At 42.9% G+C, this 71780-nt stretch overlaps 2 protein-coding genes across 2 annotated transcripts in view; both read left to right on the top strand.

Annotated features, from left to right (window-relative positions):
* LOC121456396 (myosin-4) overlaps positions 1-17301 on the top strand; it is a 24188-nt gene extending 6887 nt beyond the window's left edge. The window contains exons 12-39 of the mRNA XM_041664494.1: positions 1-20; positions 124-273; positions 806-976; positions 3054-3363; positions 4400-4473; positions 4951-5038; positions 5124-5241; positions 5415-5538; positions 5634-5770; positions 5886-6141; positions 7739-7981; positions 8234-8410; positions 8614-8759; positions 9035-9125; positions 9213-9602; positions 10058-10184; positions 10543-10661; positions 10785-10981; positions 11460-11643; positions 11730-11895; positions 12317-12441; positions 12696-13004; positions 13553-13756; positions 15500-15625; positions 15713-15883; positions 15969-16073; positions 16176-16271; positions 17044-17301. The exon at positions 1-20 is cut by the window's left edge and continues 99 nt beyond it. Coding sequence (XP_041520428.1) covers positions 1-20; positions 124-273; positions 806-976; positions 3054-3363; positions 4400-4473; positions 4951-5038; positions 5124-5241; positions 5415-5538; positions 5634-5770; positions 5886-6141; positions 7739-7981; positions 8234-8410; positions 8614-8759; positions 9035-9125; positions 9213-9602; positions 10058-10184; positions 10543-10661; positions 10785-10981; positions 11460-11643; positions 11730-11895; positions 12317-12441; positions 12696-13004; positions 13553-13756; positions 15500-15625; positions 15713-15883; positions 15969-16073; positions 16176-16271; positions 17044-17196 — 4577 coding nt within the window. The 3' untranslated portion in view covers positions 17197-17301. The remainder of the gene's footprint in view (positions 21-123; positions 274-805; positions 977-3053; positions 3364-4399; positions 4474-4950; positions 5039-5123; positions 5242-5414; positions 5539-5633; positions 5771-5885; positions 6142-7738; positions 7982-8233; positions 8411-8613; positions 8760-9034; positions 9126-9212; positions 9603-10057; positions 10185-10542; positions 10662-10784; positions 10982-11459; positions 11644-11729; positions 11896-12316; positions 12442-12695; positions 13005-13552; positions 13757-15499; positions 15626-15712; positions 15884-15968; positions 16074-16175; positions 16272-17043) is intronic.
* A 22745-nt stretch (positions 17302-40046) lies between these two features.
* Positions 40047-70226, top strand: Myh8 (myosin heavy chain 8). The gene is made up of 38 exons (XM_041664493.1): positions 40047-40256; positions 41060-41203; positions 41286-41442; positions 44548-44575; positions 44673-44781; positions 44874-44966; positions 45099-45162; positions 45743-45841; positions 45971-46074; positions 46231-46369; positions 47664-47782; positions 47867-48016; positions 49482-49652; positions 50777-51086; positions 51193-51260; positions 52997-53084; positions 53167-53284; positions 53585-53708; positions 53806-53942; positions 55502-55757; positions 58032-58274; positions 58365-58541; positions 58620-58765; positions 58847-58937; positions 59196-59585; positions 60017-60143; positions 60462-60580; positions 60692-60888; positions 62115-62298; positions 62395-62560; positions 62984-63108; positions 64758-65066; positions 66095-66298; positions 67361-67486; positions 67572-67742; positions 67902-68006; positions 68609-68704; positions 69993-70226. The coding sequence occupies exons 1-38, from the start codon at positions 40047-40049 to the stop codon at positions 70143-70145; spliced, it is 5817 nt and encodes a 1938-aa protein (XP_041520427.1). The 3' UTR covers positions 70146-70226.
* Positions 70227-71780: the final 1554 nt, after the last annotated feature.

The following is a 71780-nucleotide window of genomic DNA, read 5'->3' as shown; positions in this document are numbered from 1 at the left end:
AAGGCCAGACGGTGCAGCAGGTGAGTATGATCTAAGCCCCTGATTCACCTGAACCACTGGGACTCAAAAGGTCATGCCTGTATCCAGCTCAAACAACTCAACCGACCAACACTTTCCCTGAAGGTATACAACTCTGTGGGTGCCCTGGCCAAAGCCATCTATGAGAAGATGTTCCTGTGGATGGTCACCCGCATCAACCAGCAGCTGGACACCAAGCAGCCCAGGCAGTACTTCATTGGGGTCTTGGACATTGCTGGCTTTGAGATCTTTGATGTGAGTAATGAACCGGTTAGCAAACACACATTGGCAGTCACTTGACTGATCTTGCTGGAGCCCTGGAAACACTCTTCACAAAATACAATCTACAAAACACAAATTCCTCCTGAAGTGGGTCGGTGGAGGGATCTGAACACAAGGAAATGAGTGTGAATGGAACAGAGAGAACGCTACATTTGCAGGATTAGAGTCTCAAAGAAGGACCATGAACACTCATTCAAAACTGATCTTGGATTCAAGCCCGGCACCACAGAAACACTTGTTTAGGTTACCCTCAGTGACTATTTCAAAGATCTCCTATTTAACGTCATTTTGCCCAATATGCAAGATTTCATATTGTTCCTTGGAAAAGCATTTTGAGGATTTAACTCGATTTAGAATTATAACATCCTTTAAGAGATTATCTGAAGGCCTACCTCTTCAATATAATAGCCCTAAATGTCTCAAAATTTGAAGAAAATGTATTAACTGCCTTATAGATACAAATAGGGAATTTGTGACCAATTTCCTACATTAATCTCTTCCATAGTTCAACACCTTGGAGCAGCTGTGCATCAACTTCACCAATGAGAAGCTGCAACAGTTTTTCAACCACCACATGTTCGTGCTGGAGCAGGAGGAGTACAAGAAGGAAGGCATCGATTGGGAGTTCATTGACTTTGGGATGGACTTGGCTGCCTGCATTGAGCTCATTGAGAAGGTTTGTGTGACTTTTCAAACTTTAAAACAGGAATAACAAATTGTCTCTCTTACTATGTTAATTAACAATCCCAATTCTCATAGAGTAATTAGTGATATCTCATGATATGCCTGTGTGTAAAAGGTGTTCTCAGAATGTCATAGGTGATCTGTTACTAACAACTCTAACACATGCACATACAAAACACAGATTCACACCCCCCCCCCTCTGGTTTTTCAAGACAGTATTTGCCTGTGTAACCTGGCTGTCCTAGAACTTGCTCTGTAGACCAGGCTGGCTTCAAACTCACAGAGATCTGCCTGCCTCTGCATCCTGAGTGCTGGGATTACAGGTGTACCGCAGCACTGATCAACCAGTTCATATTTTCAACTGTTATAATCTCACACTTCCTGAGTTTTTTAATGGCATAGGGTATCACCATGTGACCCTTGTTGACCTTGGAACTCACTATGTAAAATTAGGCCAGCCTTAAACTCACAGAGATTCTCCTCCTCCATCTGTTTTCTGAGTGCTGGGATTAAAGGCACATACCATGAGCTTCTTTCTTTCTCAGTTTTATTTTTATGTGATTTAATTGGTATAGAAGAAAGGGATGAAAATATAGTTAGTCCTTTGACTAGCCAATTAATCTTGGTGTGGCTATGATGTATCCTCCTATGTATACTATATAACAAGGCAGTGCATAGTTGGTTAAGATTGGACAGTAATGTTGTATTCATCAATTCATTCCTTACTTGTGATTACTACCAAGTAAATTCACTAAACTTCTATTTGACCTTACCCTGGGAATGAGCTCTGATTTTCCCATTAAGTAATTAAGGGAATTAGTAATTAAGGAAATTAATCCAATTAGGTTAGAGCAACAGATGTATCATATTTATCTAGAACTCATTAAGCAACTTCATTGTCCAAAACTGTTGGGCTCTTGGGACTGGAGAGATGACTCAGTGGTTAAGAGTACCTGTTACTTTATCATGAAGTCTGGAGCTTTGATTCTGTATCAAGTGGTCCACAGACACCTGTAACTCCAGCATCAAGATCCTACATCTTTTTCTGGTCTCGATAGGCCTCCAAGCATACATATCTCTCTCTCTCTCTCTCTCTCTCTCTCTCTCTCTCTCTCTCTCTCTCTCTCTCACACACACACACACACACACACACACACACACACACACACTGGGATTTTGTCATGGTACCAAGAAAGAAGCTATGTGAAACTTGTGAAGATAAAGTCAAAATAAAATGCAATTGCCAGCTAGGAAATTTTCAAATATTCAGATCAAAACTCATAAAATTTTGAAGAAAAAAAACCTAGGATGGACAAGATAAGAAAATATCTTAATTTGGTGATGTATTAGATCCACTGTTTACCAAAACTACAAAACTTATACAGTCCCAAGGAAAACTATTTCCTTCACTAGTATTTCAACTTCTGGATTATCAAAATGATTTTTGAGAATGAATTTGTGAATTCATATCATCATCAATGCTGAATTTGCTTTCAGTCTTTCATATCAAATTTGTCTCAGAAAAATCAAACTGCTTCATGAGCAAAACCAACATATTATCAATGCTTAAGTCCATAGAGATGGGAGGTGAAGCTGGGAGTAGAAAGAGGAGATTCACTTTCTTCTTGGTGAAGTTGCATTTTTGGTCATCAGAACATAGTCTATCCTTTTCCCATCCTTCCCACATCTAGCGTTGTGGTGAAGGATGTTACACCCTGAGAAAGAAGTATTCAGAACACATATGAGTATACATAGTCACAGGATAAAAACTGAGCCTTGAGAGGGTACTTTTAGAATTTAATTTTACTCATTGAACACATTTGCCAGATGGTACAGATGAACTTTTAAACTAAGTCTTTCAGCAACATATATCTTATGCATTCTTCAGACAATGACTGTCATATTTTTGTTAGGAGAGGGGAGTAATAAATAGGATCTCATCTGTTTAATACATAAGTCCAAGTTCTTTTTTGGAATGCCTTCTTTTCAGGTTTGTGCCAAACACACAAACTACTGGGATTCTCTTTTCTAAAGGACTCATCACTATTTTCTCCCTTTTTAATACTTAGCCAATGGGCATCTTCTCCATCCTGGAAGAGGAGTGCATGTTCCCCAAGGCAACAGACACCTCCTTCAAGAACAAGCTATATGAACAGCATCTTGGAAAGTCCAACAACTTCCAGAAGCCCAAGCCTGCCAAAGGCAAGGCTGAAGCCCACTTCTCTCTGGTGCACTATGCTGGTACTGTAGACTACAACATTATTGGCTGGCTGGACAAGAACAAGGACCCCCTGAATGAGACCGTGGTGGGGCTCTACCAGAAATCTGGCTTGAAGACTCTGGCTTTCCTATTTTCTGGAGGACAAGCTGCTGAAGCAGGTAATTTTTTATAGTATCAACTCATTCTAAGAATTACAACACAGAAATAAACCATCTGTCAGAGACAATATAGGTCAGTGATTCTCACTCTGTGAAAGAATCAAATGAACATTTCACAGGGGTCACCTAAGACAATCACAGAACACAAATATTTACATTACAATTCATGACAGTAGCAAAATTTCACTTATGAAGTAGCGGTGAAAATAATTTTATGGTTGGGAGTCACTAAAACATGAGGAACTGTATTAAGAGGTGGCAGCATTAGGAAGGTTGAGAGTCACTGAAACAAATGTTGCAAAATCTACTCTGATAGTTCAGGCCAACATGAGTGAAATGAAAGAAAGTGTATTAACAACCGTGGTACAGAGGCAATAGGAACACAGTTGGTCCACAGCCTTGCTTATCAGTGAGAAAGTGGATCTAGAAGGCTCAGTGATTTGCTGCTGATTGTACCAGCTGCTCTTCCACATCAAAACCACTGCTTCCATCAAGGGTCCAGCTAAATTGGAGCTAAGGAAACCCTTCATCAGGACTACAGCACTAGGTGAACAGAATGAGGTTGTATTTCCTCCCTTAAGTATCTGAAGTCCAGATGTACAAGTGTCAACATGGGGACCAAAGAAAATAGAAATTACAAGTCCTTGCTGATGAGCCAAGCTCAACTACCTAGAAGCAAGCGTGCAACTCTGTCTGTTCTAGGGGGTGTGTGCACTGACAGGATCTTACTCCGCTGTCTTCTGGGTGTATCCTGCAGGAAGCAAAGCAGACACTGCTGATCTGGATGGAGTCAGGGAGTCCCATCTCTGATCCATATCTTCCAAGTTGTGCACAACTTTGTTCTTCCCTGGGTCTCTATAACCATGCCAGTGACTACTGTCTCTTCATCTAGAATTAAGGTAGATGAGTTCTGGAAGGCAAAAAGGGAATCAGTGCCACAGACTCTGGAGGAAACATGACCATGGTGTCGCTGGTACACACAAGAGGACTCAAAGGCTGCAGCGAGTAATCTCCATTTTGTCTTCCTGATTTTCAGAGGGTGGTGGTGGTGGAAAGAAAGGTGGCAAGAAGAAGGGTTCATCTTTCCAGACGGTGTCCGCTCTTTTCAGGGTACAGTATACTCTTACACTTAGAAGATAATTAAACTGTAGTTAATGAGAGATTTTAAAGGATGCTTATGGTAAAAGTGGGGAAAAATTAGTAGTATATATTTTCAATCTGAAAAATACTTCAGGAAATTTTTAACAAAACAAAGGCATGAGATATTTCCCCATGTTTCAAATATAAGAGATTTGGTAGTAAAGAGATTTTACATAAAATCAAGCCCTCATTTAAAAGTGCCCACTGTGTTCGAGACATCTACTCCATATAATCAAAGTCTCAATACACAAGTTTTCTGATTGGCAGGGTTTGAGAAAAACAATCTGAAATGGACTATTTTTGTATGATCAGGAATGTTCTAGAAATCCACCTTCCAGACATAGGCTTCCTCTTGGTCATCATGATTGGTTTGGATAGCTCATTAGAATGTGATAGAAAAAAAATACAGCTACAAGTTATTCTAAATGTCTCCGTACGGTTTTATAGGAGAATTTAAATAAGCTGATGACCAACTTGAGGAGCACCCACCCCCACTTTGTCCGCTGCCTCATTCCCAATGAAACTAAGACTCCTGGTAAGACACTTCTCATGCGCAGAGCAGCCTCAGTGTGGCTTCTCTTTAGATGTCTTTAGATGTAGAGTTGTATTCCCCTTTCCAGGTGCCATGGAGCATGAACTGGTCCTGCACCAGCTGAGGTGTAACGGTGTGCTGGAAGGCATCCGCATCTGTAGGAAGGGCTTCCCCAGCAGGATCCTCTATGCAGACTTCAAGCAGAGGTTTGTTTCACATCTTCCGATGTTTTATGTAGAGCAGTGTTAAATTTTAAATGTCATTTGGTTTGCCATTTTTTTTTGATTGACCCATCTTTTCAAGAGTAGCTACTACTATTCTATCTTTTATTTCTTGGTAAAGAAAAGTCATGTTTTAAATTTGCGTTTCATTTCAACAGATACAAAGTTCTGAATGCAAGTGCTATCCCAGAAGGTCAATTCATCGACAGCAAGAAGGCTTCCGAGAAGCTTCTAGGCTCTATTGACATTGACCACACCCAGTACAAATTTGGCCACACCAAGGTACCACCAGTCCAAATTGCTAACAGACATTTAGTACTTTCAGAGTTTCTGCTTGGGTGGCCATACCATAACAAGTCTCACTGTTCTCTGCCAAGGTTTTCTTTAAAGCTGGCCTGTTGGGAACTCTAGAGGAGATGCGAGATGATAAGCTGGCTCAGCTCATCACACGCACTCAAGCCATGTGCAGAGGGTATTTGATGAGGGTGGAGTTCAAAAAGATGATGGAGAGGAGGTGAGGAACAAAGCTTGTTTGCCTTTCCCGCCACCTTCACCACTGAACTCAGTGCAACTGTGATGGTCACTCGTCACATTTTTGCCCATTTGGACCTCTTTTTCTCCTTTCACAGAGAGTCCATCTTCTGCATCCAGTACAACGTCCGCGCTTTCATGAATGTGAAGCATTGGCCCTGGATGAAGCTGTATTTCAAGATCAAACCTCTCCTGAAGAGCGCGGAGACAGAAAAGGAGATGGCCAACATGAAGGAAGATTTCGAGAAGGCAAAAGAGGATCTGGCTAAGTCAGAGGCCAAAAGGAAGGAACTGGAAGAAAAGATGGTAGCTCTGATGCAAGAGAAAAATGACCTGCAGCTCCAGGTTCAAGCTGTGAGTAGCAGATGTGGCACACTGCCTTTTCATATTGCCTAATCAGGATGTAGCTGAGGACGAGCAATTCCAGGCTTCAGAGTAAACAATTTCTATCCAGGAATCTGCTGTGATTTCCTGCCTTTCAAAAACACTAAGATTCAGACCCAAAAAAACAACAGCTGCAAAGCCACACCCATGATGTTTATGGTCATATGTGCATCCTACACATACACATCCATGATGCTGATGTTCATTTGTGTATCCTACACATACACATTCATCATGCTGATGTTCATTTGTGTATCCTACACATACACATCCGTGATGCTGATGTTCATATGTGCATCCTACACATACACATCCATGATGCTGATGTTCATTTGTGTATCCTCACATATACACCCATGATGCTGATGTTCATTTGTGTGTCCTACACATACACATCCGTGATGCTGATGTTCATTTGTGTATCCTCACATATACACCCATGATGCTGATGTTCATATGTGCATCCTACACATACACATCCGTGATGCTGATATTCATTTGTGTATCCTACACATATACACCCATGATGCTGATGTTCATTTGTGTATCCTACACATACACATCCATGATGCTGATGTTCATTTGTGTATCCTACACATACACACCCATGATGCTGATGTTCATATGTGCATCCTACACATACACATCCATGATGCTGATGTTCATTTGTGTATCCTACACATGCACATCCATGATGCTGATGTTCATTTGTGTATCCTACACATATACACCCATGATGCTGATGTTCATTTGTGTATCCTACACATGCACACCCATGATGCTGATGTTCATATGTGCATCCTACACATACACATCCATGATACTAATGTTCATATGTGCTTTCTACACATACACATCCATGATGCTGATGTTCATATGTGCAGCTTACTCACACACATGGCTTTTATGTTCATATTTGCATCCTGCACACACATACATGATGTTTAAGTTATATGTACTTCCTATACATGCACATCCATGATGTTTATATTTATGTGTGCATCCTACACACATATACACACATGATACTTATGTTCATATGTGTATCCTATATACACATTCATGATGCTTGTGTTCATTTGTGTTTCTTCCACAGTCTGGTCACTAGTGAATAAAGTCAAGAAAATATCTTTAGGCATTTTCCTTTCTGTATGGAGCATCTCTTATACTAGAATATTCTCTTTCATAAATATTGTTGAACACTAACTAGAAAATGCATTATTTTTATCAGAGCAGAAAAAAGGCTAACTTAAGCCCTTAGTTGAATGTGGAAAAAAACTGAATCCAAGAATTAGTAAATTGCCTTTCCAAAAGGACTGAGGGCTAGTGGATTATATATTTTTGCAACAAAACTACTTTTTCCTGATTTTTACCTTCTACACGTGGATTCTTATGGAATGTCTTACTCTGTTTGATCAGCAGATAAAGATATTTGCATTTTGTCCTTTTAATTTTCTTAAACGTTGGCAATTGAATGGCCTATCCACTGAACAGCTGGTAGTCATCCATGAGTGTGTATTTGCAGATAGAGCCCATACAAATGGAAAGTCACTATTTCTCCCCTCAGGAAGCAGATGGCTTGGCTGATGCAGAGGAAAGGTGCGACCAGCTGATCAAAACCAAAATCCAGCTGGAGGCCAAGATCAAGGAGCTAACTGAGAGAGCCGAGGACGAGGAGGAGATCAACGCCGAGCTGACGGCCAAGAAGAGGAAGCTGGAGGACGAGTGCTCAGAGCTGAAGAAAGACATCGACGACCTTGAGCTGACCCTGGCCAAGGTGGAGAAGGAGAAGCACGCCACAGAGAACAAGGTACAGTTATTATTCACTTTGAAGCATTCACAAGTATTCATTTAGTACTAAACCTTAAATCTTAAAATTCCGGAACATGAAAGATAAAGTTACAACCATAACATGGTTTTGCATTCACCTTTATCCTCCATTGTATTCAGTTATGCAGCCTGCATAGGCTTCTGGCTGATGTTCTCCATGTCAGGCTAATGTTGTCCTAAGAAGTTTTCATGTACTTTTTCAAGCTTTCCTACCATCTCTTCAAATCTATAGGTGAAAAACCTCACAGAGGAGATGGCAGGCCTGGATGAAAATATTGCCAAGCTGACCAAAGAGAAGAAGGCCCTCCAAGAGGCCCACCAGCAGACCCTGGATGACCTGCAGGCAGAGGAGGACAAAGTCAACACCCTGACCAAAGCCAAAACCAAGCTTGAACAGCAAGTGGATGATGTGAGTAGGAAAGATAATCTTTCTCCTTAGAAGGGATGAAAGAAACGGTGGGGAGACAAAGCCATCAGTGGTCTCCATGAGCCTTGAGATTCAGACTTGGAGTCTTCATGCTATTTGTTTTCTTTTGAGATTTTTCTTGAGCATCTGACTAACAACATTTGGGTCAATGCTTGAGAACCTAATCAAAATCCTTTATCATTTAGCTTGAAGGATCACTGGAGCAGGAGAAGAAGCTTCGGATGGACCTAGAGAGGGCAAAGAGGAAGCTAGAGGGGGACCTCAAATTGGCCCAAGAATCCACAATGGACATAGAAAATGATAAACAGCAACTGGATGAGAAACTCAAAAAGTAAGTCTGATAGAATTCAGGGCTGGCTTCTCTCTGTGTCAGCACAGATGCAACATGGATTTAAATGTTTCTCAATTATTGCTTAATGACACATGAGGTAAAGAAAAAAAACAACGACAACTTTGGTTTTTCATTTAATTAACATGGCATTTTGCGGACTTGCAAAATAAGTACTTCTCTCTTTTTTAAGGCCAGCAGTATGAAAAATTTCAGTTATACAGAGATAGGGCTGTGGGTAAAACTGACCATAAGCTAATGTGTTGCTGTTAAATTAGGAAAGAATTTGAGATGAGCAATCTGCAGAGCAAGATTGAAGATGAGCAGGCCCTCGGCATGCAGCTGCAGAAGAAGATCAAGGAGCTGCAGGTAAGTCAATGGCTTCCATCAGTCTAACTCATCAGGAGAAACATGACTGACTCAAGAAGCTGAGTATGTTCTTCCTGCCACCCCCAGGCCCGCATCGAGGAGCTGGAGGAGGAAATCGAGGCAGAGAGGGCCTCCAGGGCCAAAGCAGAGAAGCAGCGCTCTGACCTCTCCCGGGAACTGGAGGAGATCAGCGAGAGGCTGGAAGAAGCTGGCGGAGCCACTTCTGCCCAGATCGAGATGAACAAGAAGAGAGAGGCTGAGTTCCAGAAGATGCGCAGGGACCTGGAGGAGGCCACCCTGCAGCATGAAGCCACAGCAGCTGCTCTTCGGAAGAAGCATGCGGACAGCGTGGCTGAGCTTGGGGAGCAGATTGACAACCTGCAGCGGGTCAAGCAGAAGCTGGAGAAGGAGAAGAGCGAGCTGAAGATGGAAATCGATGACCTCGCTAGTAACATGGAGACTGTCTCCAAAGCTAAGGTCTTTCCTAACTTCTTGATTTATCTGAAATACTTGAAAGCAACTATATACTGTATGTGACTCTAGCCAGCCACACTGCATGCAATCTGAGATTTTCTGATTGACATAGCTATACTGAATGGAATTCCTCAAGTGTACACACCTTATTTTTTAAAATCACCTTAAACTTTGTTACTATGGCCACAACAGTAATAATGCAATGACAAGGAAAAGTCCCCTACTCATGAGGTGGGCCATAAATAATGTACATGTTTCCCCCAAAGAAAGGAACCCAGTTCTGATGCGCACATATTCACTTAGTCAGTAACCTAAGCTCCTCCGCTGCCTCCCGAATACTGTGTGAGGCTTTGACAGCAGCATAAATAAGATTCTGTGCCTGTCATAAACAGTTACAGATCTCTAAATCTCAGCCTTCTGAGTAGACATGTGTCACCTTGCTCTGCTTCCCACCACAGGGGAACCTTGAGAAGATGTGCCGCACCCTGGAGGATCAGCTGAGTGAAGTGAAGACGAAGGAGGAGGAGCAGCAGCGCTTGATCAATGAGCTGTCGACCCAGAAGGCACGCTTACACACAGAGTCAGGTCAGTCCATGAGCGCTACTGCCTTTGGAATAGCAAGCAGGGAAGGTCGGGCCCCTTTGGGAAGCAAGACTCATGCCTTGTACAGTGTGTGCAGTGTGTGCACATTTATAGATTCTTACTCCTTCACCTTTAGGGTCTAAGATGGTTACAAAGCCATGACTCAAAGCTTTAACCAAAGGGGCAAAATGTATCTCTTAGGCTTAGAGGGTTTTGTTCCCTCCACCCTAAAACACCAAAGGGAGTAGTGCACCAACACTCTGGAGACATTGCACTGTGTGAAATAAGGAGGGTCCAATGCTATCCCACCTCACTCATGGCTGAGACAAAAGAATTCAATCATTCATGTTTTCCCTCTCAGGTGAGTACTCCCGACAGCTGGATGAAAAAGATGCTATGGTTTCCCAGCTCTCCAGAGGCAAACAAGCATTCACACAACAAATCGAGGAACTAAAGAGGCAGCTAGAGGAGGAGACAAAGGTAAGAGCCCCGAGTGATGCTTTCATTCGTGGGACTGGGCAACCTGACACACTACTAACTCCCCCAAAGAGGCTACCAGCGATCAGAACACAAACCCACACCATACAATTTGGGTTTTTTTAGGCCAAGAACGCGCTGGCCCACGCCCTGCAGTCAGCCCGCCATGACTGTGACCTGCTGCGGGAACAGTATGAGGAAGAGCAGGAGGCCAAGGCTGAGCTGCAGAGGGCCATGTCCAAGGCCAACAGCGAGGTGGCCCAGTGGAGGACAAAATACGAGACAGACGCCATCCAGCGCACGGAGGAGCTAGAGGAGGCCAAGTATGGGTTTCAATGAGTTAGACAGAAAGAAAGCAAAGCAAAGGAAAGGTGAAGGGAAAATGGGAAAGAATATTCATGCAGCAAAGAATCATGAAATAATCTCACAATTTCCATATCTGTATAATTAAGAGGACCATCTGCATAATGTCTAGGCTCCCATTCAATCACAACATTGTTGAGCAAATGTATCCTCTACAGAGCTGTCAGGGTTAATTCAGCTTCAGAGCCCTCCCCCTTCCTCCTTCTCTCTGGTTTTGTAGATATGTTTGATAACGCTTGAGATGGAAAAGAACTCACCCGGGAAATCAGAGTTCTGAAAGGGATAAAATGGACTCTAAGAAGTAATCCTGGAAAAACCTGTGGGCACACAGAAATAAAAGATCTTAGGGGAAAACATGCTTTCCTAATCAGCAGCTAGGCAGAGTTTATTGTGGCAATCGATTCTTCCCTTGGTCACTCACACTGACCACCTCCTCAGGAAGAAGCTGGCTCAGCGTCTGCAGGATGCAGAGGAACACGTAGAAGCTGTGAATTCCAAGTGTGCTTCTCTTGAAAAGACGAAGCAGCGGCTCCAGAATGAAGTGGAGGACCTCATGATTGACGTGGAGCGGTCTAATGCTGCCTGCGCTGCCCTCGATAAGAAGCAAAGGAACTTCGACAAGGTGGTCCACCTGATCCGTGAAGTGTCCCCGCTGGGGGAAAGGGTGTTATGGCTGGGTTCAGAGTTTAACTAATGTTGTGCGTGTAGGTCCTAGCTGAATGGAAACAGAAGTATGAGGAAACTCAGGCTGAGCTCGAAGCCTCCCAGAAGGAGTCCCGGTCTCTCAGCACCGAGCTGTTCAAGGTGAAGAACGCCTACGAGGAGTCTCTGGATCAACTTGAGACTCTGAAGAGAGAAAACAAGAATCTGCAACGTGAGTCCCAATCTTCCCCATCCTCCTTAGCCCAGGCTGGACCCTCCCATGTTGCCCACCTTCCCCATCCTCCTTAGCCCAGGCTGGACCCTCCCATGTTGCCCACCTTCCCCATCCTCCTTAGCCCAGGCTGGACCCTCCCTTGTTGCCCACCTTCCCCAGCCTCTTTAGCCCAGGCTGGACCCTCCCTTGTTGCCACCCTCCCCATCCTCCTTAGCCCAGGCTGGACCCTCCCTTGTTGCCACCCTCCCGATTCTCCTTAGCCCTGACTGGAACCTCCCATATTGCCCACCTTCCTGATCCTGCTTATCCCTGGCTGGACCCTCCTGTGTTGCCCACCTTCCCCATCCTCCTTAGCCCTGGCTGGACCCTCTCCTGTTGCCACCATTCCCACCTCTTCCTCTCGTCTGTTCTTCCACAGAGGAGATTTCTGACCTCACTGAGCAGATCGCAGAGGGAGGGAAGCATATCCATGAGCTGGAGAAAATAAAGAAGCAGATTGATCAGGAAAAGAGCGAACTACAGGCTTCTCTAGAGGAAGCAGAGGTATGCACCTTGTTTGCTCAGTTGTCCACTATATTGGGACTCAGACTAAAAAGAGAATGACAACAGAGGTCGACCATTTTGTGGGCTTTAGGGGGACAATGCTCATCATCAAGGAAAAGTCTGGCATACATATATACGTCACAGGTGCAGAATCGGTGCTCTAAACGGAGATGTGTGAAATTCTGGGGAGGGGGCTCAATGGCTCTTTGAGAAGTCACCATAGCGAGGTCACCAAAATGTCACTTTTATTAAAGGCATCTCTTGAACATGAAGAGGGCAAAATTCTACGCATCCAGCTTGAGTTGAATCAGGTGAAATCTGAGATTGACCGCAAAATTGCTGAAAAAGATGAAGAAATAGATCAGCTGAAGAGAAACCACCTCAGAGTCGTGGAGTCCATGCAGAGCACGCTAGATGCGGAGATCAGGAGCAGGAATGATGCCCTGAGGATTAAGAAGAAGATGGAGGGCGACCTGAATGAGATGGAAATCCAGCTGAACCATGCCAACCGCCAGGCTGCGGAGGCGATCCGGAACCTCCGGAACACACAAGGAATGCTGAAGGTACCTTGGGGGGTGAACCCACACTGTGCTGGCAGGCGAGGTGTTGCTGTAAGCTCGTCTTAAAATTTTAGGAAAATTACAGGTCATAAATCATCAAAGCAATGTGGTAGCAAGATATAAAAATTGTATGTTGAAAAGACGCTAAATTCTGCCTGAAAGGTCCAAGAGAGAATCTGCTTTGTCATCTGAGACAAAATGAGTGGTAAATATGTGGAGACAGAGTGTTGACAATTTAGCCTTCCAAGTACGAGGACTGTAGGCATGACCTACCAATTCTGACTCCTGGACTTCCTTCTTAAATATGTAAAATAATGTAATCAGGTTATCTGATTTTTGAGGATACTTTTCTGATACAAAATTCCATAGATTTATCCATGATTGTTTTTATGATTTGGGATCTGAACTAAAACATCATGTCATTAATGGTACTTGTAGATGTCCCTATTGAATCAGGCTCTGAGTTAGTAAGATCCAGGTGTGAGCGTGATATTAAATCCGAATCCACTTTAACTGGAACACAAGTCAGAGCTTCTCTTATTTCTGTGCAGGACACTCAGCTGCACCTGGATGATGCTCTCAGAGGCCAGGATGACCTTAAAGAGCAGCTGGCCATGGTTGAGCGCAGAGCGAACCTAATGCAGGCTGAGATCGAGGAGCTGCGGGCATCCCTGGAGCAGACAGAGAGGAGTAGGAGAGTGGCGGAGCAGGAGCTGCTGGATGCCAGTGAGCGTGTGCAGCTGCTGCACACCCAGGTGAGGTTTAGGACCAGGCTTACTAAATGCCTTCCCTAAAGCTAAAGGCAGTCTGCGGGGATGTTCACGAGATATACAAGTAATGTTGGCCATTGTAGCACAGATAATAAAAACCCAGAGACACATATTGGGGTTCAAGCTGAAAGATCAGAGAAGTAAAGCGATCAATCACTAGACAGCACTTACTTCTACAAAGTCTTCAGACTGAAAAAAGATTGAGTTCCTGTCTCATCCCACCTTATATCCCTCTCTAGTGCTGGGATTAAAGGCATGCACCACCACAGCCTGGCCTCTGTGGCTAACTAGTGTGGCTGTTGGGATTAAAGGGGTGTGTCACCACTGCCTGGCCTATATCACTGACTAGTATGGCTGGCTTTTCTCTCTGATCTTCAGGTAAGCTTTATTTGTTACATCATAAACAAAATATCACTATAGGCAGGGATACCTTCCCAGGGTTTGGGGAAATGCACAGAACGATCTAAGTATGTACTGAGACATAGACGGTTCACAAGTCCACTCAAAGGCTGGTGGACTTGTGGACTTGGAAGGATCTAGAGCTTAAAGCTTATATAAAGAAGCACAGAAGACCACCCATGAGTAACGCATACAACACTGGTGGCCGTCTTATCTTTAGAAACTCTACACAGCAAACAAACAGTAAAAAAATGTAAAATTAATAACTCATCACTATATTTATTATTATGTGTGTACCTAAAATTAACATCACAGGATCTATAAAGAGCTCTTGGGTTCAAATTCCTGGAGCCATATTAGTGCTAGCTACCACTTGTGTTCTACAGTGCATTTGTTAAGTAAATGTTGGCGGTTTTTTTTTTTTTTTTTTTTTTTTGCAAAAAAGTATACAAAAAACATTCAAGGGGGCTGGAGAGATGGCTCAGAGGTTAAGAGCATTGCCTGCTCTTCCAAAGGTCCTGAGTTCAATTCCCAGCAACCACATGGTGGCTCACAACCATCTGTAATGGGGTCTGGTGTCCTCTTCTGGTCTTCAGGCATACACACAGACAGAATATTGTATACATAATAAATAAATAAATATTTAAAAAAATTCAAAAGGGTAAGCAAAAGTGTTATTAATGGTTGTTTCTCGTTACTGAGCATGTATTACTTTTGTCTTTTGCTAATACGCTTGCCTTCTACTTTTTAAATAATAAACCTATGTAACAGACTATTTTGAACACTGTAATTATCTAAAATCAGCAATTATGAAAAAGTTCAAATCAATATTCTAATTTTAAAAATCAAATTAATTAATATTTAACACTTTTCTTACTAATTATGACTATCTAGAATTAGCTCTTTCAAATACTATTAACTTTCCAAAAGCACGGGTATTCATGATTGGCCCACCTTTTGTACCAATAAGGATGCTATTTAAGAACTTATGACAAAGAGTCAGTCAACCAATACCGATGAGCAGCTAAAACTGATAAGTTATTTTCATCAGCGGTGTGCTACAAAGCAGTTTGGAGCTGGAAGATTTTACTCTGTGTTTTTATAAGTATCCATGGATAACAAGGAAATCCCTTTGGCACAAGAGATTAAATTTTACATGGAATCATTTATGTTTTAGAACCAGGGATATAGGTAGAAAAAACCACAAATTTGGAAATGACTTCTAATTTTGTTTTTATTCTGAACATTTCTAATTATCAGCTTTTAGGTATTATTAACTAGTTATAAATGTTATTAAATGTAGATTTTCTTTTTTTTAAATTGCAACAGAACACCAGCCTCATCAACACCAAGAAGAAGCTGGAGACAGACATTTCCCAAATCCAGGGAGAGATGGAGGACATCGTCCAGGAAGCCCGCAACGCAGAAGAGAAGGCCAAGAAAGCCATCACTGATGTGAGAAGGGGGCAAGATGGAGGTGACAAACCTGAATCCCATTGGGCCTTCTTAGCCCTTACCCAGCTCTGTTTTATCATTCACCAGGCTGCCATGATGGCGGAGGAGCTGAAGAAGGAGCAGGACACCAGCGCCCACCTGGAGCGGATGAAGAAGAACATGGAGCAGACAGTGAAGGACCTGCAGCACCGTCTAGACGAGGCTGAGCAACTGGCGCTGAAGGGCGGGAAGAAGCAGATCCAGAAACTGGAGGCCAGGGTGGGTGCCGGCCTGTTCTTTCCGCTCCCACCCTGTGCGTGCGAACAGCCACAGGCAAACTGTTACCCATGCTCTTCTCTTCCAGGTGAGAGAGCTGGAAAATGAGGTGGAAAATGAACAGAAGCGCAACGTTGAAGCCGTCAAGGGTCTTCGCAAGCACGAGAGAAGAGTGAAGGAGCTCACTTACCAGGTGAATGGCCTTCCCTTCTCGGCCAGGTCCCCTGTGTCTGCGAAAATAAAGATGGAAGGGTAGTGTCAGCTGACAACACTCTGTGTTTGCTGGGTCTTTCAGACCGAGGAGGACCGCAAGAATGTGCTCAGGCTGCAGGACTTGGTGGATAAGCTACAGACTAAAGTGAAGGCCTACAAGAGACAAGCTGAGGAGGCGGTGAGTATCTCCACAGGAAAGGAGTGCTCCAGGACCATGTGCGGTTCTGTGAAGGACCCAAGTCCCTCTCATTCAAGGGACTTTCTTCTAAGGCAATGAACAGGCCAGGAGCCCCAAATTAAGTGGCAAAATGAATATTTATTTGAAAAACCAAGATTTTGCTACAAATTTTCAGAGCTTTAGATATTCTAGTTCATTTCTCTGAGATTGCATCAAGTTACGCTTCAAAGGAGTTAACACAGAAATGCTTCGCCACTGCCCTATTCTCACCATCTAGAACATTCCAAATTCCCAGCATTCATAGGGACTATCCAAAAGAGGGCCTGAATTATTCTAAGCCTTCCCTGACATTAGGATTAAATCCAGTTCTGAACTTTAAAAAACATTCATCTTTCTCATTGAGTAAGTGCTTCACTCTGCCTCGGGGCTCTCTGTACCCAATATCACTCCTGTGCCCTTGCTTTAAAGTTGGTTTGCAGAAACAAGATGGAATAACATCCCTGCTTCTGTGGCCTCTGTATAGTCACCCAAGCATCCCCATTTGAAAAGGAGTCAAGTGAAAGAGACTAAGGAACAGGAATAGGGTTGCAAGCACTCTCATTCATGTAGTCAAATCCATGGGAGGTTCTGCCCCAAATAAGAATGCCACCAAATGACAGGACCTTTTACTTTCCCATTCAGGAAGAAATCCTGTAGCTTCTTTTAGCAACAAGGGAAATTAGCGAGCAGGAAATGTCAACTCTTGTTCTTTCTGATGTATGTCCATTCACAGGAGGAACAATCCAACGTCAACCTGGCCAAGTTCCGCAAGATCCAGCATGAGCTGGAGGAGGCTGAGGAGCGGGCCGACATTGCCGAGTCCCAGGTCAACAAGCTGCGGGTGAAGAGCCGAGAGGTCCACACCAAAGTCATCAGTGAAGAATAATAATCCATTCTTCTGTTGAAAGGTGACAGAAGAAATCACAAAATGTGACGTTCTTTGTCACTATCCTGTATATCAACTAAATAAAATCTGCAGATAATTTTGCAATCAAAAGGTTCATTTGTCTTTTAATGATAAACTCCAGGATGTTTTAGAGACCAACTTATTTCTTAGACATTTGTTTGGTACCTACTATGTGCAGAGACAGGAATACCACTCAATCAACTTTACCGACCATTGAGTACGTGTCTGGTACAAAAATGGTCACCAAGGAAATGAGTTATCCCTGTCTTTGAGGAACTCAGCTGAGAGGGTGGGGGGACAAATACTTCAGACAGATGTGGAAGGGTATACATACGCAGACAGAAGACTAAAGATAATGTATGGTGAGGATATAAGGTGATACCCAGGAGTCCACAGAGACTTCTCAGAGGAGACTGTGAGTTCCTTCCTCAGAGACGAGCAGCCAGTTACCAGGTAACATGGGAAAAAAGACGACCCCTGTAAGAGAAAAACAAGTATGAGATCCACAGTGTTTTAGCATAGACATCATGGGCAAAGGGCAGCAGGTGAGGCCAGACACAGAGAGGGAGGGGCTGACAGTGAATGGTATGGTCCCTCACACAGCACTAAAGAATGAGGGCATGGGTCAAACGGCTCTGATTTCACAAGGAAGACAGTTGGTCAGCTCTGGTCATGGGGCAGGGGGAGGAATGAGCGGGCTAGAAAAGACGGAGCCTGTGAAGGCTGTTCAGAAGGCGAGCCCCAACTAGAGGCAACCCGGGTGGAACGAATGAGATAGCAGCAGAGCGAATGCAGGTTCTCACGCTGACGTAGATGAGGCGGGGAAGTGCGAGAGAAGTCAGTTTCACAATGTTCAGAACATCAGGTTACATTGCGGTTACCCGTTTTATTCCATCTCAGGAGAAACCCTTCGCCTTAGAACCCTTCCCCTTCCAAGAAGAATGAATAGAACACTTAGTTGAATTCTCGTGTTGACCTTTGGACAGAACTTGACTTTTCTTAATAGCTTACACATTTTAAGGAGGAAGGATAAAGAGAATTCATTCCATACTCTCAAAAAAAAAGAGCATTTTATCATAGCCATTGAGTGATTTTTTTCTTTAATACTTTCTTGAAACCTCAAATTTTTTATTTTATTGGGTGGATGTTGAAAGAATAAGGTAGGAAAAGGCCAATTTCTCTTTTTTCCAGGGGCAGATATCCCTTTCTAATGAGGAGGACACTTTGAGACATCGTCTTCCCTTGCCTGGGAACCTAATTAGCATGAGGAGCTGGCTTCAGCAAACGAGAATTTTGAAAGCCTAGAAAATAATTATGAAGAACATCTTACCTCAGCCATGATGAAGACTAATGAAATGTCTTATGTGGAGTAGGCATTTATCATCAAATTTTAATTAAGCTCTATAGAGTTAACCTATTGACCCCCAAGCCCTAGGCAACAGTCGTATTATTCTGTCTCCTGACTATGTAAGTGATTGCTTAAGCAGAGTTAAGAGTGGGTTCTGTTATATGTAGGTCGATTTTTCTGCCTCGCCTTAAAGCAGCAAGCTTAGAGATCACAGTTGTTCTGGTTAACATTTTTCCTCAACTTCCTCACAGACTGGGTGGGTTTCAGCCTCCTTTCTGTGCCTTCTAGAATAAAGCTACACCATATGACTTCAGACTGCTCGCAGGATATGCTACCCTTTCTTTCATCGCTCTGGGATATTACGAAATAGCTACACCTTCCTGAACCAAGACAGCGCGCATGCAAAGCACAGGCTGTATTGAAATCCCAGTGTATACAAATGTTCTCATTGCAATTAACACTTCATCTGAAGTGACTGGCTAACCAGCTAAGAAGATCTTGGGGCTGGAGAGATGCTCCGAACCTCCACTGCTCTTGCAGAGGACCTGAGTTCAGTTTCCCGCACTCAGGTTGGGCAGCTCCCAATGGCTTACAACTCCCGGAGAATCTGGTGCCTCTACCTTGGCTTTGGTACTTCTTATCTCCTTGATTTGCTTCATTTCTGTCCTGCTCCAAGATTAATTCTTGATCTATCCCCTGCTAAATAGAAGATCTACAACAACAGACAATGCATTTAGTTTACTATTGAGTATGTAATAAGTCAGGCGTTGCCTGGCACATGAATTTAAGAAATGTTTGTAGAATGAATGAGAAAGCTTACTAAGAATTTTCTCTGTTCTGTGTGCAGTGCTATAGTATACATGTATCACCTGAAAATGAGCCTAAAAGTGGAGAATATTTTAACTCTCTCTCATACACTTAGTAAGGAAAACGTTCCCTTCTGAGGAGATGGACTTATTTGTTTCTTTACCTGCTTTTCCCAGTAAGTACAACTAACAACCCTAGATAATCTGCTTCACACTAACGGAGATTCTAGAAGACGGAGCAAAGATGGAGCTTAAAGGTCCTTAGCTCTGGGATCTACATGGTGGTAAGGTCTGGCTTTTCTGCCTCTCATCTCTTGCCTAGCCTTGCTGTTAAAGGAGCAGACAACCAATGAGACCTTGAAAAAGGGGGTAGAGGTAGCAAAGAGGGGAATAAACCCCAACAGAAGCCATTTTCTCTAGGACAAAGAAATGGGCAGCCTAGCAAAACAAAAGGTGTTTTTAGCCAAAAACTGTTCTGTGCCAATTAAATGAAGCAAAGGCATGACCTCATACACTCCCACAAAAATTCAAGGGAAAAAAACTGTATTTCACCTTTATGGAATTGGAAAAAGGTGCTTCTATATCAGTGGAGTGCTGTCAATGTGGCCAGCTGGCAAGATGGGGTCATCACCCCTGGTTAGTAACAGGTCAGGTGGCATCGGTAGCAATAACGTTATAACCCTTCCTGCCTGAGAGCAACAAGCTTCTTACCTCCTGTTGGAAGCCGCCTAGAGGAAGATTATGACTATTGTTTGAGCCACTTCCCAGCAGTAAGAAAACTACCAATGTCCAAAAGGAAATGAGTGGCCCCTTGGTGTCAGCAGAAGGGAATGAAAGCTTGATCCTCCACCCTGGACATAGCCAGTGGCACCACCCTCTTTCTCTCACCGCAGCAAGGTCGCAAAGATCTAGCTTAAGGTTTCAATAAGTTCGAGAGACCCAAAGCGTATTGGAAAACTTCCCAGTGTCAGCAGGAATCAACCACCATACCAGGAAAATCTCAAACTGAATAGAGAAAAGGTAACTCACACCCACAATTAAAAAGACTATAAAGGCTAAGGGAGATGGTGTAGGGGAAAAAACACTTGCTGTGTAAACATGAGGAGCCGAGTTCAAATCCCCAGCACCTATGTAAAAAGCATGGCTGTATGTACCTGCAACCCCAGGGCTGTGTGGGTCACAGGGAGGAAGATCACTGGGGCTTCCTGACCCCCAAACTACCTCCAGATTCAATGAAATATTCTGTTTCTACAGAATAAGGCAGAGACTGACAAAGCAGGACATCAGACATTTTCCTTTGGCCTCCAAAATGTGTGAATATCCCCACCCCCACAACTACTCCTACATACTCCCTAAAAGTACATATGTGATACTTACGTCCTCTTTCTTACCTACAAAAAACTATAATAGACTACCCATGTAATGTATTACTAAGCCTGTAATCATAAATGGATATCATAAATGCATGCAACATAAATAAATGTAATGCACTTGGCAACATAGCACAAAAGAGGCTTACAGGAGCAAAGCTGTGTCGAGCGAGGAAATGAATGCAGATAGTAAAATAATAATCCTAACAATGTATTTCTGAGTTTGTAACATTAAGCGATATATTACATATAAAAATAAAATGACAAAATGGGAGAAAGGGAATAAAGCAGTATGAGAAATACTCTTAAACATTATTATAAGAACTGAACTAATAAAAATCTAAAGCCAATAAGTTAAGGCACATATCATAAACCATAAAGTAATCATTAACATAAAACTCAAAGAATAAAAAAGTCATTAAATAAGTTAAAATATTATATTACAAACTATAGATGTAGCTCAATGACAGAGTATTTTCCTCCATGTACAGGATTGTTGATCAAGGTTTCTGTTCTGCTTGGTCCCACAGCCATTCATTCCAAAGAAATACACAGAGGTCAACATTAATTATAAGAAGCCTATTAGCTCAGGTTTCTTATTAACTCATAACTTGTATTAGCCCATAATTCTTGTCTGTGTTAGCCACGTGGCTTGGTAGCTTTGTTGTCGAGGCAATCACATCTTGCTTGCTCTGTGTCTGGCTTCCTCTCTGCCTGGATGTCAACTGTGGACTGAAACTTGCCTCTTCCCAGAATTTTTGTCACCCTGCCTATATTTCCTGCCCAGCTACTGATCAATCAGTGTTAAAATACAAGTGACAAGGTACAGGCCATTGTCCCACAGCACTAGCCCCCCCCCTTTTAAACAAGAACTCTGAACTGAATCTCCTTTGTTTAGCTTTTCTACTGACCATTAACCATAATGTCTTGTAGCCAACATTCTAAACCAAGGCAAACATTCATAATCCCGTTTTTGGTAATGTGGGCATAGTTTTTCAGGCTACTTCCTGCTGGTTGGGGGTGCTAATAATCTTATAAGGACCTAAAGAAAATTTAGAATTATGATCAAGTCCTGACTAGAGTATCCTGTGAGGCTTGATCATCTCAGGCATCAGTCTTTGTACTGTTATGGATGTAGAACTCAGACATCTGAGCCATTCGGAGATTTCTCAGGGGGTCTTCCTGGGTCAAACCTGATTTTTCTTAATGCAGAATGCATCCACACTCCCTCATTTCCCGTGGAAACAAAAGCAAAATCCTCTTCTCCAAAGTAACAAATCTTTTGACTTAAATTCTAAAATCAAAGCATTTTCAAAATATATATACTAGATGAATCCAGCAGCATTTATAATCAAATGTCTTTTAGCAGCTTTTACTCCTTCCTCAGCCATCAAACAATTTAAAGACCACACAATAACATACAGTATCCAGACTCTCTGTGTATTTTTCATCTTTGTGTGGCTTTATTTTAACCTCTATTTTTAATTTTTGGCTTTTTGAGATAGGCTTTCTCTGTGAATCTTTGGCTGCCCTAGAATTCACTCTGTAGTCCAGGTTGTCGTTGAGCACACAGAGATCCACCTGCCTCTGCCTCCCAAGTGTTGGGATTAAAGGTATGTGCAATCACACCCAACTACTCTCTTTTTTTCTTTTTTCTTTTAAGGACTTTATCCTTTTTTTCCTCTCAAGCCTACATGTATTTTTAAACACACAGTAAACTCTTTAGAGTTTTTCTTTGTCTTTGAATCTATCTTTACTGTAATCTCTCTTTTTCTGACCATATGAGTCTTTGATTTGCTAAGTGATATGGCTAGAATTAGGCTAGAATTAAAGCTGTGACTTTGACAGCTGGATCCAGCCCATTCCTTAGCTTTTTTTCTGAGAGCCAAGCCTTATGGCAAAGGTACTGGCCAGCGCTATGTTTATTGCCACAACTCTATGGTCCCTGCCACCACCAAAAAGTATTCAGTCAGCTTTTCATCAACACTACTTAAGTGTTTCATAGCAGGACCTCTTAAAAGAGCTGCAAAGTTTTGCAGTTAAAGCTGAATCAGAGTGTTCGGACTGATATTGAGGTCTTTAATCCATTTGGATTTGAGTTTTGTGCATGGTGATAGATATGGATCTATTTTCATTCTTCTACAAATTGACATCCAGTTTTGCCAGCACCATTTGTTGAAGATGCTCTCTTTTTTCCATTGTATACTTTTAGCTCCTTTATCGAAGATCAGGTGTTCATAGGTTTGTGGGTTAATGTCAGGGTCTTCTATTCGATTCCATTGGTCGACTTCTCTGTTTTTATGCCAATACCAAGCTGTTTTCAATACTGTAGCTCTGTAATAGAGTTTGAACACACTGAACCTGATAGAAGAGAAAGTGGGAAGTACTCTACAGCACATGGGCACAGGAGACCACTTCCTATGTATAACCCCAGCAGCACAGACACTAAGGGCATCATTGAATAAATGGGACTCCCTGAGGCTGAGAAGCTTCTGTAAAGCAAAGGACACTGTCACTAAGACAAAAAGACAACCCACTGACTGGGAGAAGATCTTCACCAACCCTGCTACTGACAAAGGTTTGATCTCCAAAATATATAAAGAACTCAAGAAACTAGACCGTAAAAGGCTAATCAACCCAATTATAAAGTGGGGCACTGATCTGAACAGAGAATTCTCAACAGAAGAACTTCAAATGGCCAAAAGACACTTAAGGTCATGCTCAACTTCCTTAGCAATCAGGGAAATGCAAATCAAGACAACTTTAAGATACCACCTTACACCTGTCAGAATGGCGAAAATAAAAAACACCAATGATAGCCTTTGCTGGAGAGGTTGTGGAGAAAGGGGTACACTCACCCATTGCTGGTGGGAATGCAAACTTGTGCAACCACTCTGGAAAGCAGTGTTTCGGTTTCTCAGGAAATTCGGGATCAACCTACCCCTGGATCCAGCAATACCACTCTTGGGAATATACCCAAGAGAGGCCCTATCATACAACAAAAGTATATGCTCAACTATGTTCATGGCAGCATTGTTTGTAATAGCCAGAACCTGGAAACAACCTAGATGCCCTTCAACGGAAGAATGGATGAAGAAAGTATGGAATATATACATATTAGAGTATTACTCAGCAGTAAAAAACAAGGACTTCTTGAATTTTGCATACAAATGGATGGAAATAGAAAACACTATCCTGAGTGAGGTAAGCCAGACCCAAAAAGAGGAACATGGGATGTACTCACTCATATTTGGTTTCTAGCCATAAATAAAGGACATTGAGCTTATAATTCATGTTCCTAGAGAAGCTAAATAAGAAGGTGAATCCAAAGACAAACACATAGGCATCCTCAGGAATATTAACCTTCATCAGGCGATGAAAGGAGACAGAGACAGAGACCCACACGGGAGCACCGGACAGAAATCTCAAGGTCCAAATCAGGAGCAGAAGGAGACGGAGCACGAGCAAGGAACTCAGGACCACGAGGGGTGCACCCACACACTAAGACAATGGGGATGTTCTATTGGGATCTCACCAAGGCCAGCTGGCCTAGGTCTGAAAAAACATGGGATAAATCCGGACTAGCTGAACATAGCGGACAATGAGGAATACTGAGAATTCAAGAACAATTGCAGTGGGTTTTTGATCCTACTGCACGTACTGGCTTTGTGGGAGCCTAGGCAGTTTGGATGCTCACCTTACGAGACCTGGATAGAGGTGGGCAGTCCTTGGGCTTCCCACAGGTCAGGGAACCCTGATTGCTCTTCGAGCAGATGAGGGAGGGGGAATTGATCGGGGGAGGGGGAGGGAAATGGGAAGCGGTTGTGGGGACGAGGCAGAAATCCTTAATAAATAAATAAATTAAAAATAAATAAATAAATAAATAAATAAATAAATAAATATACAGAAAAAAAAAAAAGCTGAATCAGAAAGCCTCTCTTAAATGAGAGCGCTTGCCTCTAGTGAGCAGAGCCCATCCAAGAAGGTGCTGCTATCAAGAAGCTGTGCTCAACTCTATTCTTTTCTATCTAGAATAACTTCCCAAGCTCTCTCAGGTTTTTAAGTGGATTTGGTCAGCCCCACATTGGCATGCCATTCTGTTGACCAAGGTCCCATAGCCATTCATCCCAAAGAAATACACAGAGGACTACATTAATTATAAATGGTTAGCCTATAAGCTCAGGCTTCTCATTAACTCTTATAACTTATATTAGCCCATAATTCTTGTCTGTGTTAGCTACGTGGCTTGGTACCTTTTTCATCGAGGCAGTCACATCTTGCTTCCTCTGTGTCTGGCTTCCTCTCTGTATGGGTGACGACTGTGGACTGAAACTTCCCTCTTCCCAGAATTCTCATTGCCCTGCCTCTACTTCCTGCCTGGTCACCCTGTCCATACTTTCTGCCTGGCTACTGGCTAATCAGTGTTTATTTAAAATACAAGTGACAGGGTACAGACCATTGTCCCACAACATTGGATCCTTGTTTAGTCTACATTATCACACACAAAAAAAAATCATATTAGAAGACAGTGCAAGAGAAAGCAAAAGAAAAAAAAGAGAAACAAAAATGTTATGAAGCACTCAAGAAAAAAAAGCATTTAAATAACACATTAAATGTGAATGGATTAAACAATCAATTAAGAGATAGAGGTTGTCTGGCTGGATTTAAAAAAACACGATCCAAATAAAGATGACTTGTGCCAAAATACAAATAGGCTGAACATAAAAGAATGGTGAAATAGAAATATAATAGAAAGTGACCACAAGATAAATACAAATAGCTCTATGGATAGATGATAAGGTGGCCTTTAAAATTTATCTACTATAAGAAATATAGATGACATTTTATAATAATTACATGATAAATTTGACATTATCCACCAAGGTACATACTGACAGAAAAACACACTAAAATTAAAAAAAATCAAATGCAACAAAATAGAGAGCTCATAAATACATCCAATACCAATACAGTAAAATGATACTTTACTAAATTTTTGATTCAACTCACTCTAGAAAGAAAAATCTTTACAAAAAGTAATGCTGAATCAATTCCCATATACGTTTATGGGAAATAATGAACTATTTCAAGACAGATAATAAGTTTAGCACAAATCTTAAAAAAATCAAACCACCTAGAAGAAACACAGATGCACATCTCTATGCTGACAGCAAAAGCTCCAAAATAACACACCACACACAAATATAAAATACAAAAATATGATTAATTAAAGCTATTGCTGGGAGGGATCTCAGTGGTGGAGTACTTCCCCAGTGTGTGCAAGGTCCTACATTTGATCCCTGTCACATTAAAAGAAAATTTAAAGCTCGCTGAATGGACCATCCAGGCACTGTTGGGAAAACAAAAATGGCAGGCCATAGGCTGGGAGAAAATATATGTTATACATTTATTCAACAGATGACTTGCAGATAAAGAATCCATAGAAAACAATGAAAAGAGCACAATCCAACAAAACTTGGCAAATGAGACAATTCATGAAGAAGATATTGTAAGGTCTAATAACTATATTAAAAGACACTCAGTATCATTGGTGCAGGAAAACAAAATCCTTAGGAGACTCCATCACAAACCCGAGGGAATGACTAATTTACAAAGACTAACCCTGGCAGATGCTGGACTGGCTTCTGAGCTTCCACAGCCTGCAGACACTGCTTAGGAGGAGGGTGGAAAAGTTTATTTTTTAAAAAAGAAAGTTTGCTTATTCCTCACAAAAACAGTCCTTGCTCTTTTATCTAGAAATCCCACTTCTTGTTATTTAAGCAAGAGAAACAAAAGCTATATCCACAGAAAGGTAATAGAAACATTCATCAGCAAAGGGATATATGAACAAGCTGATCATGGTAGTACATGCACATAGTCTCAGCTACTGTCTACAAGGTTTGAGTTTAGGTCTATCCTGAGCAATACATAAGACTGTAGAGCAGCTAGAACAAAACAATTGAGCAACAAGCAACGTTTGACGGAAAAGATGACAACGTATTGTACTGAATCCTCACAATGGAATATTACTCACCAACCCCCCCCCCCCCCAAAAAAAACTAATGATACATTCACGAACACAGACGGAGCTAAGTAACATATCTGTGCCAAGGAGGCCTTTGAAAAGCAGGCTGTTTCCTTTGGTGGAAGACAAGCTAACGTCCATTTCCGTCCCAGATCACGTAGGGATGTCTGAACGGTTAGAATCCCTCTACTTTTACTCGCTGGATGAAGAAAAACAGAGGAGCTCTTGGGGCCGAGGGAATCTTAGGAATTGCAAGCTGATGTCTGGTAGTGCCTCTCCGAGCATCGGGATCATTAGAGACAGTAACTTGACGCTTACCCTGGGCTTAATTGTAAGTGGATACTAACAAGAATAGCAAGGACAAGGATGTGTGCCAGACCTTGGAAGAGTTTCTAACTTAAAAGAGCTGCCACACAGGACCCATGTAGGAGTTATTTGCGTGCTGGAGAAGGGCTAGATATACAACAATTATTCCATAACAAGACGCATCTCGGGATGTAGTTTTCTCATAGAGACCCAGTAGAGCTCCTTCATGGATCATGACCATCGACAGGGCTTTTAGTTTTCAGTCCTGTAGCTCAGAGAACCAATGGAAAATGTGCCGTGGCGGTCCAAATCTCAGATTAAAATGAGTGTCAAGTTCCAACCACTGACCACATCAGCAGCGCCATCACTTAACAGGTGGTCACCTAATTAAACGTGCAAAGTCACTGAAGAGATATTTGTCTCCCAAAGTTTGCTGTTTAGAAGAAACACATGGCCGGAACCATGATGTCCTTTCCCAGGAGAAAATGAGAAGTAAACTTATGTAACTTCAGATTTCAATGATGCAACCATTTATTCCGCCTTTGTTTCCAGCAGATGAAACTTCAACCCTCCAAACGCCACCATTTGATACATTATTTTATTTTATTTTATTTTTTTTTTGGTCAACCTGATTGGTCAAATACCCTTGTGTTGTAGAATCCATTCCATCTTGCATCTCTTGAGGTTCATATGTTTTCATTTCCCAGTCATTAGCTTCTCCCGTTCAGAGAACCGTCTTTTCTGTCCTATACCTCTGCTTCCTATTTACATGACTCTCCCTCCTTGATTTGTTTCTGCATATGAGTGCACACATACTCCATTTGATAAGCATTGCCAATAGTTTCCCCAACAGGCTTCCATTTATCTTCCAATTTGTCGATGAATCCTTTTTTTTTTTTTTTTTTTTTTTTTTTTTTTTTTTTTACTAAATGAGAACTTTTAGTTTTTGAGAGTGTCAGTTTCATAAAAAGAAGGTACTTTTGCCCTATTTTAAAGACCTTGCTGAGCTGGGTACATAGTACAGTGGTCACAGCTTGCTACCATGTGAACAGATCTAGCTTGATCCTTAGCCTTGAAGGAAAAGGGGTCTCTTTCCTCTCAAGGCATGAGCTATAAACCCTCTTATCTGCTCTGACCAGTTTTCTTTTTGTTTTTAGGTCTAAGAGTTCAAATCTTTTACAGCTGACTTTTAGAAACAGTAACAAGCAAGGAAGAAGCTGTCTTCCTTTCATTGGTAAATCTCAACCCTGCTTACTAAATTGTCCTTTCTTTCCCCTCAGTGACACAAACAGCCACTCTTGTCACATACTAACTTAACATACATACAAGAGGCCTAGTCACAGTCCAATGACCAACCTGCCCTCAGTAATTTCATACTGTTTAAAGCCCACATATTTTTTTTTTAAAAAAAATCTATTTTGACATGGCAAAATCTTACTCCCGGAAGCTTGTATTCTTTGGGGGAAGCTCATTATTGTGATTTTCCGTCCAGAAAATTCTCTACTTTTGGTCTTCTACTTCCAGGTCTGTTTTCTTCCCATGGGAAATATTTCTTTTGACTCAAGGAAATCCCATTTATTTCTACTTATCTTCAAGCAGAAGCAATTCAAATGGTTTCTACAAACCTAGAATTATTTTTATTCCTCCAGCAGAGAGGTTAGTCACGTCTACAACTTAAACATTGCATCTCCCTCTTCTTCCCCCGAAATCTGATGGTTTAGTTTGGGTCCCCAACTCTTTGCCTGAAATAGTACAGCTCTTAAGTTGGTCCTCCCTCTCTGTTTCGGTCCTCTGATCCATCTTCCAGGCTGCAAGCGTGACTGTGACTCAAACAAACCTTAAGTCAGTTCCTTATTTAAAACACGGCAGCGATACTCCATCATCGCCCACAGGATACACCCCCTCCTTTACATAGCCTTAAATACACTATTTAGTAAAGTAAGTACATTCAACGCTGCCAAGAACTATTTAAAATACTTTACATGTACTACTAAATAAATTGATATTGAAATGGAGTGAAAAAGCAAAAACCGTTCCTTCTTGAAAAGATAAACAGGCTCAGGTTTTCAGAGCTTTGGTGGCCTGAATAAAGGAAAGGAAATGACGACACCTGTTCAGTTACACTGGTTTTTAACCACTTAACAAATCATGAAAACACAAAGGCCAACTTGATTCCTAAAATTGACCCACTGCTAGGATCTCATAATGAATTTCTAACTCACAACTTGGCTATCTCGTTTATTTATTGTTGAGACAGGGTCTCACTGGGTAGCCCTGGGTGACTTAGAAGTCTCTATGTGGATCAGGCTGGCCTCAAACTCAAACTCAAGCTCAAACTCTGTCTCCCAAGTGCTGGGATTAAAAGAGAGTGCCACCATATATAGCGGTTTTTTTTTTTATCAGTATACTAATTATTCAAGGTTTGGCATTTTAGTATGATCCAACCATGCTAGCTAGTTGAATTCCTGAAAGTTAGATACAGGATAAAGTAACTCAGAAAGGTTAAAAATATGGATAGGAGAAAAACAAATTTGTATATGTGCTACCAAAGTATAAAGGCAAAGAAAGCACTATTGACATCAGAGCAAACAGAATTCAAGGCCAAACAGTACAAAACAAGTACAATCCATACTTGAGTTTTAAAGGATTCACTCTACCAGACAGAGGTAACAAGCAGAAATTTCTACAAGGTTAACATACCTTTGAGGTAAACAAACCAATCTAATTCATTTGTCAATAACATACGAAGGATTTTAAACTTAATGTCCACTAGAAAGTAACACATCAACTACCCCCAGATGAAGTCATGTATAATTTCAGAAACACAAGTAACAATTTTAAAAGTAAATGCGGGCGGGGCGGTGGTGGCGCAGGCCTTTAATCACAGCACTTGGGAGGCAGAGGCAGGCAGAGCTCTGTGAGTTCGAGGCCAGCCTGGCCTACCAGAGCTAGTTCCAGGACAGGCTTCAAAGCTACAGAGAAACCCTGTCTCAAAAAACCAAAATAATAATAATAAAAAGGAAATGCAGGGGCTTGGGAGGTGGCTGAGGTATTAGAGGATTGGCGTCCAGATCCCCAGAACTCATGTCAGGCAGCTGACTCTTCCACCTGTAACAGCAGCTTTGGGGGCGCCAATGCCCTCTACTGAACCCCACAGACACCCACACACTTGTGCAGACACTCACACACATACAATAAATCTTTCAAAACATAAATATAAAGCTTCATAGCACTAATAAGGGAAATTACATGCTCTCCACATATCTAATATACATAATTTCACTGTGAATGATGCTGACCCCATGAAAGGATGTGGAAATTAGTTCTTGAAAGAATAAAAATAATCTCAAATATTATAACAGTTGGTCTTCTGCCCTACTTCCGAAGTCCAACTGCCTGAAAACTTGTATTAGTTCGCATTTAATTTCTCTCTACAAAGATAGTTTAAATGTAAATGAATATAATTAAATCGTAACCCTTAGTACTTCATTTCTTTTTGTAGATGGAAATTAAACTTAATTAAAGCTAATTAGATTTTAATTATTTTTGTTAATTTAATTAGGTTTTTTCCTTCTCAGTGGATAATCATGAAAAAATTGAAGCACCATCTAATGCTCTCACAAAATATTATTCATATGTGCACAGCGTGGTGGGGGGGGAGAATACGTGTGTTGTTCATTTACCTACATCACTTCTTGAAAGACACAAAAGCTGACACCTATCCCGTGCTTCTGAGGACTGGGTGCCGGACAAGCACAAGGCTGGTGTCCGCTGTGTGTTCAGTGCTTCTGGAATTTAAAAATATATACAGGGATTCACTTAAGAAGCAGATCATTAGGTCTGGGGAGTTGGTTCAGTAGTTAAAGTACTGACAGCTGTAGTGGAGAATCCTGTTCCATTCTCACATGGTGGCTCAGACCCACCTGAAACTCCAGCTTCAGGCCACCGAGCACACAGAAGGTTCACAGACATACATGCAGGCCAATCAAACACATACAACAAAATAAATAAAATTTAAAATTAAAGAAGCAGATCGTTTTCATTTTGAAATAAGAAAACATACATCAAACACTTAGCAGGTGCCAAGGCACATCAGCTGAGGGAGTATGGACATTTCAGCAAACAGCACCAATCGTTAGATACCACTGGTGAAATAAACTAAGCTATAAGCCCATAAGCAGAAGTTACCTAGAAAGAAGATTCAGTTGCAAATGAAAGAACTGTAAGTACAAAACAGCTAGAAGAAAAGAAGAAGAAAGAAAAATCTTTATGATTTTGCGTTACATAAATTTGAAAAATCTGACTCCAAAAACATAAAAGAAAATATTGACAAGTTGAGCTTCATTGCAAAACTGTCATTATTAACTTAGAAATTAAAACATTTCCTCAGATAGGAAGGGACTATCCATTAATCATCTGTCAGATAAATGACTCACAGATAAAGCACATATAAAGAACCAGCAACAATAAGAAGATGACAGATGGGCTAACTAAGTAGCGACCACAAATACATAGTAACATAGGAAATGGACACATGATAAAAACATTCAATTCATTGTTCATTAGGAAAATGCAGATCCGAGCCACAGTGAGAGGTCACTTTACACCCAGTAGGTTGGACGCCACCAAAGGAAGCACAGGACAAGGACAAGTGACAGGGAATGAAATCAGAACCCTTGTTCACTGCTGGTGGAAACAACAAATGTACAGTCACCGTGGGAAAGAATTTGGCAGTTTCCTGAAATGTTAAACATAGAGATTCAGCTCCCAGGTAGCTACCCAAGAGACATGGAGACAAATGGCTACCCAGCAACTTGGAGTATATTCATAGTGCTGAAAAGAATCCACAGAGGGCAAGGTGTGGCTTTTCTATACAGAAGCCAACTACCCAGCAACGAAGAGAGATGCACCAGGAGCATGGACCGAAGAGCCAGACACAAACAGCTCCATTGCAGGATCTCATTTATGTGAATTTCCAGAAAAGATAAAACTAAAAGAGCTAAGTGTTGACGATCTCAGATTAGCATTAAGAGCTTCTAAAGGACAGTTCTTTAAGAATGTTACAGAAAGGGGATACAATTGTTTAACTCTGCCAAATTCTATGCATTCTTACAACGGATCACATTAAATGCATGGGAAAGTTCACTAAGGATATTAAGGGGTGGATCTCAACTAATTCTGAGCATCACACAAGTGGAAATCACTATTTGTCACATAATAAATGCAAACAAATTAAATCAAAATTGAAGTTCCAGCAAAAAAATTCCTAATAGTCGAAAATTTATCCGCAGTTGAATGAGTAAATAATTATATTTATCACACAATACTGTAAGGTAATAAAAGCAAAATATAGTTACATTTAACTTTATGGAAAAATCTTACAATAATTTTTTGAGGTAAAATAATAAAGAGGAGCTGGAGAGATGGCTCAGCAGCTAAAAGCACTTCTTGCCTTTCCAGGACCTGGGTTCAGTTCCTAGAACTCTGGCAGGTTCACCCCTGTCTGCTACTCTGGCTCCAGGGGATGAGCATCTTCTGTCTCCACAGGCATTGCACTCCCATGGTGCACAATCACACAGACACACACTGATACATATAAATAAAAATGACTTTATAAAAGAATAAAGATGGCAGTATTACTATGCTGTGTTTTATGTAAACAGAATCATTAAATACAGAACCTTTGTGTCTAGCTCTGTTCACTTACTGTAGAACCTTGAGGTTCGTCTACATTGCAGCACCTGCCACTACTGCATCTCTTTCTACAGAACTAGCATCCCATCAAATACACATACCAGAGTTTGCTTATACACCTGCCAGGTGATGGGTATTTGAGCATTTCCACTGTGGGCCATGATGGATAGTGTTTTTGTGATCTCCAAGCATAAACCATTGTATAAACTTATATTCAAGGGAAGATGAGATGGCTTGGAATTTAAGAGCATGTAGTTCTCTTGAAGAGAACCTGAGTTTGGTTCCCAGAATCAACACTGGGTGACTCATAACTGTCTATAACTCTAGGCCCAGGACAGTCAACATTTTCTTCTGGCTTCCTTGAGTACCCTGTACTCACATGCACGTATAGATATAGACACAGACACAGATACACACACACACACACAATTTAAAATACAGTAAATATTTAAAAACATGAACCTAATTTTCTTGGATGATTTCCTAGAAGTTGAATTATTTCATTAATTTTGGTATTAAAATTGTTATCAAACTAACTATAAAATATACAACAAATATTATACTAGATAAGATCAAATGCACAATAAATGGATATCCATGCATCAAGATATATTATTTCACATGAAAGTTTACAACTATTATTGTGTCAGTCAAAATATAAAACTTGTAATATAAAGTATTTTATAAATATGAAGACAAGAGCAAGGTAAAGATAATCTTATACATCCTCTTCTATGTCACAAGTTTGAATAGACAATACAGTAATAGCATATTACTACAACAATATATGTTAATAATACTCAACATTTATCTTAATGTCACAAAAAATACAGTAAGAGAAGGGGGAAATAATGCATAAATTAAGAGAGGAATAAAGCAAAAATTGTGATTATATTTGCATAGGATGTACTGAATACCCAAAAGAATAATTTTTAAAGCCGGGCGGTGGTGGTGCACGCCTTTAATCCCAGCACTCGGGAGGCAGAGACAGGCGGATCTCTGGGAGTTCGAGGCCAGACTGGTCTACAAGAGCTAGTTCCAGGACAGGCACCAAAGCTACAGAGAAACTCTGTCTCAAAAAACCAAAAAAAAAATAGAATAATTTTTAAAAAATGTTATAACTGATTAAGAGCAAAAGCTAGGTACATGCCCATAATCCCAGCCAGCACTCAGGAGGTGGAGGTAGCAGGATTAGGAGTTCAAGGCTAGCCTTGGCTATAATCAAGTCTGGGGACAGCCTTTGTATACAAGAGATCCTGTCACAAAACCAACCAACCAAAGAAGCCATAAGGGAATTTGCCAAGGGGTGTAAAAGATACGAAAGCACAACATAAGAAATTCGTGACTTTCTGGAACAGTTAAGCTCAGGACTATCAAGGCTAAGCTCTCTGAAATTCTTTTGATTCTTCTAGTTTCTTTGGCGGGCCAGTGCTCTAAGCAGGAAACAGGGCACTGGGAAAAGAAAGGGTGCTACATTGCCGGTGGCCATGCCAGAGGAGCAGCAGGTGGCAATTGACAGTCCAGGTGTCAGCCCACCAGGAGGAAATTCTCTGATGGGCTAATCTTGTTTAGACAAGGCCATGGAACTGCACACAAGGAATGTCTTTTGCTTCTGCTGTGCCCTTACATGTTTGCCAGAGTTCTCTTTCTCTGGTGTGAGTGGAAGTGGGGAGAGCTCCACTGCCTGTAATATAATATGCTTATCTCTTGGAAACAGCCCGTTCTACTGGGCATTTTTATATGTGGATTGTCAAGAAGATGACACCTCCCTAAGCTGTACTGTATAAAGCAATAATAATAATAATAATAGCTTATACAAAGTTTTGATGAATAAAAATAAGTACAAGTATGTTTCACAGTCTGGGTCTGTGAATTTCACCTAAGAAGCTGCATAGATTATAACTCAAGTTAATAATTAAGAAAAGAAATGGTGCCCCAGCTAGTTTAAATTCTTTTAACCTTAATATTGGGAGATGTGTTTACAGGTTCCAGAGTGCATCATAGCTGGAACAAAGCTTTGAAAATAACAAAGTTAGACTAAGATGTTTTTGTTAAATAGTTTTAAGGTTAAAAAAAAAGAAAAAAAAACCAAGAAGACTGGTGTAGGATTTCCTTCTGTTTATGTGTTGCTTTCATTGGTTAATGAATAAAGAAACTGCCTTGGCTTAGTTGATAGGGCAGAACTTAGGTAGGCGGGGAAGACAAAATTGAATGCTAGGAGAAAGAAAGGCGGAGAAAGGGAGAGACACCATGGAGTGGCCAGAATCAGAGATGCCGAAACCTTTCTGGTAAGCCACTGCTATGTGGTAATACATAGATTAATAGAAATGGCCTAAATCAAGGTGTAAGAGTTAGTCAATAAGGTGTTAGAGCTAATAGGCCAAGCAGTGATTTAATAAACACAGTTTCTGTGTGGTTATTTCGGGGCTAAGCTAGCTGGGCGGCCAGGATGAACAAGTGGCCCTCTCCCTTGCAACAAAGACAATCTGCAGTTTTAGAAAAGCATAGAGTTGAACACAGAATCCGGTAAGGTCAGAGAACAAGAACAAAGCAGCCCAATTATCATTAGCTGATGTACCTTTCTTGCTAGGATTGGTTGATGACCAAAGGTGATGATTAATTCCTTATACACATTTCTGTCCTCAATCTTCTGATATAAAAACTATTGATGATTGGGTATGACCCTAAAGATTTAAAGTATAGCTGACTGATTCTTTTTCATATAAATGTTTAGGTTTGTGGTGCCTTTAAAGACTCCTTATAAGATTACTTTTCAAGATAAGTGAAAAAGTAATTGGCCTTTTCTTTGTAACTGCAAAATGCAGCCTGCCAGTAAACAACCTGACAAGAACACCTTGTTTTCCCACATGGATCATCTATAACAAGTTGCTAGGGTATGAATTTATGTGGGTTCTTGTGATAATTTGTTTTTCACCTGTGGTATGCAAAATGTTTAACCATGTAAGGTGTATGGAAAGCAGGCTCGTTTTTACTGTTTTTTTTTTTAATTCATTGTAATCATTCACTTGAAGACTGTAACCACATTGCAATTCCTATGTTGCCTGAAAAACTTTTTGTGGATATATTATCTGTAGGAAAAAAGTATACAGTAGGAAGAACAGAGAAAGAACACGTGAGAACAAAGAATAAAGAAGGAAGCCATCGAAAGAGTGTGTGAGTGTTTCTTTTCCTGAAGCCCCCTCAGATAGAAAAGCCTAGTTTACGGATGACACCGTGAATTCCTCTCAAAGCCCTGTGCTGCTGCTGGAAGTTGGCCCCCCAGACAGTGGTACTATATGAAGTCTGTCCTTTTTTTTTATAATAAGCCATTTTGGAAGCCCCACACAACAACTTCTGTTGGCATCTTGTTACCTCAGACAGTGTCACCAGCCTGCCTTGTGTGCAAAGGATTCTGAAACACATACTTTAGTTGGGCAAACTTTTCCCACAGACAAAACGCTAGTTCCAAGGATGTAAACATGTCTGATACATGTTAGTAATCAACAAGCAAAAAGTGACCTAGGAAAAAAATAACTATTCAGCAACAACAGCAAAAATAGCTAAAACCTGGAAAAGAACTAGAGGATAGATGTAAACACTTGGAGTCAACAGAAAATACATTACACTGGGGGAAGGACCAACTCACTACTCCATCAATTCTTTCCCGGAGAACCTACTAAATCAGCTTAATCCAAATTGAAATCCAACAGGATTTTTCAGGTCTAAAAACTGATTCTAAAGCTCATATATAGAGCCTAAAAGCCACCAAAATGACATTGAAATAAAGAAGAAAAATTGTCCGAATAGGCATCAGAGACTGTGCTATTTGCCTGGGAATATGGGAGAAAGTATGGAATCACACACACACACACACACACACACGCATGTGTGTGTTCAGACTTCAAAATTAAGATTTTCTTAATATCATTAGTTTGAACACATAAAATAATATACGTATGACCCTGTGTCCCTAAGTTTTAGGAATTCTTTTACAATATATACAGAAGAGCAAAGACATAAGGGAAATCTTTTCATGACTTTACCTGAAAATTTAGGTCTTGTAGAAGATCTGCATTCTAGAAGCTGGAGATGCGACAGCAGGGTTGAGACCATTATTAGACCACAAGAAACTGTCCACACCTTGAAAACTCAAACTGCATCTCAAGCATATGGAATCCTCCTCAGATTTTACAGAAAGTAACAGCAAAGTAATCTAGCAATCAGGGGATGGAGAATGCTGCAAGTGAAGGGAGGTGAACCATGAACTGCCTATCAGAAATACAATGGGCTCATTAGAATAACATCCTTTTGTATATTATAAAACGTTTGCATATTGTTTATGTAGTAGCGAGAGAAATGAACCAAGATCACAAAAAAAGTAAGATGGCAAATATATAAGCTATGATGTTACCTAAAGTTCATTTAAAAAATTTATAGTGTCCGTTTTCTATGAGCCTATTTTCTTAGACCAATTTTACTAGTTTATTTTTTCCCCAGGAATATATAAGAAATGTACCTCTAAAAAGTCTGAGCTATTACAAACCAAAGTAGAAGTGAAAGAAGAAAACTATCAAAAGGGAAATTTAGCCTAGTCTATAAGATGCTGAATTTACATCATTAAAATATACGAGGCTATGGAATTGCATATACTTAGCAAAGCTCTTGGAACTTTAGCTGCTCTGCAGCCTGTGGTTAGGTGGATATGTGCATAAAAAGGAGGACAAAGGAAGTGAATTCTACTGTGAAGTTTAAAAAATCGTAATTATCACCTATACAGGATAAGCTAGACCGTATATAAATCATATCTCAATACAAATGACTTCAAAAAGAAAGGTTTTAATTTTAAAAACATAGCCCTAAAACCCTTCCTTTAAAGAGTAAGGGTGTGAATTATACTGATCGCATGAAAATCAGCGACATTAATGTTAAGGCAGGCTGTAAGACAGAAGTGTACATAGAGCAAGGTCCCACGTACATCCCCCATCTTATCTCTGCAGCCTGGAGTCTTGATGTATTTTCTCTTTCCTTTCCTATATTTTCCCCTACGACAAACACACTAACTTCTAATAATAATCCCCTTGCATGCTGGCTGGGTGGGCATTGGCCCAATGATGGAGACTCAGCATAAAGGCTCTTCTCAATTTGGCTCTGCTGCCCTAGTCTGCCTCCAAGGATGAGCCCTGGCGCTAACCCAAGGGAATGCAGTGTGGGGGCTCCTGGGGAAACAAATAAGGAAAGTGCGTTGCTGGGCATCTGATCATTTGGCAGCACAGGGCGGGTGTGCATGACACTTTGCCAGATTGAATATAGCTCTTAAGAACTAACTTCTGAAGAGTCCCACCAGGCACTGTCAAATATCCCCTTCCCAGGACACAAGGAAGCATTCTCAGAGGGCAGAGTGGTCCTTGTCAAATTATTTATAGGAGATTGGTTCACATACTCTGAATGATATGAATACTTCTAATTATATCCGAACATGCCAAATGTCACTACAAACTACGCCGAGGGTTCCTGTTGCCAAATGCTTTGTCCTGACAGAGGGGAGGTAGCTGCAGCATCAGCACTTCACTTCCTATATAAGCAAGGCTGCCCCTCACGCCCTATCTCCGCCAAGAGCCCAGAGGTAAGTGATGGGAGACTGGGGACACTAAGGACCCTGGGGCAAACAGCAAGGACCCTGCTGGGGCTGTTTGAGCACGAACCAATTCCTCCTAAGCTTGAAGTTGTAGGGCAGGGGAACTTCTTATTCTGTACTACACGGCCAGAACCACTGAGCATCACTAACAGGAAACTTTATGTTTTACAGTGTGGGATAGCTGAGATTTTGCATTTTCATCCAAAACCTTTGAGGTAAGACTTGAATTTATTCATTTCTTGATGACAGAGGGGAATTTGACCTAAGGGAACTGTGAATAGTTCTTAATTATGTACCATTTCCATGTTCTTAGAGCCGAACGCATTTTGGGGTGACTGGTTACACATGTTGGAAATCATTTCTCCATGAGGTCCTATTCTCAGAGACCACTTAGCCTCACTGAAGCCCAAAGTTAGAGGGGCATTTGGAACAGGCTGAGTTTTGACAGTGAGTTAGCAGCTGTAACTGCCCAATGGCAATAAACTCTTGTGTGCCAAGGCCTCCACTGCAAAGCATCCAACACGCATGCACTTTATAGACAGCGTCTTAACACTCCAGGGAGCCTTACTTCAAACTGGAAACAAACATCTCGCTGAAACCATATTTGACTGATTTTTAAGAATTCACTTAATTTTTGTGAGGAAAGAAAAATACACTGTTTTTCTTCTCTTTAAGCGGCAGGGATTCCAGCCTCGGAGTGCTAAATGCCACGCGCAGTTTAGGAATCATTCTGCTGCGTCCTAAAGAAGTTACTACCTGAGAGCAAAGCAAAAAGTCCACCAGTTTAAAGTCCTCTGCAGCAGAGAGCTCGCTGGTCAATCCTAAATCAATAGCTGTTGTGCATGCAGCAAACTCTTAATGGCAGAAAGAAAAGAACCCCATGGCATTTTCATGGGAAGAAAAGTCCCCGCACAGAAGCACTCGTGTCTCTGTGATTAAATCAGTTAAACTGAAAGCTGAAATCTCTCCTGTCAAAAGAGATTTGGGGGACAGGGCAGTGCTAAGTCTCCTGCTCCCAAGCTGCAGGATGAAAACCCAGAACAGGAGTTGGGTAGGAAGTTCTAACAGTCCATCGAGAGATCTAACAGCAAATGCCAACAATAGGAAAACTATGATTTGGTTTTGAGCAACAGTGATCATCTGAAAGATCAGAAAGTGTCTCTGATAGCTGTGAAAATACCGTCTTCCATTTGCACAAAGTAAGGCTTCCTTCCTAACTAGGTGGCTGTCCTGGCTTGCGGCAGATGCAGACATTCTGCAGGAGACAAGGGGATTAAGCAAGACAGTTGCTGTAAAACAATCCCTCAACAGCTTTAACCACAGAGATCGTTATAGTTCAGAGGGGGAAAGCAGGGGGAAAGGTTTCTGTGGCAATTGAAGATGTAGGTACCTACTCCTGGGAGTCAAGATTCTGGAAAGGCTACCTGCCAAGTCCTAAAATTGGGTCCTCACATTACCTTTTCACTCCTAACTAGCCCTTCACACCATGTTAGAGTGTGGGACAAGATGCCAAACTGAAGAGAGGGTCTCAGCCTGTGCCGAAGACAGCACTTCAAATCCTCACCCATCCGTTTGATCTCTGCTTTTTATTTCTCTCTCCCCCTTGTTCCTCAAGGCAGATACCTCGGCTGAATTAATAGCAGCCATGAGTGGGGGTTCGGATGCCGAGATGGCTATTTTTGGCGAAGCTGCTCCATACCTTCGAAAATCGGAGAAGGAGCGGATTGAGGCCCAGAACAAGCCTTTTGATGCGAAAACATCTGTCTTTGTGGCGGAGCCCAAGGAATCTTACGTGAAAAGCACCATACAAAGCAGGGAAGGAGGGAAAGTGACGGTCAAGACCGAAAGTGGAGCAGTAAGTGAGAATGCTCTGACCTCATTTTTCTGGCTCAATCCAGAGTCGAGGTCTCCCTTGCTAGGGCTGCTTGAGCCCACAGCCACCCTGGGATCCTCCTCCTAGTGTGTGGTCCTAAGATCTGGGAGCTAAAGGAATTCAGCCTACAGGATCTCCCCCTTCCCAAGCTCCCTCGGGAACCAGCCCATTATGGCCTCTACGATCTCCCTTCAGTCCCCTACTTCCAGGTCTAAATCTCCAAGTCTGAAAAAAATAAAACCACCCCCTTCTGTCACAAAAATTCCTGAGTTACCTACTTAGTTCCATAAAATATTGATACATTTAAAGAAGTTTCTTGTAATGAGTGGGATGAAAAAATTAAAAATGCTTGGCCTGGTGAAATGAGTGTAAAAGGGAAGGAAAAATGTTTAGAACGTGGGTAGCGCTGCAGTCACCAGGGGTCTTGGCACCTCTCTACCATGTACTGATTTCATTTCCCCTGCCTATACAACCCGGGAAGTAATGGTAGCTGGATCATGGAGGGATGGGTGGATTCCATCAACCCAGGCTGCACGAGGGTATGAAAAGCAAGCATGCTAAACCTTCTGAATTTGTACAATTAAAATACGCTCACAAAAAATAGCAACTCCTACATTATCACAAGAAACTGTCTTTCTTGGCATCGGACCTAAAAACTAATATGTTCATGGCTTTAAAAGGCACCGAATCATTATGTAATGGAAAGTATATTCCATTGCAGTTTTATAACCAAATCAAACAAGCAGACGTAAACCCTATCTCAAACTGGCCTGCTTTCTCGCCAGACTCTCACCGTCAAGGAGGATCAAGTCTTCCCGATGAATCCGCCCAAATATGACAAGATCGAGGACATGGCCATGATGACCCACCTCCATGAGCCCGGAGTGCTGTACAACCTCAAAGAGCGTTATGCGGCCTGGATGATCTACGTGAGAACCCTTGTTAGATCATTTATTTCTTTTTAAAACAAAGCCAGAGGCACTATATTGAATTTTCTCATTTCTTTCCCAGACCTACTCGGGCCTCTTCTGTGTCACCGTCAACCCCTACAAGTGGCTGCCGGTGTACAATCCCGAGGTGGTGGCGGCCTACCGAGGCAAAAAGCGCCAGGAGGCCCCGCCCCACATCTTCTCCATCTCTGACAACGCCTACCAGTTCATGCTGACGGGTGAGTGAGGCATCTGTTTATAGGAATTGTGCGCACACAATTGGGACGGACAAACAGAACTCACCCCAGTCTTATTATAAGACACCGCTGCCCCATGGGACTTGCCATTTCCAAAGAACAACACAGCCATGACATTGACTCTTTCTGGCAGTCATCTCCACTTTAGGATGGGAACAGTGACACTCCGGAATTCACTGACCTGCCCAAGCCAACAGGGCTAGCAAACACAAGCTCAGAGGAAGCCAAGAGCAGGTCTCTGAAAACAGATTAGTTACCTCTCATTTTTTTTTTCTGGTTTGGATACAAAAGTACAAATAGATCTGGGGGTGGGGGTGGGATTACCTCCTCAAGCAGTCCAAGGAAAGAGCTCTCAGCCGTATCCAGAGAACTCTGAATTCTTCTATGGATGTTGCCAACCTTGGGGACTGAGAGAGGGAATTGGATGGAATGTGGATACAGATGGACCTATAGAATTTCTCCCACTGACGTTGAAACGTTCTCCTTTCAGAGTCCGTGAGTCCCACCTTACCAAAATACTCATGATGGGCCCCAGAACAGCACTGAAAACTTTTGTCTTCCCTCACCAAATGTGCTGCCTCTGGATATAGCCTTAATTCCCCCCCCATTTCCTGTTCTTCTGTGGAGTTTTTGGTGGCCAGGGGACATTTTTTTCCCTGTTACTTTTGCCGCATTTGTTTGTAAATTGTCTTTTAAAATGGGAAAGAGGAGAATGTGACACACCAGGGACCCCTGTGGCAAACTGGAACTTTCCCCAGGATTCCGTGCCCAGAAGCAGTATTCTGGTAGTCCACAGAAACTAGCCACCTCCCGCAAAGTTACCCAGGACAGGCTCCCGTCAGAGGCTTCAATTCTCAGTGCTGCGATGTATGCCAACCCCTTCAAAGGACTCTCCAGGCTTTGGGGCCACCCTAAATCTAAAGTCACCCAGGCTTCCAAACATGCTTTTCATACAAAACGATGCAGAAGCATGGCACTGGCCTGCTTAATGTTATTTGAACATCACCTGAAAGACCAGGAGATTGTTTTCTTGTCTGTTCTCCCACTAGGTGCATCTGATTGTCCACGATTTTATTCATACTAGGGGAAAACGCCTCTTATTAATCAAATTCCAAACCCATTCCCTTGAATAGAAGCCTAAGATATTTTAAAGTCTAAGTTTGTATATACATCTAAATAACATCTAGACTTATATTGATTTTTCTGAAAATACTTTTAAACTTAGAATTCTCAAAAATCCACACTATCAATACAGAATTCCAGAGTTAATGGACTAGAAAAGTGATACAAATATATTATTAATATATAGACAAACATCTATAATATTAAAAGGAAAAGAAAAATAAATAAAAGCAAACACGTATCACTTCGGACCATTTCTTATTTGGCATCACCAGAAGTCAAATGAGTGACATCAAAGGCTGGACAGAGAACAAGACGTTGAGCAAATGTCTCCCGGAAGCCAAAAGGCCTGATTATCTGCAGCCTTAGCTAGGTCTGCAATTCATATTTAAAAAGCCATTTCCTCCTCTCTGAGTCTCAGCCTTCATGTCTAGTAAGCAGAAGACTTCACCTAAGCAGCGTCTGATGTTCCTAATGACCTCACAGTCCCGTGACTCATATTCCTCACAACAAAAATCACCCGGTGCCTGAGGTTTCTTTAGACTAATCCAGTGAGGTTGGAATAAATGAGAGAGGATATGAGACTGGCCGAATACTAATGACTATTCCTCTATAAGATGGGCCACCCCAGGGTCTTATCATCATAGTCTCTGTTCTCAAGTGTGCTTACATTGTCTAATAACATCATTTAAAAATAGTAATAAAGTATAACCCACACACACATTTAGATGGCAATGATTTTAAAAAAGAAAATAGGAGGTATGAGAAAGGAGGTGGAGAAATGAGGAGGCCGCCCCTGTTGTGGGGTGTAAAATGGCACAAGTGTTACAGAACACAGTGACATGGTTCTCAAGCAACTGAACTATAATTGGGGTCTGATCCATGGTCCCCACTTCTGGGAAGATAGCCAGAAGACCTGAAGCAGGCACTCGGAGAGCACTTGGTAGGCCATAGTCATGGTAGCATCGTTTACAACAGCGAAAATATGCAAGGTACCCACACACCGCCAGCAGAGGGGCAGTTAAGCCAAGGGTGGGATATTCATGGGATGGAATATTACTATTCTTTTAAAAGAGTCAGTTCCAACAGTGCCACAACACAAACCCTGAGGATGTGTTAAGCCAAAAAGCCACCAAGACAAACCCTGTGTGATTCTGCTTGCATGAGGGCTAGAGAGTAGTCACATTTGTCAACAGAGAGCTGAGGAGGGGTTGCCAGCTCCTGAGGACTGGGACGAACAGGAGACCCACTATGCCATGGCTACAGAGGGCGGGTTCTACAAGATGAAAAGAGGTCTGGAAGTGGAAGGGACTGTGATGGCTGCAGAGGGAACGTAATACCACACAACTACATACTTAAGATGGTGTGAATCTAACCGGCTTCACAGCTCTATGACGAGAGTGCTTGCCACATAAGTCTGAGGAACAGATTATGGATCCCTAGCACCCAAGCAAACGCAGCCTGGACCCGGGCCTGCTTGTAATCACAGTGTTGGGGACTCGTGGGTGGGGATCCCCCAAACAAGCCGGCTAGCTAGACTAGCTGTACCTGTGAGGTTTAGGTCTAACCGAGAGATCCTGCCTCAGGGGATGAAGTGCAGGGCGACCGAGGAAGGCTCCTCACATCAGTGTAGGGACCCTGTGTGTATACACACACACAGGTGCACATGCATGTACATATGTACACACGCGTGTTCACACACAGACACATTCAAAAATGAAAAGGTGGTAGATTTCATGTTATATGTGTTTTACCAAAAAAAATAATATAATGGGAAAAAAGAAATAGATGATTCCTTGCCTCTCATTTTCACGAATTTTACTCTACTACACCCAAAGTTGAAGTCACAGGAGCCATCTTTGAAGGGATCAAGTCTGGGTTCACCTGACTTCATTGCTTTATGTTGAATACGCATAGCTTTTTGCTTTGTTTTGTTTTGACTGGTGGTCTTTATTCCCTCCACAGATCGCGAGAATCAGTCTATCCTGATCACGTACGTGACTTTCTTCTTCTTTCTGATAGGCAGTGTCTGTCTCAACCATCGCAGGCATGTGCCACAGTTCTGATCTCCATTCCCTTGTGTTTGACAGTGGAGAATCCGGGGCCGGGAAGACTGTGAACACAAAGCGTGTCATCCAGTACTTTGCCACCATTGCAGTCACTGGGGAGAAGAAGAAGGAGGAGCCTGGCAAAATGCAGGTGGGTTTGGTAGCTAGAACAAAGATCCAGACTCTGCTGGGGTGCCTAGAAGTCTGGATCTCCAGATACAAGGATTGATCTTTCCCTTGCAGGGGACTCTGGAAGATCAGATCATCAGCGCCAATCCCCTTCTGGAGGCCTTTGGGAATGCCAAGACCGTGAGGAATGATAATTCTTCTCGCTTCGTAAGTTTCTTGGTCACAAAGGGACCGGCCCTTTCTGTCTTTACTTGCTATGGTCATCGTATCAAAATATTTCAGGTGCTTATCTCTGTGTGCTTCAATGTTTAGTACTAAAAACATCGTTATCTTTTCCAGGGCAAATTTATTAGAATCCACTTTGGTACCACCGGGAAACTGGCATCAGCGGATATTGAAACATGTGAGTAACAGCCTGCTGAAAAATCTAACTGGGGAAGCAAGCCAATTTGGTTGCAGGGGCGTTCTGCAACACTTTCTATGCAAAGAGTCTACCACCATAGTTGTCTGTGAGCTATTGTCAGACTCCCTCACAGTTCACTCTCTGTACCCCGTACCTCAATCTCAGGCTGGTGGTACCCTCTCATCTTTCAGAAAACTTCCAAACCTCGAGATCAACTCTAATTTCTACCCCCATGGTTACCTATGGGTGGGCTGTGGTTTGGTAAATCTATCTCTCCAAGGTAGACTTTCACCACAGATGGTGTAAGGTGATCCGGGGACACTAGAGGTCAGCTAACACACAGAGATCATGAATTCCCATTTAAAACTTGTCCCAGGGACGTGTACTTCAGTGGCCACACCTACATGGAAAGGTGCATGTCAGCTGTCATGTACGTTTCGGTTCTAATATGCAACCGCAGAATGAGAATCATGACAAAACCTCACTGGAGCCAAATGGAGCATCTTCAGTTCTGGAGACTAAAGTTTACAGTATGTCGAAAGAATAGATCGTTTTTCTAGTTCAATATCTTTCTTTCCAGATCTTCTGGAGAAGTCTAGAGTCACTTTCCAGCTAAAAGCTGAGAGGAGCTACCACATTTTCTATCAGATCACGTCCAATAAGAAACCAGAACTAATTGGTGAGAATTTAAATTTGTGGATGGAAGTTAAAGTTTCTATTACCAATTTCTCATGTTAAAACATAAATGGGAGGTGGGAAGGAGGCAGAAATTTTTTTTTTAAATATACCCTTCATTCTGTGTACCCAGAAATGCTCCTGATCACCACCAACCCATATGACTACGCCTTTGTCAGTCAGGGGGAGATCACAGTGCCCAGCATTGATGACCAAGAAGAGTTGATGGCCACAGATGTAAGTCATAACATATACAAACATTTTTTAAAGCCAGTTATGTATGGGAATGGCAGCAGCAAACTCTACATAGGTGTGCTTGTCTTAGTGTATATTATAAATTCTCATAAATAATGTCTTCCACCCTAACCTCTGCCCTTTCATCTTTCCTGGTAGAGTGCCATTGACATTCTGGGTTTCTCATCCGAAGAGAAAGTCTCCATCTATAAACTCACAGGGGCCGTGATGCATTATGGGAACATGAAGTTCAAGCAGAAGCAGCGTGAGGAGCAAGCTGAGCCAGATGGCACTGAAGGTACCCAAAGACCGTCTAACTGGGTTGGAATAGCAGAATTTTTGAATAGAAACACTTGGACGTCCACCCTAAACTCATGTCTCCTTGTGACTGCATTTCTGAAGAAGAGTGCACATTTGTTTATACACATGCCTTCCTCATCCACCTCATTTCTCATTCTCCATCACCTCATCATCACTGCTGATTCAAATAAGCTATCCCAAACCCCAACAGCCACATAGAAGCTCAACTGAGGGCGGGGGAAATGGAGACAGAATGAGGTGGAGTAATATCCCTGCTTTGTCTTGACAAAGGTAGGTAGGAATACACAACAGATTTACATATTGTTTTAGCATTAGGCAGGAAAGCCTAGGAGCTAGGAGTCGACAATCTTTGCAGAGGGTGAGAGGTGAAGGGTGCTCCTCGGCACATCTGTATGTATGTAGGTGCTGTCTACATGTAAATCCCTCCAGGCCAGAAAGCAAGGAAGATACAAAGGAAACGAACAAAGAAAAATCATGTGCTCCACATATGAAAAAGCATTCAGTACATAGGAACCGCCACCCAGTTATTCCCCTGCCCCCAAACCTTCCCCAACCAACCTAGCCTGACATTCTTCTCCCTCTCCTTCTTTCCTTCTCCCTCGATTTTCTCCCGACTTTTCCTTTGAGAACAACACATAGCATTACGTATATTTTTAGAGAGGATCACTCAGTTTAATTAACCCCCACTATTTCAGATAAAGAAGTAAGTACCTCTGGAAGAGCACCCACATGGTGGCTCACAACCATCTGTAATGAGATCTGGCGCCCTCTTCTAGCGTGTGGGCATACATGGAGGCAGAATGTTGTATACACAATAAAAATAAATAAATAAAAAGTGCGAACTTATTAAAAAAAAAAAGAAGTAAGTACCTTTGGTCTAGTCAGGTTAAATGGAGAGAGGTAAAAGCTGCCTAAGAGTCCATGTACTCGGCCTCTTTCCTTTCCCTAACAGTGAGTGTCATGTTTATCTCACTCTTCCGGCAATACCTGAAGTCTTACAGGGAGGGACCATGTCACAGAGAGTCACAATAAGCATTGTTTACATGTTTATGGCTAATGAAAATGTTCTCAAATCCTACTTGCAACAAGTCACTTTGATCAACCATTCAATGGCAACCAGGCGCCTTAATATACATAATAAAGAATCTTACTTGACTTTATCTGAAATTATTTAAAGTTTTTTTTTAATCTAAGTAGCAGAGTAATTAAATAGGAGAAAGACAAAGGGATGAGGATAAATGTTAAACATTTCTTGGTTTGTGTCACCACAGTGGCTGACAAGGCTGCCTATCTCCAGAACCTGAACTCTGCTGACCTGCTCAAAGCCCTGTGCTACCCCAGGGTCAAGGTCGGCAATGAGTACGTCACCAAAGGCCAGACGGTGCAGCAGGTAAATGCATGCCCTCTGTGAAGCACACCAAGGTCTACATGGCACGGCTTAATAACGCTAACAATTATCACTGTATCTACAAAGGTGTACAATGCAGTGGGCGCCCTGGCTAAAGCCGTCTATGAGAAGATGTTCCTGTGGATGGTCACCCGCATCAACCAGCAGCTGGACACCAAGCAGCCCAGACAGTACTTCATTGGGGTCTTGGACATCGCTGGCTTTGAGATCTTTGATGTAAGTTATCTTCACATTAATAAAAACTGAGGGACACAATTTGGAATTTTGATGTACTAAGTGATAATCATTTATATTATTCATATTGTTTGCTTCAACACTAAGAGTTTGCCCCAAAATATCTAAGAGATAATAGAAAAATAATAACAATAATAACTAAATTTATTGAAAAGTCAGTATATTTTTGATATTACTCTAGGGACTTCAAAATGTTGCTTCATTAAACCTTCACTGAAGAGAAGTAAATGTTACTATTATTATTACAACAGAAATTGCAGATACAATGAAAATCAAATGTGCTAAAGATTCCACAGGCATGTAACACAAAGCCAAGATAGAATCTGTCTGAAGCAATTGGTACTTATCAAGGCATCTTACACTGATTCCTGGGCATGGAAGGGAGAAAGCTCAGAGGCAGGAGCCCAGCCATAGGTGCTGGCCTCTTGTCTTCCAGGTTAACATCATATAAACTATTTCAAGTCCAGGCTTCAGCTTTATCCTGGGTAAAGAGAGAGTAAATGGTTGCAAAGACCCTCAGATCTTCCACTACTACTCCGCACCAGATCTCTGCTTTCATAGATCAGACAAGGGGGTTACCTGATGTCAACAGAAAAGAAACCAAACCGTCCATTCCATTTTACACATCAACTAAATGTCTTAACATAAGTTTTCTTTAATAACATGACAGCCAAAGATAAGAGTGTTAACCACTCCTAGAAATAGAGAATAGAGAGTTCTACCTCTGCTAGCAAGCTTTTCTAATAAATCACTTTCCCATTCTCTTTTGCATCAGAATCATAAAGCACAGGGCCATGCTTGTACCTTGATAAACATTCTTGTCTTTGCATTTTCACAGGTGAAAAGAAAGTAGATTCTTTTAGAACTGTAGTATATTAGGCAGACAGACAGACAGACAGATGATGAATAAAATGTGGAAGGTTGGTTCTCCAGGCATGCTGGTGCGCACCTGCAAACTCAGTACTTGGGAGGCAGAAACAGATAGATCTCTGTGAGTTCCAGGTCAGCCAGATTTATAGAGTGAGCTGAAGGACAGCCAGAGTTACTTAGTGAGACTCTGTCTCAAAAAAGAAGGGAAGATAAAAGAAAGGCAGGAAAGAAGGGAAGAAGAGAGGGAGTAGAGGAAGGAAGAATGGAAAGAAGGAAGAATTGAATGAAAGAAGGAAGGGAGGGAGGGAGGGAGGGAGGAAGGAAGGAAGGAAGGAAGGAAAGAAGGAAAGAAGGAAAATTGTAGTGTAATTGATATCTGAGAACCTAAAAGAATGTCCAGCCTTCATGAGAAAGGTATTTATCCCTGGGAATGTTGAACCAACGGCAATTAGCGTAAATACTTAAGTTTAACCTCATCATTCTGTTCAGATTATTTCCCATAAGGAATATTTCCATTAACAGATTTTGCTCCCATGAATAAGCACTTAACCTGGGAAATCTCTACTTCTCTGTGTAGTTCAACAGCCTGGAGCAGCTGTGCATCAACTTCACCAACGAGAAGCTGCAGCAGTTCTTCAACCACCACATGTTCGTGCTGGAGCAGGAGGAGTACAAGAAGGAAGGCATCGAGTGGGAGTTCATCGACTTCGGGATGGACCTGGCCGCCTGCATCGAGCTCATCGAGAAGGTTCGTATAGCTGTGATGGAAGGGTCTGTCTGTGAGGATGACTCTCAGATGTCCTGCGAAGCATTACTGTCGCCTGAGATCCAAACAAACTGGAAGAGCACTATTTAGAAATCACTTCCTCTTCACAACTTCTACATGAAGAAGGGGATAGCTTCATTTAGCTCCTCCCCCATTAGGTCCTAATCCTGAGTCATATCCAGGGTAAAGGCAGCTGTGACCACTCCATGTGTGACCATCGGCTTCACTAGAACCGCTCTTGCTAGCTCTCATCTGCCTCCATCATAGTTCGGGAAGTCATTCACAGTAATAAATGCTTTCCTAAATAAAAACTGATGCAGAGACAATACAGTCAGCACACCAGAAACCAAGAGGTCAAATTGCTTGTACTCCTTAATAATCTATATTTAAGGAGACTAAACATCTAAAATATCTTAAGTAGTATTTGGGTTATTTATACTGTTTTTTCTTACTGTACATGGAGTCAAATATTATTCTCAGACAGAAGTGTGTGTGCGTGCGCGTGTGTGTGTGTGCGCGTGTATGTGTATGTACACACTCAAACACGTGCAGGTACATCTGTGCACATGTGGATACCAGAGAAGGATGCTAGGTATCTTATTTTATCACATTCTGCTGCAGTCTCTTGTGACCAGGCCTCTACTAGGCTGGTGACCTTCTACTTTCCCTACAGCAATGGGGCTACAGGTAGATACACAGCCACGCCTAGCTTTTATGTGGGCTCTTATACAGCAAGCACTCTTACCCACTGAGCTAGTTTCCCAGTACCAGTACATCCTTTTTTAAGCAAAATAAAATGTTGACAACAAATTTATTCATTTAACAGGGGGGAAGTATGATAATAAAAAGCATTTAACAAATTACCTACAAATTCCTTGGGATTTGTATCCAGCTGTTCTTTTAACTGACCCTAATGCTACAGATTGAATGAGAGATGATTTAGTGGGAAGGTCATTCTAGGAACAACAAAGGGACATTTGAGCACGAAGCCTGACTTACTCTGCATTTAGAATTAATTGGTGGTGCTTATAAATCAAATGGCAGCCACCATGTCTGCATCCATTGAGAAGAGTGAGGTTGACATAGGTCTCCTTTTCTGAATCCAGCCCCTGGGCATCTTCTCCATCCTGGAAGAGGAGTGCATGTTCCCCAAGGCAACAGACACCTCCTTCAAGAACAAACTGTATGACCAGCACCTGGGCAAGTCCAACAACTTCCAGAAGCCCAAGCCAGCCAAAGGCAAGGCTGAAGCCCACTTCTCCCTCGTTCACTATGCGGGTACTGTGGACTACAACATCACTGGTTGGTTGGACAAGAACAAGGACCCTTTGAACGACACCGTGGTGGGATTGTACCAGAAGTCAGCCATGAAAACTCTGGCCAGCCTCTTCTCCACCTATGCCAGCGCTGAAGCAGGTACTTTCTATGTCCCTCATCTAATCAAACTATTCCCCTAGAATGTTCCTACGCTGCTCTGGCCTCTGGGAGTCTATTCTATTGATGGTTTTTTTCTTCATCTCAGATGCTGGTGCGAAAAAAGGGGCTAAGAAGAAGGGTTCTTCTTTCCAAACCGTGTCAGCTCTCTTCAGGGTAAAGTATAAAAATATATTCAGTTTCTGTGGATTGTAAGTATAGGTTTTAAAATAAATCAGCAGGGAATGGCATGGTGATGGGAATCACTTTAGATATTCACTCTCATCAGGATAGATCTAAAGCCATACTTGGGTAGGGATGGGTGCTTTATTCTTTATTCCTTATTACAATTATCTGAAGCATTCAAGAATGTCCACATGTCCTTAGAACTTCTTGGGTACACACACACACACACACACACACACACACACACACACACACACGTTAAATGCCAATAATGAGGATGCTTTTAAAGAAAGCACTTCTGACCCTCAATGTTATCCCTGTGATGGCTGCATTCCTGTCTCACTGACAGCATCATTTGAGGATGTTCTTGAGTTTCCCTTTGTTTTCTTTGGGATAGGATCTTCCCACGTAGGCCAGGCTGACCTTGAATTTGTGAACTTGTTACCTCAGACTCATGTGCCACCTTGCCAGGGTTCAAATTTCCTTTGAAAATGAACAAGAGATACATTCTTTAGAAGATTCTCTCACCAAAACACCTTTCACCCTGAGATGGATTGGACATCTTTAGAAAAGATGAAAGCCACCTGAAACCAAGTCTAGTGACCTGAATGGATGGTTAACTACAAAAGAATAAGACTTCTATTTACAAAATAGTGTAGCTTTTTCATTACGTCCATGAACATTTCCATAATTCTTCTGCAGCAAGGCTCTTCTTGAGAGGAGCATGTAAGATGTCTACTCTGGGGACTGCCTGTGAGGATTTTCATGCCTCATTGCTTTGAACTAAAATGCAGGTGTGACCTACCAAGGAAATTTGTTCCTATTCTTTTCCCATCTCACTCTGATCTGTATTATCCAGCGAGACAGATGGTTGCTTTGTCAACTTGTCTGGAAAGGTCTTTTCGGGCTTAGCTATCCAGGTTGTTTGTTTTGATTTTCTAGTGACTGGGATGCGAAAAAAGCGTAAGTGAGAGACATGTGTGTTCTCTATGGATAAGGGAAACATTCTCTGTCATAATCAATTATTTCATTCTCAGAATAACCCCTCCCCCGTGGACTTTAGATGGAAAATGTTTTCAGGCACCCAAGATCCACCCACACAAAATTATATCACCTCACATGTCTATACTCTCCAAACAACAAAACAAGAAATTAGAAGATGCTGTGAATGATTTTTTAAAAAAAAGGGAAGGAGGGAAGGAAGGAAGGAAGGAAGGAAAGAAGGAAGGAAGGAAGGAAGGAAGGAAGGAAGGAAGAGCACAGGTTGGCGCGACTGCTAACCCAGGTTTTCACTGAGAATTGCTAGCTACGGTGAACATCACGAGTGCTGGAAAACAAAAGAGGCCACAGAGATCAACTTCACCATTTTCAGATGAGGCCCAGGGAGACATGGAAGGGCACAGCATCAGCTGACTCCCTAGAGAGCCTGTAGTCTTTGTTTTCTGGTGCTGGCTGAGAATTCTGCCTGTTTATGAAGGCAACTGGCTTTGCTGTCTGGACCTCGGTGTTACAATGGATACCTTGGTAATCCGCATTTATTTCCAATACTTTGGCTTTCTGGCTGTTTAGCAGCTTAAATACTGAAGCCTTCCAAAACAGCAACTAAAGCCTCATACACCAATGTCCAGTAGCCAAGAGTGTGCTGGGTAATTTTTACCTCCCCCACAAAGAGAAATAAAGAAACTCAAAACACAACTTTCTCAAGACCCTTCTGTCTCACTTTCTAGGAAAACTTAAACAAACTGATGACCAACCTGAGAAGCACACATCCTCACTTTGTGCGGTGCATCATCCCCAATGAAACTAAAACCCCCGGTAAGACACGGAACACTGATAACAAACTAGGCTCCGTCTGAAAGTTCAGCATCCGGGACTTAACTCCTTTCTCTATTTGCAGGGGCCATGGAGCATGAACTGGTCCTGCACCAGCTGAGGTGTAACGGTGTGCTGGAAGGCATCCGCATCTGCCGGAAGGGCTTCCCCAGCAGGATCCTGTATGGGGACTTCAAACAGAGGTCGGTCCCCTTGGCTGGAAGATGCTGAAGGCTATGAATATTTATCGTCCGAGTTGCTGTGCTTTGCTCATTACAATTCGTGTTTCCTACTTAGCATCGTTATACAAATGAAAAGTCAAACAATTCAGTCCTGTGATAGAGGATAGAATAGCAGGCTGGGTCACATCTTGATCTTCGAGAACCATTAGATCTCTACTTCCCTTTTTGTTTTGGGATTTAAACAGATAAATTTTTTTTCTGGTGGCCACTGGGCAAGCGATAGCCCCTTTCTGACCATTCCTTCTGTGTTTGATGAAACAGATACAAAGTTTTAAACGCAAGTGCCATACCAGAGGGACAGTTCATCGACAGCAAGAAGGCCTCGGAGAAGCTCCTGGGCTCTATTGATATCGACCACACCCAGTATAAATTTGGACATACCAAGGTATGGCCGCGACTCCTGTACTCCTGACCCATGTACCTGCAGCCCTTCCTGTGCCTGCTGAAGTGCGGGGATGACTCGTGACTTTCTGCTTCTCCAGGTTTTCTTCAAAGCTGGCCTCCTGGGTCTCCTGGAAGAAATGAGAGATGAAAAGCTGGCCCAGATAATAACAAGAACGCAAGCGGTCTGTAGGGGATACCTAATGAGAGTCGAGTATCAGAAGATGCTGCTGAGGAGGTAACAGCTAGGAGCAGCAGTGGGATCACAGGGGTCCCTGCGGACTCTCCATCAGCCTTCCCCGTGCACTGAGCCTTTCATTCTTCAATTAGCATGAGCTTTCACCACTATAACATGCAAACTTTAGTGTCGGCCTTCAGGCTCGGCTTCCCTGAACTTCTCTCCTGCCCCACTCCCCATCCAGCTCACGCACAAAAACACTCCGCAGCAAGCAGTTTTCATCACCCTCGTCTCTGTTCCCAGCTCCCCGTGGGATCCCATGCCAAATCCAAGCTGCTTGGCTTGGCTGTCAGGGTCTTCTATTCTGTTATATCTTTCACGACAGAATATCATAGCAAAGATGTTCTATCATAGCTTTCATGTCTAACCACACACCCTTTCCCGGTCATGCTAGACAGCTCGTTCACCTCCTATTCTCTTGTCTGTGCAGCCATTGTCCACCATTTATATCTACCTAGTCACAAGTTCGTTTCTTCTTTCCCAAATTATCTTCAAACAATTTATTTACACAATATTTTTGCACATTGCTCTAGCTACTAGCCAGGCCCACATTTTGCTCATTCTGTTCAGTTGTATTTTTTGGTTAGCATTACATCTTTATCACAGCTTGTGCCATGGTATCTGCCTTCTCAGAGTCAGAATTCCTAGAAACTGAGCTAATAGAAATAAAACCTGCATGCTAATCAACTTAAAGATGCCTATATGTAAGGCCGGATGGTGGTGGCGCACGCCTTTAATCCCAGCACTCGGGAGGCAGAGGCAGGCAGATCTCTGCGAGTTCGAGACCAGCCTGGTCTACAAGAGCTAGTTCCAGGACAGGCTCCAAAACCACAGAGAAACCCCGTCTCGAAAAACCAAAAAAAAAAAAAAAAAAAAAAAAGATGTCTACATGTTCCTATAAGCCAGCCAAACCTTGCCGACCCATTGCTACCATTTTGAAATCCTGTACCAATATTACTACTTCAACTTTTTATTTAAATGGAACAATTTTGGAGCTTAATCCTTGAAAAAAAAAAAAAAAAAAAAAAAAACACAGCTCACTGATACAACTGAACTGACAGGACTATGTCACTCTAAGAATTTAGAAAAGCCAGTATGTTATCTGGAGACACTAAGAAGGGAAGTGTGACTAACCCAGAGGTGACGGAAAGAGGGAAGATTTGAAGAAAAGAGTGGCTGAACTTGAGAGGAGGCAAATCCTCGGCTGGCAGCCCGTAGCTGTGCGGCAGCAGCAGGACAGCACAATCCTATTACAATATGCCCTCCTAGCCACTACTCTCATATGAGTGAGCTCTCTCTGTGGCAGGGGTCTCTCAGACAGTACAGTCTGTGCCCTCCAGACTCAGGCTGTCTTTGGCAGCTCACCAGGGGCTGAGCACACTCAATTGCTCCTTATGAATCACGCTCATATTAGCAAAGTAGCCGACACTGAGGACTACGGACTAACTCTGATTGTGAGAATGTACATGTGTCGGCACAGGAAAAGCCTGTTGTCTGCAAGAAATGTCAATCACATTGCTGCTAATGGAACAATTACACCACCTTCTCCCACATTCCAGAGAGTCCATCTTCTGCATCCAGTACAACGTCCGCGCCTTCATGAATGTGAAGCACTGGCCCTGGATGAAGCTCTTCTTCAAGATCAAACCCCTGCTGAAGAGCGCGGAGACCGAGAAGGAGATGGCCAACATGAAGGAAGAGTTCGAGAAAACCAAAGAGGAGCTCGCCAAGTCAGAGGCAAAGAGGAAGGAGCTGGAGGAAAAGATGGTCACTCTCCTCAAAGAGAAAAATGACCTGCAACTCCAGGTTCAATCGGTGAGTGGTCTGAGGTGAACCCGTCACATGATCATGCTCTTGGGACCTGCCTGGCCTTCCGGAGACTATCACTTACAACATGGGACTTTACTTGAGGAAAAAAATCTTTTTTTGGGGGGGGGGAACAATAATGGCTTTATTTTGTTAGTACCTTGCTTACCTTTCAATATTGTGTTGAGAAGGAAAGTTACAATTTCTTCCACATTACACAAGGGAAAGGGAAGATTCAGTAACATCACAAAATTGAACAACTTTTAAGCAAGCAGTTTAAAGCTGCATCCCTAAATCTTACTCACATATTTTACCTCTTTGGCTTTAGCTGCCTTGTCCCAGCCTTAAAGACAGAATTCTGAGCTGAGCCTACCTGTACAGGCCTTTAATGACAGCTACTCCAGAGGCCAAGTCAGGAGGATCCCAAGTCAGGGCCTGTGTAGGCTATAAAATAAGTTCAAAGTCAGCCTCAGCAACAGAGTAAGAGTTTGTCTCAATAAAAAGTGAAAAAGGATTAGAAACACAGCTCACTGATACAACATTTTTGCCATCTGCTGAAAATTCTGGGTTTAGTCCTTAGCACAACACAAGAAAGCAAAGCAAGCAAACAAAACAACAAAAAATCTGCCAGGATAGAAATAAGAAATCCAAGTGCTGACTGCGGGATGGTGGGGCACGCCTTTAATGCCAGCCCTCGGGAGGCAGAGTCAAGAGAACCTTTGTGAATTCAAGACCAGCCTGGTCTACTGGGGGATGGTGGCGCACGCCTTTAATCCCAGCCCTCGGGAGGCAGAGTCAAGAAAATCACTGTGAATTCGAAACCACCTGAGTTCCAGGACAGGTGCCAAACTGCAGAGAATCCCTGTCTCAAACAAAACAAACAACAAAACAAAACAAAAAAAACCCCAAGTGCTTAAGACCATCTTATAAGTTAAGATAAACAGCACTCGAGAGGCATAGGCAGGCACATCTCTGTGAGCTTAAGACCAGTAGGCCTACATAGTGAGTTCCAGGACAGCCAGGATTCTATAGAGAGACCCTGTCTTAAAAAGTGAATGAAGAAGAAGTCAAGATAATAAGTCATCCCTCCTTTCCTAACCCTCGAGATTTAACTCAACAAATATACATACTTGTATCTGCTCGATTTGAACTACCCTGGAAGGCAGTGCAGGGCATCCTCCCCAACTCTTGAATTAGTATGGAGTCTCTTTATGCCACTGGTGATGAGTCCAGAAAGAAGTTGGAGCCACAGTGGGGAGTGAGTTTAGCAACAGCACTTTAGCCAGACATAACCTCCCATTTCCTTGGTCAACAAGCCCAACGGTGTTAGGAAGACATTGCGAGAAGGATGGTTTTCCAAATGCTTAGGACAAGATCCTCTCTATCCCTTTTCCTGGTGGACCAGTAAGACTAAATATGCACTGAGCCTATCACTATAAAAGAGAAAAGCAAGAACCTGAGACATCTTTGGCCTCAGTGGCTTAAAACACTGAGATGGAACAACCACTGAAGGAGGTAGAGAAAGGCCCAAGGCAGAGTAATCTCGGAAATTCCTGGCTGAATTTTTGAGTTCTTTAATCAGTTACTTGTAGAATTTTATGAGGTGATATTGTTTCTCAGAATTATTTGTTCTTATAGATTGTGAAATTTATTTTGAGGCTAATAGGCCATCCTTTAAATAGAAATGGAAGCTTCAAGCCATTATAGTATTGTTATGGACCATCATAAATGTTTGAATGAATTGAAAAGGTTGAATGAATTGAAATGTATTTAATTTACTTTTTACTTATATTGGCTTTCAATTCTATTTGACAACTAATACTTTGATAAAAATGATTGGCACCAAAACTAACCAATGCCACTAAATCAACATCTTTGACTATAACAACTAAAGAGCTCTCAGAAATGATTGATCATAACCTCCTTCTTTATATATGAAAAACTAGGAGGGAAAGCAACTTTCCCAAGACAACACTTGAGGATGTTTGGAGACAAGAATCCAGACTTACTTCCCTGTCTGCAAACCTGTCTCTTCCTCTAGACACAGATCTAGCCATACCTTCTCGGGCCCGATCACTGTGTACACTCCTTTGCATCTAAACACCCAGTTTCACTTTTTAATTAGTTGCAAGTTTCTAAGTCAGATAAAATAGTCAATTAAAGGTGCTTTTATATTTGTGCTGAGAAATTCAACAGAATTCAGATGAACACTAAATACTTTGTGCAAAAATAAAAATAAGTTTCAAAATAAGAAACAGACATCTAAGTGTCTTGAATCCACAGGAAGCAGACAGCTTGGCCGATGCCGAGGAAAGGTGTGAACAACTGATCAAAAACAAAATCCAGCTGGAGGCCAAAATCAAGGAGGTGACCGAGAGAGCCGAGGACGAGGAGGAGATCAACGCCGAGCTGACGGCCAAGAAGAGGAAGCTGGAGGACGAATGCTCAGAGCTAAAGAAAGACATCGACGACCTTGAGCTGACCCTGGCCAAGGTGGAGAAGGAGAAGCACGCCACAGAGAACAAGGTATGAGCACTAGTGGCTGCACGACATGGAGGTTCTGCCGAGCAATTGGGCTGCCTTTTTGCTGAGACTATTTCTTTCTAACTCCCTAAGGTGAAAAACCTCACGGAGGAGATGGCAGGCCTGGATGAAAATATCGCCAAGCTGACCAAGGAGAAGAAGGCCCTCCAAGAGGCCCACCAGCAGACCCTGGATGACCTGCAGGCAGAGGAGGACAAAGTCAACACCCTGACCAAAGCCAAAACCAAGCTTGAACAGCAAGTGGATGATGTAAGCATGTTTTAAATGGCCTTTTGAAATATTTCTTTAAATGTATTACAGTTTTAGCAGAGTTCTCTTTCCCATCAGCTTGAAGGATCACTGGAGCAGGAAAAGAAGCTTCGGATGGACCTAGAAAGAGCGAAGAGGAAGCTGGAGGGGGATCTCAAGCTGGCCCAAGAATCCACAATGGACATAGAAAATGACAAACAGCAACTGGATGAGAAGCTTAAAAAGTAGGGGATCCAGAAAGAATTCTATGTGATGCCATCTTTCAAATAATTCACATATTAATATGTCTGCTATTCTGTCTAAAGGAAGGAGTTTGAAATCAGCAATCTGATGAGCAAAATCGAAGATGAGCAAGCCGTAGAAACCCAGCTGCAGAAGAAGATCAAGGAGCTGCAGGTGAATTGTCTCACTTTTTTTATTTTATTTTTTTTAGGTGTTTTGTGACAGGGCCATACTATGTAATCCGGTCCAGGTTGATCTCAAACTAACAATTCTTCTATTTTAGTATCCTGAGTTCTGGGATAAAAGGCCTGGACAACCCTGCCCAGTTCCTCATCTTTCTGTTTTTTTTTTCTTTTTTTTTTCTTAACGTACCCCCAAACACTAAAACTGATATGAATTTGAGATGGGTTAGTGTACTTGTTTGATTTCCAGGCCCGCATTGAGGAGCTGGAGGAGGAAATCGAGGCAGAGAGGGCCTCCAGGGCCAAAGCAGAGAAGCAGCGCTCTGACCTCTCCCGGGAACTGGAGGAGATCAGCGAGAGGCTGGAAGAAGCTGGCGGAGCCACTTCTGCCCAGATCGAGATGAACAAGAAGAGAGAGGCTGAATTCCAGAAGCTTCGCAGGGACCTGGAGGAGGCCACCCTGCAGCATGAAGCCACATCAGCCGCACTTCGGAAGAAGCACGCAGACAGTATGGCGGAGCTTGGGGAGCAGATTGACAACCTGCAGCGGGTCAAGCAGAAGCTGGAGAAGGAGAAGAGCGAGCTGAAGATGGAGATCGACGATCTTAGCAGTAATGCAGAGACAGTCGCCAAAGCCAAGGTACTGAATGCCGTCTCTAGACGAGGGCAATGAGCCAGAAAAACAGCACCCATTGTTCTTGGCATCGAATGTGGTTCTCAGGCATTTTGTTCCATTTATTCGAATATTTTCTGTCCTAATATATTCCTGAAGTTAGTTTTCTAAAAGTACTGGCTATACCCCCACTAAGATGACTTCGAAATCCACTTCAGTGAATGTCGACATCATTGGCTATATGGGTGATTTCCAATAATAAATGTAACAGGTATGTTGAATTCTGGCATATGCCAAAGCAGCAACTTCGTAACTTTCTACTCGCAAGCTCACATATTTTTAAAAATATATTTCATTCTTTTAATATTAAAATATCTTAACACTTTAGAAATCAGGGTTTATCTTTTCTTTCCCTGCCTGTATTCAGTTTTGATTCTTCCTTGTCACGTGATCCATAGGGCAACCTTGAGAAGATGTGCCGCACCCTGGAGGACCAGGTGAGTGAGCTGAAGAGCAAGGAGGAGGAACAGCAGCGGCTGATCAATGAGTTGACCTCCCAGAGAGGGCGCCTGCAGACGGAAGCAGGTAGGGACACCTTCTCTGGCTCTGCAAACCTGCACTGCATGAATGAGATTCTTCCTATCTAGCAAAACTCTCACTTTTCGAGGGAAATCAGCAAACTATCAGAATTTTTCAAGGCAGGCCACAAAGGTGTGGGGAAGCAAAACTAACTAGACAGGTTTGCTCTGCGCCTGTGGCAATCCTGTCTGCAAATCTGCACTTTGACTTCAATTTTTTGTTATTTTCCATTTCTATAACAGTATTTAAAAATGAATAAAAATTGCATCCACCAACACACCGCTTATTGCTATACCCTGAGTTCTCCCCTTTTACTGTTGTTAGGTGAGTATTCCCGACAGTTAGATGAGAAAGACGCCTTAGTCTCTCAGCTCTCAAGAAGCAAGCAGGCATTTACCCAGCAGATTGAGGAGCTGAAGCGTCAGCTTGAGGAAGAAACCAAGGTGAGTTTTACCATAGATCTTGACAAACCAAACATGAGAATGCCCAGTCCTATTTTACTTGAGGTACATAAGTATATATGAACTGAAATCACTGGACTATCCCTTCGGCAGGCCAAGAACGCGCTGGCCCACGCTCTGCAGTCCTCCCGCCATGACTGTGACCTGCTGCGGGAACAGTATGAGGAGGAGCAGGAAGGCAAAGCTGAACTGCAGAGGGCCATGTCCAAGGCCAACAGCGAGGTGGCCCAGTGGAGGACCAAATATGAGACGGACGCCATCCAGCGCACGGAGGAGCTGGAGGAGGCCAAGTATGTGACACGAATTTAAGAGAACAAATTATGGTCTCCTGCACTGCTTAACTCAGCAACTCCCACGAGAAGTGATGGTGGTCTTGCTGATGATGATGTGAAAATATCAGTAGCTAACATTTATGGAGTCCAGTTTCCTCTAATCATATGCATTTCAACTCAGGAGCTGGAGCAAAAGACAGTTTTGCCTCTCCTAGTCGTCTCCGTTCCTTGTGTCAAGTGCTTCACATTCAGCCGCTCACAGCATAGCATAGCATAGCATAGCATAGCATAGCATAGCACAGCACAGCACAGCACAGCACAGCACAGCATAGTATAGCATAGCAGTGTTAGGTCGCTGTCGCTGTTTTTCTAAATAGACTTATTAATAGAGGAACAGCTGGTACTGCAACCAGATGTTCTGATTCCAGCGGTCATCTTCTTAAGCTCTGAGTGGACAGACATTCCTCTTAAAATGCACAATCAAGTTCCCTAAACTGTACAAAGTGTTGAGGGTTGGTCTAAATAAGATATGGTTTTAGTCTCGGTAGACAGAGGGCACCTTCAATTGCATCTTCTGGGGTGTCAAGTTTAAAGGGGTTTTCTGTGTCTTACAGATGTGACCTTGGCACACCACTGGGAATAAAGAAAAAATATAGAACACTCAATTGAAAGTCAAAGTCGCCTTTGCTTCTGCTGAATAAATTGTCCAAATTATCTTTCAACTATGTTCTCCAGTTAAACTGTCCTAACATACATGGTTTAAACAAATTAGCTGTTTTCTGGGGGCAGGGGTCATGAAAGGTATCAGAAAGTCTAAGAAAACAACATATTTGGTATATTTTTGCCCAATAAGAATATCTAGTTACCTTTAATTTCTTTTTGACTTAAGACGGGCTGTATAAACCAATCCACAATATTATACTAGGTAATCGTTTTCATAGTCATCCCCAGTCAGAATTCCTATATGTTCCAAGTCACTGAGCATATTTAGGCACCTCGCACTGACAGCAGCCTCTGGGAATCCAGTAACATTCCAAGATTCCAAATTTGGACTTCACTGAGTCCAAAGAGCTGCCACCTTGGCATTCTTCAGTTTGTTACTGTAGAATACAAGCCTGGTGACTACTGCTTTGAAAAGCAGACACGTTTTGCCAGTATAGGACAGGACAGCGAGAAAGAGTCACAGCCGTTATCACTTTGTTCCTGGCTCTGGCCAGGTCTTGACAGTCTGGCTAACTTCTCAGGAAGAAGCTGGCTCAGCGTCTGCAGGCGGCTGAGGAGCACGTGGAAGCCGTGAACGCCAAGTGTGCTTCCCTGGAGAAGACGAAGCAGCGACTGCAGAACGAGGTGGAGGACCTCATGCTGGATGTGGAGAGGACCAACGCGGCCTGCGCCGCCCTGGACAAGAAGCAGAGGAACTTCGACAAGGTGGTCTAGCCTACTTAAACTGTACAAAAACTTTTTGTGGTCTTCTTTCTCCCTGTGCCAGCTGATAATCTGTGGGTTTTTTTTTTTTTTTTTTAGGTTCTAGCTGAATGGAGACAGAAGTATGAGGAAACTCAGGCTGAGCTGGAGTCCTCCCAGAAGGAGTCCCGGTCTCTCAGCACCGAGCTGTTCAAGGTGAAGAACGCCTACGAGGAGTCTCTGGATCACCTTGAGACTCTGAAGAGAGAAAACAAGAATCTGCAACGTGAGTCCCAACCTTCCCCATCCTCCTTAGCCCAGGCTGGAACCTCTCATGTTGCCCACCTTCCCAATCCTCCTTAGCCCTGGCTGGACCCTCCCATGTTGCCCACCTTCTCAATCCTCCTTAGCCCTGGCTGGACCCTCCCATGTTGCCCACCTTCCCAATCCTCCTTAGCCCTGGCTGGACCCTCCCATGTTGCCCACCTTCTCAATCCTCCTTAGCCCTGGCTGGACCCTCTCATGTTGCCCACCTTCCCAGTCCTCCTTAGCCCTGGCTGGACCCTCCCATGTTGCCCACCTTCCCAATCCTCCTTAGCCCTGGCTGGACCCTCCCATGTTGCCCACCTTCCCAATCCTCCTTAGCCCTGGCTGGACCCTCTCCTGTTGCCACCATTCCCACCTCTTCCTCTCGTCTGTTCTTCCTCAGAGGAGATTTCTGACCTCACTGAGCAGATTGCAGAGGGAGGGAAGCACATACATGAGCTGGAGAAAATAAAGAAACAAGTGGAACAAGAGAAATGTGAGATCCAGGCTGCCTTAGAGGAAGCAGAGGTACATGTCACTATGGTCATGAGGGGTGGGGATCAAAGACAAACACTAGCAAAAGTATCAAGCTGAGTAATGGCACCATGAGCTGAATACAATACAAAAGTATGGAACCTTTGTGCACAGGACAATTAAGTGGTTAGCAATGCCAACACTGAGGCTGGAGCCATGTCTCAGCTGGTGAGAGCTCTTTCTGCTCTCCCAGAGGACCTGAGTACAGTTGCCAGGACCCACATCTGTGGCTCACAACCACCTGTAACTTCAGCCCCAGGGAATCAGACGCCATCTCCTGGCCATTCAGAACTCCTGCAAACACATGACACATGCCCACATAAACATGTCTGCACCTAAATAAAATAAAAATAAATTTGAGAAAAATGCAAATGCTGAACCCCATCAATTGAGTTTCTTAGAATTTACCACAAGAAACTAATCTCTTTGTTTTGTAAGACAGGGTTTCTCTGTGTAACAGCCCTAGCTATCCTAGAACTCACTCTGTAGACCAGGCTGGGCTTGGACTCACAGAGACCCACATGCCTCTGCCTCCCAAATGTTGAGATTAAAGGTGTGCACCACAATCACCTGGCAAGAAACTAGTCTTAAAAGAGATAAAACTTGGCTGGGTGGTGGTGGCACACGCCTTTAACACCAGCACTGGGGAGGCAGAAGCAGGAGGATTTCTTTAAATTCGAGGTTAGCCTGGTCTACATAGCAAGTTCCAGGAAACCCAGAGCTGTTGCACAGAGAAACTCTATAACTCTATCTCAAAAGAAAGAAAAGAAAGGGGCAAAACTTTGAGACAAAGATGTTCAGTGGGCTACAGGACTTTCCACCAAACATTATGCCCTCTGTTCAATCTCCACAACCTACACCTACAGGGTAGAAGGAGAGGAGCAACTCTCACAGATTTATGCCTGACCTTTGAGTTCTCTCTCTCTCTCTCTCTCTCTCTCTCCCTCTCTCTCTCTCTCTTAATTATTTATCAAATAAATAAGTGGAAAAAAGCCAAAAAGTATGATTAATATGGAGAAAGATCTTTGATAGACAAAAATATTTGCTTTTAATATATATGCAAGATATATTTGCATATACAACTTCGATTAGATAGAAAATAAATAGAAAGAGGTGAATCAGAAGGATCATAAATGAGGTCAAGGCCAGCCTGAACCACACAGCAAGAGAGCCTGTCTAAAAAAATGAGTATAAAAAATGTACCACATTAAAATAGTTGCCTCTTTGTGAGGGACAATAGGAAACTGTTTTTATACATTGTCCCCACATTGTACAATGAGTATGTACTATATAATCAGGAATAAAAGAATTTTGAAACCGATAGTTTCTATGCCAGATTAGTATTGCACACATGAAGATTGTAGTTTACAAAACATTATGTATACTACATGTAAAATTAATCAGATAATCCTATTAGTACCATCATGAATCTTTTAATAGTGCACAGTATCTTTCTTATAAAGCAGACGGATATAATCTATAACAGGATAAACAAAAAAAATGATTCACCTCATAGGTTCTTAGGACAATTACTTTAACTTTAAAGTTCAACAAGATGACAACAATAGTAGCGTGCCTCACAAACTCACAGTAGAAACCAAGTTCTCTTCTGCTCGGTGCTGACTGATCTCTATGTCCTTAAGGCATCTCTGGAGCACGAAGAGGGCAAGATCCTGCGCATCCAGCTGGAGCTGAACCAAGTCAAGTCTGAGATCGACAGGAAGATTGCCGAGAAGGACGAGGAGATCGACCAGCTGAAGAGAAACCACATTAGAGTCGTGGAGACCATGCAGAGCACGCTGGACGCGGAGATCAGGAGCAGGAACGATGCTCTGAGAGTCAAGAAGAAGATGGAGGGAGATCTGAATGAGATGGAAATCCAGCTGAACCACGCCAACCGCTTGGCTGCTGAGAGCTTGAGGAACTACAGGAACACCCAAGGCATGCTGAAGGTAGACATCCATTGGCCTCTCAGATGAGTCAAAGAACACACCTGTCTGCCGTTCTCACAATTAAGCCATCTTTTTAAACTACTTTCCCTACTGCTGTGATAAAAACACCCTGGCAAAGAGCAGCTTAAAGGAGTGTTTATTCCAGCTCGCAGGTCATCCGCCCAGTCCACCACAGCAGGGAAGTCAAGGCAGGGGGAAGGTGGAGCAGCTAGTCACACTGCACCCACCATCAGAACAGAGAGGAATGAACTCAAACTAGCACTTGGCTGGCTTTCCCCATTTTATACAGTCCAAGATCCCCTGCTCACAGAGGTCCTGCCCACAGTTACAGTCGGGCTTCTTATATCAATTACCATAGTCGTGATAATCAGCAGTCCCCCTGTGGCATGTCCATTGTCTTCTCCCAGGTCATTCTAGAGTCTGTCAAGTTGACAGTTGACACTGGCTCTCATAGCCACTCCCCCACTTGCCAAATTATACAGCCGAATGCACCAAAGAAGCCAAATGACAGTGTTTAAAACGTAACAGTTTCCAGAAAGTATATGTAGAAGAACAAACAGAAGCCAAAAGATGAAGAAATGACAAGAGAGAAAATACCCAGGCTTTCCACAAAATAGGCCTGAGGATGAACCTTAGTTTTTTCATTCTTTGAGTTCAGGCAAGTTATTTCACCTCTGGGCCCTGTTACTTCTACATAATAAGAGTAAGTTTCCCACGGCAAGGATGGCAGTAAGGATCCAGTGAGACGACAGCTATCATGCATGATGCGGAGCTTGTAGAAAATGCTCTATAAATGATAAAGAATAGTGGCATGCATGTGACAGACAACAAGGTAAAGGCAGAGACACAGCAAGAATCTGTCCCTTGATGATTTGCTCACACACTAAACAAAGGCCACCGTCATGCTTAAGATCACACAAATGACAGGCAAGTGACCTCCTGTTCCTAGCACCAGTACACTACTGTAGCTCATTTCCTAGGTATCCATCTCCTCTTCAGAACAAAGTATTCTTTTTTTTAACTTACAGGACACTCAGCTGCACCTGGATGATGCTCTCCGCGGCCAGGAGGACCTGAAGGAGCAGCTGGCAATCGTGGAGCGCAGAGCCAACCTGCTGCAGGCTGAGATGGAGGAGGTGCGGGCCACGCTGGAGCAGACAGAGAGGGGCAGGAAGCTGGCAGAGCAGGAGCTGCTGGATACCAGTGAGCGTGTGCAGCTCCTCCACACCCAGGTGAGCCAAAGGAAGGGGCACCGCTAAGTCAGGAGTCTAGAGAGCAAGTAGTACATACGTAAAACCGTAAAACCAAGGACGGGCCCGCATCTAAACCACCATAGTTACGACAGGGTGACAGGTGACTTTGTTGAGCAGTCCTATTTCTCTTCCAGATTTTTCACCCAAAAGTGTTTGTGAATTTAGAAATAAGGTTAGGCTTTGGGAGTTATTTGAAACCAGGAAGAATAAGGTTGAGTAAACATGCCTTTGACTCCAAACTGAAACACACTTCATGAAACACTTGTCGGTGGCACGGTGGAGTTCAGCTGCTCAGTGCTTACTGTTCCCAGGCCTCACAGAGCACTTAGCCTCCCTTCTTGCTCAGGCATTAAATGTAGTAGCAACCCTGGTAGGATCTCTGGGATACTAAAATATCCACACTCCAGTATTTCCAAATAGTCCCCTTCGAGAATACTGGGTTGGGATTTTAAGAAGATGTTTTCATAATACAAATTCAGAATCCCCCCAAAGGACAAACTCTCCCTTGTCCCCACCCCCCACATACATATATATATATATACACACACATACACAATTCTTTTGAGAGACTTCCAGTGCCATGCACTCACACACACACATTAAAAAAAAAACCAAACCTTTAGACAGAGAATACTATAAATAAAATAAACGAAAGAACAAGTAACAGGTGACAACTCCTATGGGCATTCACTGTTCTTGTCTTAAGACAGGGTCCTCCCATATAACACAGGCCTAAATTCATGACTCACGTGCCTTAGCCTCCAGACTGCTGGGATTACAAGCATGTGCTGTCATATTCTGTCAATACAGGCGCTCCTAAAACTTCAGAGGTCCTCCTATATAAGGCAGATAGGCAGGAAAGGACTGAGTACCGGAAAGGAGGTTTCAACTATGCAAATGATTACGAGTTTGCATCAAACAGAATAATTCCCAGTAGTAAATGTTGGCATTGGGTTTCCTGAGTTAGACAAAAATAGAACATTTGTAACTCCCAAGTGGGAAACCTGAAAATCTTATACATTTCCATTTTTTCCCCCACAGAACACAAGCCTCATCAACACCAAAAAGAAGCTGGAAAATGATGTTTCACAGCTCCAGAGTGAAGTGGAGGAAGTGATCCAAGAGTCACGCAACGCAGAAGAGAAGGCCAAGAAAGCCATCACTGATGTGAGGGCCTTACGCGTGTGCTCCTCACACCTGAGCCGCCTGCCACCACTGGGCTCACTATTTTCTTGATTTATTGGCTTTTCAGGCCGCCATGATGGCGGAGGAGCTGAAGAAGGAGCAGGACACCAGCGCCCACCTGGAGCGGATGAAGAAGAACCTGGAGCAGACAGTGAAGGACCTGCAGCACCGTCTAGACGAGGCTGAGCAGCTGGCACTGAAGGGCGGCAAGAAGCAGATCCAGAAACTGGAGGCCAGGGTGGGTGCCTTTAACCCTAAATCTGGGAAGGGCAGGGGGACACAGTCTTCTTGTTGTGGGGTCAGGAAGACCCTGGCCATACCTGCAGTAGACCCTAGGGAATTAACATTCCCCACCACTGACTGGAGGGGTGGAGCTACATCTTTCTCTTGATTACAGGTTCGTGAACTTGAAGGAGAGGTTGAGAATGAACAGAAACGTAATGCCGAGGCTGTGAAGGGGCTCCGGAAACATGAGAGAAGAGTAAAGGAGCTCACCTACCAGGTGAGAACAATGCTCTCCAGAATGTGCAGATTTCGTGCCTGGGGGGAAAGGAAAACCCAGCGACTGCTTGGGTGGCACTCGCAGACGTGCATGTTAACTCCCTACATGTCAAGGATAAAGAGAGAGTTGCTAATCATAGGCATACATCAAGCTAGGGTGGTGAGGGAGGCCTTTACCAGACAACACAGAAGAGGGCATGTAGGTCAGTGGTAGACTATGCGTAGTTCACACAGGCTTGATCCGCAGTAAGGGGAAGGAAGGTGGGAGGGAGGAGAGGAGAGGAAGAAAAGAGGAAGAGAAGAAAGGAAGGGAGAAAAAGCAGCATAAAAGAGAAAAGAATACAGGCATTAAAGCAAAGCAGACTAGATGTCAGTCCTAGTGTGGCCTCACCCAGAATAGCTGGGACGGGGGTTGGACAAGGTTCATAGACTTCTATAGTACAGAGGCTGGCGCACGTTTACCAAGTGTGACTACCGCACAGGCTGGTCAAGCTCACCCCCAGGCGCCCCTTCAGCATATTCGCAACTTATTTTGGCACTGGTGGTAGACTAGTTCTTGGGAATGAAAGTACATCTTTTTTTTTTTTTAAATCAAACTTTCAGACGGAGGAGGACCGCAAGAATGTGCTCAGGCTGCAGGACTTGGTGGATAAGTTACAGGCGAAGGTGAAATCCTACAAGAGACAAGCTGAGGAGGCCGTAAGTGTCTTTGAGGTTTCACAGAACAAAGCAAACTTCTGTTCAGGGAGAAAATGTGTTAAAAAAAAAAAAACCCTTTGGTGAGGAAGGAGGGCACACTGTAAAAATCTGCCATTCATGTGTTTTCTGGGGGCTGCGATCTTACAAATATAAATGCACACACTCCTATGCTAATTGTAGACTAAGCCTCAAGAGGAGATGTTGATTGTTAGGCAGAAGGGCTGGGGGAAGGGAAAGCTCCAAATACCCAACCTTAACTGATAGCAATACACACAACAGAATCACTAACGCCAGGATGAACAATTCCTGTCTCCCAACATATCAAAATCAAATGTTCCCAAAAGTGAAAAATGGATCCCCACCCCTACACACACACACACACACACACACACACCAACTGACTTGTTGACTGACTCACTGTATAGGTAAGGCTTTCCTCCCTGTATCCATCCCAGAAACTGGGAGAACGTGATGGAAGATCTAGAGGTACAGCTAGCAGCAGTGTGAGGCCCTGGGTTCGGCAGTACCACACAGCAAAGAAAGGATGCCGGAAGATTCGCCAGCTGCACTTTCCCTGGTGTGCCCACCCCATTCTTCCAGATATGTGTGAGAGGAAGGAAGAAAGGGCAGAAATATTAACAGCCACACAAAAGAGGCAACTTCTATCTTAGTCCCACGTTTTCCCTTCTTCTATATTAGTCTTAAATGCAGGGGAAAACAAGGTTTAGTGGGATTTCCAAAGCTATTTGTTAACATTTCCTTACTGCGGTCTTTGAGGGTACCTGGGTCCCTTCTTCCTTCCCACCCAAGAGATACATCAGAAAAAGGGAAGCAAGAGGCTGGAGAGACACTCAGTTGTTAAGAGCATTGCTGCTCTCTCCCATAACCCAGATTCAATTCCCAGCATCCACATCGTGGCTCATAACCATCGGTAACTACATTCCCATGTCTTTTTCCAGTCTCCCTGGGCACTGCATGAATATGTCACACAGACATACATGCAGGCCAAACACCTCCACACATAAAGTAAAATTAAAATAAATCTTTTCAAAAAGCAGGGAGGGGGTGAGCAGATTTGACAAAAGGCTGGTCTCTTCCACCTGAAAACAATTTCCCCTTTCCTTGCTTCATGTCAAAATTGTCACTAGAGGTACAAATTGGGTTGAGGCTGGAGGTCAGAGCGACAGTGCATGACAAGGGAATACAATTGTAGACAGCCTGGCAACGCATACAGCGAGACCCCCAGAGTCCCCAGCGTCTAACTGCCCGAACTCTTGTCTGTGCTCAGGAGGAACAATCCAACACCAACCTGGCCAAGTTCCGCAAGCTCCAGCATGAGCTGGAGGAGGCTGAGGAGCGGGCCGACATTGCCGAGTCCCAGGTCAACAAGCTGCGGGTGAAGAGCCGAGAGGTCCACACCAAAGTCATCAGTGAAGAGTAGGCGCCCTTTCCCGAGGCTGCCTAGTGGCCGACGAACATGCGCAGAATGTGCTGCTTCCGGTCTCCGGCTTCACTGCATTTACTTTTCACCTACTGCTGACTAAATAAAAACTGCAGCATGTTTATAAACTAAACCAGACTTCTTTTTTTATTTGCCAAACTGTTTGCTGGCCAGGCCAGTTCTCACCTACCTGTTGTTTTCTGTTATCATGTATGGCTATGTGGGGCTGTCTTGGTTTACTTCCTGTTGCCATGATAAAAACACTGACCAAAAACAACTAGAGGAAGAAAGGGTTTGTTTGGCTTATAGGTCACAGTCCATCAGTGAGTGAAGTCAGGAAAGGAAGTCAAGACAGGAATGCAGGAACTAAAGCAGAGACCACAGAGGAACCCTGCTTACTGGCTTGCTCCCCAACTTTCTTAACCCAGAACCACCCACAGACATGCCTTCAAGCCAATCGGATGGAGGCAATTCCCCAATCGAGGGTTCCTCTCCCCAGACTCTGGTTTGTTTCAAGTTAACCAACACTAATGGGCAGGAGAAGCTCTCTGCCAACCAGAAGCCTGTTTTTTTTGGTTTTTTTTTTTTGTTTGTTTGTTTTTCGAAACAGGGTTTCTGTCCTGAAACTAGCTCTTGTAGCCTTTAATCCCAGCACTTGGGAGGCAGAGGCAGGCGGATCTCTGTGAGTTCGAGGCCAAAAGCCTCTTCTTCAACCTTGAATGCTCCCTCCCACACAGTATCTATTGGTCATGTAGGGCCTTTTGTATGAGACACGGTGGGTCTCCCTATGCTGCCCAGGCTGAATTTAAACTTAAGATTCCTTTGCCTAAACCTCCATACTGCTGGGACTACAGGAGTGCAGGACTTGTTTTAATAAATATCTTTGGATTGCTACAAAGGATCAAGAAAATCTGTCTCTGAGGGGATCTTTCCAGAAAGATTCATTCATTTACTCACTGTCTAGATACCGGGCATCTACCCTGTGCCAAGCACTATCATAAATTCTGTGGGTGTCTCCGAGAACAAACAGCCTTCAGGGAATTTACACTCTACAGGGACAGAAAGGTAATCAATACATAAGTAGCTGTGAAATGTATCAGGTCAGTACAAGCGGAAAATCTAGACAGTAAGGGAAATTGTGATAGTTTAACAGTGGAAGGCAACCTTAGCAGGTTGGAGCCAAGGGGCACCACGAAGTCACACCATGCAACAGAGCTCAAGTGGGAGGTTTATTGGGGGGAGGTTCAGAGGCAGCCTCTGAGCAAGAGAGAGAGAGAGAGAGAGAGAGAGAGGAGAAGGGTTTGCATTTCATAAAGGAACATAGTACATGCACATAGGGGCAGTGCTCTAGGAAGTGGCTGAGGTAGCTAGAGTCACATCTTGGCAGCTGCTGCTGCTGGGTCCTGCTAGGTCCCTGAGAGCAGGCCAGTGTAGATGCTGAAATGCTAACACTCCTCCCTTTTGTTTATTATAAAAAGATGAGGAATTAAGAAGGGGTAGCTGGTGAGGTGGGAAAGGAGGTGTTGTGTTCTCTAGACTGCTTCCTGTCTTCTTGGGGGTTTCAGCAACTTTAGGGGACCTGAGAAAGCTGGGATGCTAGCCAAGTCCAGAGATAGATGGCTATTTCACTGCTGT

This window comes from Microtus oregoni, unplaced genomic scaffold (assembly GCF_018167655.1).
Source record: "Microtus oregoni isolate MIOR12 unplaced genomic scaffold, Mior012 000015F_ref0000493, whole genome shotgun sequence".
Classification (NCBI taxonomy): Eukaryota; Metazoa; Chordata; class Mammalia; order Rodentia; family Cricetidae; genus Microtus; species Microtus oregoni.
The sequence above is the reverse complement of the archived record's forward strand: the minus strand, read 5'-3'. Positions and strand labels throughout refer to the sequence as shown.

Coding starts and splice junctions, on each gene's coding strand:
- Myh8 (XM_041664493.1), top strand. CDS start 40,047: ATGAGTGGGGGTTCGGATGCCGAGATGGCTATTTTTGGCGAAGCTGCT. Junction 53,085..53,166: donor CAATGAAACTAAAACCCCCG/GTAAGACACGGA, acceptor CTCTATTTGCAG/GGGCCATGGAGCATGAACTG. Junction 58,766..58,846: donor CTGGATGAGAAGCTTAAAAA/GTAGGGGATCCA, acceptor TTCTGTCTAAAG/GAAGGAGTTTGAAATCAGCA.